A 72,089-nucleotide genomic window follows, 5' to 3' on the forward strand; every position below is an offset into this window, starting at 1 on the left:
CTTGAACTGAGTGTAGCAATGATCCAGTGTGTTTGGTCCTCTAGTTGGACAGGATACATGTTGATAAAAGTTCGGCATGACCTGCTTGAGGTTGGCTTTGTTAAAGTCCCCCGCGATGATGAAGGCAGCGTCAGGATGTTTGTTAATATGGCCGCTGAGCACATCGTGAAGCTTAGACAAAGCCAAGCCAGTGTCCGCCTGTGGTGGAATGTACACAGCAGTAACAATGATCGATGAAAACTCCCGGGGCAGATAAAATGGGCGGCAGATAATGGAAAGATGTTCCAGATGAGGCGAGCAGGAACGCGACAGAATGGAGATATTCCTGGGATCACACCATTTCTTGTTGATCATGAAACATACTCCTCCACCCCTGGATTTACCGGCCTCTGCTGTTCTGTCCGTCCGAAAGACAGAGAAGTTATCACTCGGCATTACAGCAGTGTCCGGAACCGAGGACGAAAGCCACGTTTCTGACAAACAAAGGATGTTACAGTCCCTAATGTCCCGTTGGAAACTAATCCTGGCTCTAAGATCGTCCATCTTATTCTCCAAGGATTGGACATTAGCGAGGAGAATGCTTGGGAGAGGAGGACTGTGAGCCCTTTTCCTGAGTCTGACTCGAATTCCAGCGCGCTTCCCGCGGTGTTTCTTGATCCGTCGCCTCGGGGGGGGTGTTGTTTATCTCCGCGTTCCGAAGAATCTCCAGAGGCCACGCAGGATTCGTGGATAAAGTGTCCTGAAACAGGTTGGTGTAGCGGTTTCCAATGTCCAAAAGTGTTTCTATGTTGTAGGTGATCAGTGCCGACGTGAGATGTGTAAAAAGAGAAAGTAAAACTAAGTAAAAAAGAAGGTAGAAGCAAATTCTCAGTGGAGCAAACCTAACGGCGTCCGAACACAGCGGCGCCATCTTGGTTTTTTTTTTTTTTTTTTTTTAAATAGTAATAGTAATAGTTATAGTTATATTGCAGTAATAGTAGTAATAGTTTATATATATATAATAGTAATAGTTATAATAGTAATAGTTTTAAAATATAATAGTAATAGTTTTTTTTAAAAATTAAAAAAAAAAAAAAATAGTCCTAAATAGTATTCGAAAATAGAATTAGTATGTCCCAAATCTAGTGTGTTTAAAAAAGTATGCCAAAGATTCCCAGATGGTCTACTACTTCCGGTTAGAAGTGCAGCTCCATGCACACTCTGGGTGCGTCCAAAATCGCATACTTCCCTACTATATAGTATGCGAAAAACAGTATGCGAGGCCAGTAGTATGTCCGAATTCTTAGTATTCGAAAAACAGTAGGCGAGAAGTACCCGGATGACCTACTACTTCATTAATTGTAACTTCATTAATTGAAACCTAATTGTAACATTTTACAATTAGGTTTCGCGCTTTGTGAATGTGGAATTTTCCCATCACACAAATAAAATCCAGGGCATCCTCTAGCTCCCTACTGTCAGAAACCACCGAATGAAGGAGAACCTTAACCACAGAAATGTTACATAGTCGAAAGAATACAAAAAGTATAGATGCTGAAATTTGAAGCCAGAATTGTTTAGTAACGGGACAGAAATAGAACAAATGTGAAAGAGATTCTTCCTCTTCTTGGCAAAAAGAGCAGAGTGGAGAAAGATTTTGTATAAATTTACTTAAATATTTGTTGCAGGGGTAATAATGATGGATAATTTTAAAATGAACTTTTATTTTATTGTTAAACAAAAATTAGTTTGGCACTGTCCATACTTTCTGAAAATTAACATTTGGATAAAGTGCCAACCACTTTCTATAAGCTTTAAAAGATGAAGCATTATTAGCAGTAACAGTTTCTCAAACATTTGTTTGTACACTTATTATCCATAATATTAAATAATCGAGGGATAATTAAACAAAGATTGCAATATATTTTATAAGACTTAATTAAAAAAAACAACTTAGGAGGAATGGAAATTATAAGAATAGTATAGTCCCGTTTTGAAGCATTTATCCCATATTTATTAAGAAAATCAACATAAGCATAAAAATCTCCACTGTTGCTTATTAAATCTGATATAAACACAATGCCATTGGAGAACCAATCAGGGAAGAAAACAGATTTCCGAGCTGATAAACCATACTGATTATTCCAAATAATATGAGGGGAAAATTATGCTTAAAGATTAGCTTCCATGAGTCTAAAGCTTGCTTATGGAAGTTTGAAAGCTTCATGGGGAGCCTTGTGGACTTAAAATCACAAGAAAGCAAAAATGGTAAATTTCCAAATCTCTTGAAAATCATATTAGGAATCCAAAACCAAACTGATCTCTCCTTGAAACATTTTTTTAGCCAGTTTATTTTAAAAATTTGGTTTAGGGTAAAAAAAATCTAAGACATTCAAGCCTCCCTTTGAATATGGCTGTGTTAGAGATTTTCTACTGATGTGTTCCACCTTAATTCAGAGTCAATAGATCTACAAGTGTTAGAATCAATATAAAGGGGTATGGAAGGGTAAATAAAGCGTGAAATACTTTCAGCCTTAGATAATAAAATTCTGCCATAAATTGTAAGATCTGTTTGTAACCACAAGCTGAATACGTTTGGCAGAATCTAATTTAGGATGAAAATTCAAAGAGATTCTTTCTTGGGCTGATTTACAGATATAAATACCAAGATATTTAACAACATCCTTTACTAAAATTCCATCAACAGAGGTCACATCAGAATCATGGATAAACATTATTTCACTTTTTTTAGTATTAACTACCAATCCGGAGGCTTTGGAAAAATTATTTAGACTTTGAATTATCAAATTTAATTGACATTGATTCTTTAAAAAAAATGCATGTATCATCGGCCAATTGACTTATGAGTAATTCTTCCTCTCCAATTTGAATTCCTTTGATACCGGTGCAGTTAACTACATATAGATTCAATAATTCTGCAGCGAGTAAAAACAAAAAGGGAGAAATGGGACATGCCTGTCTAATACCTCTGCTAATATAAAATCTTGGAGAAGTGCCATTGGAAAGAGAAGCACAGCTATTAATATCATTGTATAAAGTTTTAATAACACAAATAAAATTATTACCAAACCCAAAATTAACTAAAGCTTTAAAAATTAAATTATGTTCAACGGTGTCAAATGCTTTTTAAAAATCCAAAAAAAGAATAAGGGCATCATTACTAACCAAATCAGAATAATCTAGTAAATCTAAAATGAGGTGAATGTTTTTGGAGATATGTCGATTTTTCATAAAACCAGACTGTTTCTGAAATTACTTCTTCTAGACATTGTTTAAGACGATTTGCATACACGGCTGCCAGAATCTTATAATCTATATTAAGGAGAGATATAGGTCTCCAGTTATCTAAATTAAAAATGTCTTTATTTGGCTTTTGAATTAAAACAATTAAACCTTGTTTTCCTGGTTAGTTCTCTTTGATCTATGCATTCCTTTAAAGTCTCAAAAAGCAAATCCTTAATGTGATCCCAGAAAACATTATAAAATCAGGGCAAGGAGATTTATTTACAGCAGACTTTGATATTACATCATCCAATTCTTTCATTGTAAGTGGCTTATCACAAAGTGATTTATTATGTTCTGAAATTTGAGGAATAAAGGGAGTTACATTATCAAAAAAAGAATCAGCCGCAAGATTATTAAATGCAGAAGAATATAATTTTAAAAAACAAATAGAGTTTTACAAGAGGAAATAGAGCCGTCAATTTGAAGGGAGTGAATTGACCTTTTTCGTCCATGTTGTTTTTCCAGATTAAAGAAGCTGATTTTTTTTTTCAAAAGCTCCCTTTGCTTTTTCAAGATACAAGGAATTGAGTTCTTCTTGTAAAGAAGATAGCCTATATTGATCATCTTCTGAGAGCTGTTTATTTAAGAGATCAGAAATATTTTTAAGTAAAATTGCATATTTATTTTTCTTTTCAGAGGAAAGGTTTGCTGCACTCAAATTTAAGGAGCTCCCATTTGGCAATAGGAGATATATCTGCCCTTGTTTTGATATTTTTTATATTTTTTTTATATCTGAGCAGTAAGAATCATTAATAAGCAGGGAGCAGTTTAATTTCCAGTAGCCAGGGTAAAGGATCTAGATTTTTTTGGCTTCAATGTTAAATCAATACCACAATGATCAGTTAGTGGTGAAAGACTACAAGAGACAGATGTCAAAGAAACGGAGATTAGCCATAAATCAATGCAAGATTTTTGAATTTGATCTGATTTAAACCAAGTAAAGCAGGTGGAACGATACAGAAATCTGAATGCATCAATCAAATCTAGAGATTGACAGAAACCAGAAATGACCGGATTAAGAGGATTTTGATATTGTATTGGAGTATATCGGTCTTCAGAATAATTAGGGGCTTCATTGAAATCTCCTCCAATAATCAAGAAAGCAGAGGGGAACTTACGCCGTTTTTCAAGAACAAGCAAAGAGATCTCTGACATAAGAGTGGCATTCATATCAGATCTATTAAAACCATATACATTAACTAAAATAAAATAAGACTCATCCATTTGTATCACAACCATTAACCATCTTCCTTATGGTGAAGACAAAAATTCAATAACTGATCCATTGAAATTTCTCATCCTCCTGACATGAATGAGTTTCTTGCATGAAAAAAACATCCCAGTTGAAAGATTTACAAAACAAAAATACAGATTTTCTCTTAATTAAATCTCGTACCCCCCCGAACATTAAGTGAAAAACAGGAAATATTTAACATAGTGAACGATGTAAACTAAATAAACAATTGGCCTATAAAGTTAGAAATAGGCAAAGGATAAGAAAAAAAAGAGACTAAGAAGTTTGAGCTTGCTCAGAATAAGGCAATCATGGCTTATTTTTATAAGAAAAAGCTAAATTAACAAATTTCGCTCTATTAACACAAGTAAGTTATGTTAAAGCGAACAGAAGTGCAGTTAGGGCATTTACCTCAATATTTTTTTTACCTTCTACATATGCGAAAGCACCTCTAAAACCTGCCCTTTTCCCTTCATCTCTTGCTTGTTTCACTAGAGACCACAGTTGTGGATATTCAAAATTTACCCCAGGACTAAAGTAATACATTTGTAAAATTAAGCCCAAATAAATATAACCCCCAAGTGACATTTGTGATATTGCTAGAATTTCAAAGAACTGTGATATGAATTCCCGGTTTCTGCAGGTCTAAAAAGTTCTTAAAATGTCTTAAGTAGTGCCGTCTAATTGATTAATTGCATCCAAAAATAAACGTTTGTGTGTGTTGTAAATATTTATATGTATATTTAAATACACACGTGTACATTTAAATGTGTATTATATATATAAATAAATCTTTTTTACACTAACTATCTTACACTAGCTTAAACAATAGCAATATGAGTAATAAAATTACATACTTACTTAGAACATGAACTGATTTGCGGTCTTAACCTGTTAAATTGTCTTACAGGTAATCATGCACTTGAAGACCAGGCACACAGTTGTCTGGTGCGGACACACCTGTGGCCAGATTGTCCCACACATTCTCTCCTGCACTGGCTTTATGTTTTGGGATTCAGGTTGGTCATCATCATGATCCTCACAACTTCTGGATCAACAATGTCCCTGTTCTGAAGACAGATGTTGTGGAGCACCGCACAGCACGCAACAACACCTGGCACAAAGGCAGGGCACAGTTCATTTGCTGGTGGTTCACTTCGGATGTGACAGCCATATATTGTTCCAGCTACCACATGAAAAGTTGGAGACCCAGCCAGCTGGGCAAAACCTGCTCCCACTGTCTCCAGGTCATCTGCGGTGGGGAAAGCAATCAGCCTTCTCAAAATCCTGAAGACTGCCCTGCTCATTCTGGGCACAATGTCATGCACAGAGGAGTTGGGGATGTCGAAGGCCAGTGACAGCGCCCAGTATTATGATGCTGCTGTGTGTGCATATTTTCTATAATGTATATATTATGTATGGATGTACAGGTATATATATATATTTGAATTTCAGCAGGCAACTATTTTTACAGCTACATTATTATTCCAGCCACAATTACTCATAACAATGTATATACAATTACATATGATTAAGCATATAAATCGTCAGTTTGTTGTTTTACACACAAGTTCATACACAATATAGTGAGATGCATAAGAAATCTTTAGACGTGCACATAACAACAAAAGACAATACTTTATTGAACCTTTTCTGATAAGAAGAGTGCGCTGCAAACGCGAACATTTTTGACAATGGTTTCTGTCCAGTCCACTCATTTTATCTTGTTTAACCACAGCTGTCATCAGTTTTTTGGCAGCAGCGTTAAAAAGTCAATAGTTCAAAATTCTGACTTTATATCTCACAATTCTGATAAGAAAAATCAACTCGTCATTCTCTCTTTTGAGTTTATATTCCACACTTCTGGCGTTCCCCCCCCCTCAGAATGGACAAAGGGCCGCCCCCTTTCAACGGGATTCTTCCCACGATAGTACGTCCTGGGCAGGCTGTGGTGTTGTGTCACTCTGTTGTGTCAAATTGTGTCACTCCTAGAGAAAGGTGTTATAGAAAAATTACCCCCCACTCAGATGGAGTCGGGTTTTTACAGCCGGTATTTTGCTGTGCCCAAACAAGATGGTGGTTTATGTCCGATTCTGGACTTGCGTCATTTGAATCTTGCACTCAGAGTGAGCAAGTTCAAGAGACTAACAGTAAAGTCCATTTTGTCTCAGATCCTTCCCTGAGATTGGTTTGTGACCATCGATCTAAAGGATGCATACTTTCACATCCAGATCATCAAGAGACACGGGAAGTTCCTCAGGTTCGCTTTCAAGGGCAAAGCTTACCAGTATTGTGTTCTTCCGTTTGGACTGGCTCTGGCCCCTCGAACTTTTACAAAGTGTATGGACACAGCTCTGGCCCCATTACGGCTCCAGGGCGTCCGAATTTTGAACTACTTGGACGATTGGCTAATATTAGCTCAATCCCAGAATTAGGCAGTGATACATCGGGACATAATGCTCGATCATCTATGGAGCCTGAGACTACGGACGAACCCAAAATAGAGTATTCTGCTGCCATGCCAGCGAACAACGTTCCTGGGGGTAGACATGGATTCTAGCACGATGCGGCCACGTCTGTCTTCTGCACGTGTACAGTCATTGCAGACTTGTCTAAGTCAGTTCAAGACAGGGTGTCTAGTCTATGTAGGCTTATGTTGGGTCTGATGGCAGCAGCGTCCCCTGTAGTTCAGCTGGACCTGCTCCACATGTGACTGTTTCAGTGGTGGACCAAGAGCCAGAACATTTCACCTCTTTGTCATCCGCTTCGCAGAATAAGGGTGACACGCAGGGGATTTCGGGCTCTAAAGCCGTGGAAAAGACCCCAGTTCCTTCAGAAAGGAGTCCAGCTGGGGGCGTCTTTTCATTGCAAAACTGTCACGACGGACGGGGTGGGGGGCGGTCCATCAAGGACGCCCAGTCCGTGGAGTTTGGTCAGAGGAACATCAGAGATGGCACATAAATCGTTTGGAACTACTGGCAGTCTTCCTGGCTCTCAGACAGTTGATGGGCTGTCATGTGTTAGTCAGGACAAACAACATGATCGCAGGCTGGCGAGGAGTGTTCTTCTTTGATCTCAAACCAAATTCCTGTCAATCAGAGCAGTCCATGACCCAGGTAACCTGAACTCAGGAGCAGACTTGCTCTTGAGACAGAAGCTGGAGGATGGGGAATGGAATATTGACTTCACCCTCAAGTGGTGGATCTCGTATGGCAGAGGTTCGGACGAGTGGAAATGGATCTGTTTGCTTTGAGCGAGACTACATATTGCCCGCTCTGGTTTTCCCTGTCTTCCCCGTCTCCTCTAGGTCTGGATGCTCTGGCCCACGAATGGCCCAGCACCAGTCTGTATGCTTTTCCCCCAATCCAGCTGCTCCCAGTAGTTCTGCTCAGAGTACGATCAGACAGAGTGGAGCACCTACTGTTAGTGGCCCTGTGGTGGCCCACCCAGTCACCCAGTGGTGGTAAGAGCAAAGGCTCCGCTGTCACTAAGCAGCATATGTCGCATTGGATAGTTGAGGCTATCGCTTTGGCCTACGAGATGCGTGGCTTGACTTCACCTCTAGGATTACGCGCTCACTCTACGAGAGCAGTGGCTTCTTCAAGGGCCTTTCTGAAAGGGAACATCTCGGTTACGTATGTAACCCTGGTTCCCTGAATAGGGATCAAGATGCTGCGATGAGGGCCATTCCGTACCTTGATAACGCTTCCTTCGACATTTATGAAAATCTGATGAAATACCGCACGGCACGCTGATAGCATACGTTACGTACGCGTGGGGGGAGGGGGCGCTAAGTGCCATTTGGCTAATAAATTGGTGTGATGGTATAAGGGCTTCAGACATTCGTCACACTGAGGGTGTTCCCAAAGCGATGACGTCATCGCAGCATCTTGTTCCCTATTCAGGGAACCAGGGTTACATACGTAACAGAGATGTTTTGTGGACATTCATACAAAGATTAGTCATTAGTCAGGTGGAGATAGCATTTGACCACTGGATTTACAAAAAGCATTTCAAGTTTAAGAAAGGTTTCAACATTGCATCAGCTACTGATGAACACATTCACATTCAGTTGCAAATATGTCCACCAATTGAAGAGACTTTCCTCAAAAGGGACTTTGTTTTAAAATGATTTATTTTCATTTAAATTTTTTATGATTTAATTAATTGTCAGCTTTTCATTAAACTCACAACCCCCCTGCAGTTCCTTTACGAACCCTAGTTTGGGAAAGCTTGATGTAGGCTAATATAATGTTTAATGCACTTCATGTTGTAAATTACAATGAATGGAACAAGTTTTCTTTCTCTTTGCATTTTTTACATCATTATGGTACAAGATAATCCTATTTAAATCAATGTGATAAACGAGTTAAATCAAAAGTAATCTAAAAGTAATTGATTATATTACCTAAAATGTGTAATGTAACGGATTACGTTACTGACTAAAATTTTTGTCATGTAATCTGGAATCAGTAATGGTTTGTAATTTGTAAGTAATCTACCCAGCTCTGTGGTAACTCATGCTAACAACATGACCTTATGTTGAGTAGGCACAGTAATTTTACATCTTATTTTTTATTTTGTGTAAGCTAACATATACCTAATCATCATATGCTGGTTTTTTCAACAGGGATAGCATCTTGTTTTTATTTTGATGAGCGCACATTCCATTGTGCTTTAGGGTGCAAAATACAGTATGTATGCATTTTTGTATTTTGGCAAATGTAATGCAGTAGACCATCTGGGTATTATATGTAGGTCTAGACAGAAAAATAATATACTGTGCACAGTATCACATACTGTACTATATACTACAGAAATAGTAAGAGTGCTATGTTAGTATGCTATTCCAAACATAGCTGGAGCTAAGCGGTTGTTTACAGTAGTCTGGCAGTGCTTATACAAAAAAGTGCAGTAGCCTATATACTAAATGTAAATAGTAACGATAGCCTATACCTAGAAAACAGCAATCCAAGGTATTTAAAAAAAAACATGATTACAAAAATGATTACATTCCATGATATGATCTACCATTGAAGACCTTGCATTACATGCTACTTAGACTAATCATACACTTATATAAGGAGTCATAGTAACACATTGCTTCGCAAATGTATATTTCTCGTGTTTCAAATGTTTAGTTCAGCTGTGAATTGTGGAGACAGACCAAGAGTGGTGTAACACTCTTCTAGTCTGTCCAGGACACAGTATTACATGCAAATCAAAATGTAGTAGTCTAACTAGAGTAATATGAGCTCTTGTTTGATTCCATGCATGCACGGTCAGCACACCGTGATCATTTTGAAGCAGTTGAAGTAGGCAAACAAATATAGGCTGTCTTCATTCTAGCTAAACTTGTCTGAGACATCATTTAATCTGAGTATAACACATTATCTATTTTTATTTCTACTAAAAAAATTTGGATTATATCAAAGCTACTTGAATGAGCACTGATTTTTCCCACCACACACTCGTGGCAATTTGTAACTATTTCATGTCTTTTGTATTTTTCTTTTTTTTTTTTTAAGATCACGTTACCGTATGAATCACAACATGAATTCACAAAAATACGACCTCGTAATACAGTTACTTTATCTCATGAGACTGGGTTGATTTTTTCATGGGAAGAATAGAATAGACTAGATATAGACATGGAATATTCAGTCACTCCAGTATTTATTTATTTATTTAGCTTAATGATAAACCTTTTCTCAATGATATAAATGGTAAAGATGGTAAATATATCAGATAACTTAAGACATTTTGCCTATCACTATGTTTGTCTGATCTACTTACTGCTGACAGACACAAATGGCTTCTGTATGGCAACAACCTGCCCAAACCTAATGGGAGAAACTCTAGGGACCTTAGAAGTGGCTTATTTATTGACACCAAGCCCAATCACTGGTGTGACCATGGTCAAACTCAAATAAATGTCCTGACAGAGCCATTGCATGACTCTGCTTGCAAGGCAGATGTATTAATATTCCCCGGACACACACTGCTGCTGTACAGATGCACGCTATCCTAACCCTAATTCAAAAAGAGATGGGGTGTGGAGGTAAGAGCCACAGCCAACTGGATTGGTCCGAGTCCCACAAGGTCACGGGGCTGGTATTCAGCAAAGCAGGCATATAAATTTAGCTTCATGAAAAGCCATGGATTATGTCTTGGGACTCTCGGATTTCGTCTTCAGAGGAGTGGTTGTGATGGCCACCCCTCAGGTGTTAAGAGGTGGGAGATATTTCAGTGACACTGCACTCACTCACACCGTCCTTCTCTGTTGCTTCTCCTCTCCGTCTGCACTGCATTCAACGGAGAACTGGATTTTGGATTTATTATTAAGAACTGAGGCTTGAGGACTTAAGAGAGATGTGTGGGGTGTGAGAAAGACCGTTGAACTACGGACTAAACACAGGATTCAATGTGCATTAAGTTGGAATTAGTATTATGGATACATTAGCTTTAGAGGCAAAAGGACCTAAGAGTGAAGGTGTAGCAGCTCCTGCTGCAGCACCCCCCAAACCCAGACCAAAACCCCCCAAAAAAGCAAAACGAATTGTTTACTTTGAAGTAGAGATACTAGACATCAAAACCCGCGAAAAACTACTGCTTCTGGATAAGGTATGTGCTTTTGAATGTGTTTTGCAAACATAAATACCATGCAAATGACAAACCATTACTTGCGAATAGTGTTCTGGAAAAAAAACAGGTGAAACCAGCCTAAGCTGGCTGGTTTTAGCTGGTCTTCCAGCCTGTTCACAGCTGGTTTGCAGGCTGGTTTTACTGGGGTTTTAACTATTTCTTTAGCTGATCAAGTGGGTCTTAGCAGGTTAGGACCAACCAGCTGAACACCAGCTAAAACCAGCTATAGTACCATCTTAAACCAACTAAGACCAGCCAACAGCTTATGCTGGTTTTAGCTGTTTTCTCCCCTCTATGACTCTAGATGTTGTCTTTAATTAAAATAGTACATTTAATCACTGTGTTTACACTTTCAGGCTGAACATAATACAGAGAAGTAAAGAAATCATCTGTAATCATCAGCTGTTATAGATGACAGACAGCTAACAGTAATGCGAAAACAACTAATGCACAAGCTGTAACTTTGTAATAATAAAGCGGTCACTATCAGGCAGGTTCTGCATTAGTCACGTTGCTTTTGGAACATGAGAATCTATTTGGAGCTTCCAGGAATTCCTATGTGAGATCCATTGCTAGACATGCATGTCGAGAATAGAGTAAACCTGATTTATGACTGCATGAGGTGGAAAACTGCAAAGAGTAACACTGTATATAATGCATATGTATATTGTGTATTTACATGTTCATGTATTATAATTGCAAAACAGAATGTGAATATTTAGCAGCTCTCTATTCCTCTGTAGGTAGAACCAACGGCCACTGTTTTGGACATTAAGTCTTTGTTCCACAAATCAAGTAAGTTCTGCTCAGTGTTAAAGACGCTATGAAACCGCAAAGCCTTTCTTTAAATAGCTTTCTACAAGGAAGATGATAAGTTGATGACATAAATAATGGTTTTAGCAAAGGCTTACATGTCAGGCTTCAACTTTCACAGATCCACACTGGTATCCTGCCAGACAGTCTTTATGCCTGGATCCAAGTCAGTATATCTTTAAACTTAGTAACATACATGAGTAATATGTTAATGGTGTTTATTTATAGCATAGCATTGAAGCAAGTGACTTGCACTGCTGTTTATTTATTTTATTTCAGAACAGTTAAAAAAAATAGATGTACTAATATAACTAACCTCTGCATCCAATATCCAGATCTGGTTCACCAACACCAGCTCATCCAAACCTGCTAAGATAATACTGTTATTCACTAAAAAACCTCTGCATTGCTTTATTGACCATATACTCACCCGCTCTCCAATTGAAATTAGTTGGTGTCCATATCCTTTTTAAGCCACTATGTATGTGAATAGAACATTAATCGTTGTGTTTTATTGTTGATTTCAGAAGGGAAACCCTTAAGAGATGAGGAAATTCTTCAGGAGCTCCCTGTGGGAACAACCGCAACCTTCTACTTCAGAGACCTGGGAGCCCAGATTGCCTGGGGAACTGTGAGTGTTTTACCCAGCACACAAATAACAACTGAAACAATCATCACATATAGCAGCGGCTCCCAACCTTTACTCCAAGGCCCCCACTGTCAAAGACAATATTTAAGGGGCCACTGCTCTAAAGCTACCCATTTTCATACTTTTTTATTTACAAAACTAGAGGTGACAATATATTAACCCATCTTAATTTTAATTAGAGGTAAAAATATGCAATTTGGTACAGTTGCTGATATTTATATGGTCAAAAATTAAGTTGAAATTCTGTTCTTTTTTTAAGATTTATTTTTGGGATGTTGTTTTTATTACAATAGCACAGTGTAGAGTAGACAAGAAGCGAAGTGGGAGAGAGAGAGAGAGAGAGAGAGAGAGAGAGAGAGAGAGAGAGAGAGAGAGAGAGAGAGAGAGAGAGGTGGGATTGGGAAAGGTCCTCGAGTCGGGATTCGAACTTGAGACAAATTTTTGTTCATTTGTTAGATGTACAAATAAATGTTGTATCATTTTTGATACTCCCATTTAAACAATGATTTTACTAAAACATGCACAATCAAGTAAAGTCCAGTAAGTTTTCATTTGGAAATTACTGATAATATAAAAGTTAACACATTTTCCTAATAAAAATCAGAAAAATAAAATATACAGCAAAAAGACACGTGTGCAATGATTTGAAGGTGTACGTTTTTACAATTAAACTAAATTTAACTAAAATTGAATTTATCAATCAGAGAACACTGGGGATCTACTGTAGTAGACTGTGTACAACAGGTAGTGTTCAGGAAAATTTGGATGATATTGATTATTTTATAAGCCTTAGAAATTTGCATAGGGCTATCAAATATGCAGAAGGCCTCTGGTCACTAACCACTGAAAGAAACGCATGCAAGCTCAGGTGCACACAAATACACATGAACCATTCTCAGCAAACAGTGCTGGGTGAGTTCCCATAAATTACAGATAATAAACAGGATACTGAAGTATCACTATCACATTGACCCAAAAATCGAAAATGAGAATTCCATCTAAAACACAAAAGATCTTCTGAACAGTAAGATAACTGATTCCACTGGAAATATTTTTTAACATTGTATGGAAAAGAGTATGGAGCGATTTTTGTGCCAATATTTATCAAACAAATCCAGTGTTTTGCAAATAAACACAATCTGCTTTACAAAGAAAAACTCGACAAACGCAAAGTGATTTTCAAATACAAAACTCTATTTGAGAGAAAATGCAGAGGTATGGACAAATATATGTATTGTGTGTTACAACTGTGAGACTCATTTGCCTTTTTATGAGGAAACTTGGCTTGATTTTCTCACAAATGCGACAGGCTGATTTTCTCACAGGAGTGCGGGCAGATTTTCTCACATGTGCAATTGAGCAACTTTCTTTTCCAAAACAGCAGATGGCGCTGTTGGTCAATTTACGCTAGTCTCCCGAGACCTGAAACACCTCTTTACCTTTTCAGACCAATATGAGTGGGAACAGGTGAGTTTCTGTCTAACTAGATCTATAATGAACCATTTAGATGTGTTCACAAAGCGACCCTACTACAGTGTCAGTGAAAATCACAACAAGTGCTGTAAAGTTGTTAACATGATTGATTAGTTCAAAAATCAGGAGTGACCTGGATAAACATTTAACTAGGCTGTCTTTCCCTACAAATCTGATCCATTCTCCGTACCTCTTATCCTCTGTTGGATCACGGGATATAGAATATACATATATATTGATACAATTGTTCAACATTCAAAATAATGCAGGGGTAAAACAATATATTATGTCACAATATATTGTAATACTAAAATGCAAATGTATAGTGGATAGCGACAATATTGTGTACCAAAAATGAAAGCATTTTGAATTTTATTTTTACGTTAGGTCAAGTAAGATTTATTGTCTTTCTGCTATATATGTTGAAACATAGCCTACAGTGGAGAGAAATGTTGTAGGCTACCTCTGCAGTAAAAGTTTAAACAAGTATAAAACTACACAGACAACGTACTGAGAGGAGTAGACTAATCTAATTATACAAATAGGCTACTATAATCAAACTAGTTTAAGTTCAGGTGAGCTTTATTGTGATTCAGCTATATAAATGTACCAAAATATAATCTAAACATTAATATCCCTTATGAAAATTGGCCATGGTTTTGCTAAATAAATACCATGGTATTTGTAGTAAAGCTGCCTATATTGAAATGGTAACCTGCAAAAAAACATGGTTACCATACTTTTACAATAGTAAAAACTATTTTAATTTTCATAAGGGATATCATAGTTTATCATATTTATGTTTATATATAGTATAGTAATATGCATGCCTTGTACAACATTTCAAACTAAAAGTGGCCTGTAAGGAGATATTTCATATTTCAACCAATATACCAGCAGATTTTAGTCTGACAATAAAATAAAAGGCTACGGTCAGGAATTATATTAGTGGCTCTTTAAAATGCAAACGTTGGTCATCTGAGTCACTCCTAGAAGAGTCCTCGCTGTCCAGAGTGTGTCTTCACCCGTGTAGCACGCTGTTTATTAAACCACTGTTTATTAAAATGCTGAATTTAGTATTATATCAGCTTGATCCTATCACTTGATCCTTCTCCCCAATTGACAGGACAAGAGTGACACCAGAAAATAAATATTCATCATTTTGCTAAGCTAAAAAATACATAATTATTTTAGACAAATGATTGCACAGTTACGTCATTTAAAAAAAAAAAAGTTTTAGATATTGCACTAAATAATGTGATTTGTTTTCATTTTTTATTTATAATTAATGACCTCTTGGGTGATATCACTATATCTGATACTAAATTAAATTGTCTAAGCTTTCATTTTTGGTACACAATATTGTTGCTATCTATTATACATTTGCATCGTTTTGAATGTTGAACAATTGTATCAATATATATGTATATTCTATGTCCCGCGATCCAACAGAGGATAAGAGGTACGGAGAATGGATCAGATTTGTAGGGAAAGACAGCCTAGTTAAATGTTTAGCCAGGTCACCTCTGATTTTTGAACTAATCAATCATGTTAACAACTTTACAGCACTTGTTGTGAATTTCACTGACATTGTAGTAGGGTCGCTTTGTGAACACATCTAACTGGTTCATTATAGATCTAGTTAGACAGAAACTCACCTGTTCCCACTCATATTGGTCTGAAAAGGTAAAGAGGCGTTTCAGGTCTCGGGAGACTAGCGTAAATTGACCAACAGCGCCATCTGCTGTTTTGGAAAAGAAAGTTGCTCAATTGCACATGTGACAAAATCTGCCCGCACTCCTGTGAGAAAATCAGCCTGTCGCATTTGTGAGAAAATCAAGCCAAGTTTCCTCATAAAAAGGCAAATGAGTCTCACAGTTGTAACACACAATACATATATTTGTCAACACCTCTGCATTTTCTCTCAAATAGAGTTTTGTATTTGAAAATCACTTTGCGTTTGTCGAGTTTTTATTTGTAAAGCAGATTGTGTTTATTTGCAAAACACTGGATTTGTTTGATAAATATTGGCACAAAAATCGCTCCATAAAACAGCAGCCTGGGCATTCTACTATAAATAAATAACTTCTTTTGTCTTCCAGAGGACAAAGAAGTTAATAATAAGCGGTCACATCTGTGCAATTAGCTGCATTTTACAATGGCTTTGATCAATTTAGCTTCAGTATTATAATCTTTCATTGGCATGCTATAGGACTTTTGGTTCGGCTGCATCTATGCAGCTGATGTAAAAGTCAGATCAGATGCTGTACAGTGTGTACACAGGCCTCTGGTTCAGTTTTCTCTCACCTCCCCACTACTCAATCCTCTTTCTCAGCAAATGTAATCTCTCTGGCACCGTTTCCCCACAGGCGTTGATCCCGTTCACCTTCTGCATGCGTCGGCCCCTTTGCCCACTCCTGTCCTGACTCCCATGGGGCAGGGATGATGTCAGCACATGGGAGGTATGCACTGTACTTCACTTTACAGAATTAAAATGTGTTTGTGAATGTGTGTTTGCAGGTGTTCCTAATCGAGTGCATTGGACCACTTGTCATATATCTGCTGTTTTATTTTCGACTGCCTTTAATCTACGCTCCCAAGTATGACTTCACCGCCAGTAAGCATTTGGTTGTGCAGTAAGTATCATGAAGAAGAGTGCTGTCATATGTGATTTTTGTTTTAGTCTGTTGGATTCAGTCCACACAGTGAGAACAGGGTTTCCTAACAGCTGACCGACTGGTTAACCAAGATACTGGCCCAGGAGTGTATTTTGGGAATTATGTTGAAAAGCATTTGATTGATGTGTCTCAGGAATACACTTATATTTGATGATCTGGTGCTAAACTGAACTCGCTGATCTGAGCTTCTGTCTGTTCTCCACAGTATTGCCTGTGTGTGTCATTCCTTCCACTATGTGAAGCGAATCTTGGAGACGTTGTTTGTCCATCGCTTCTCCCATGGCACCATGCCATTTCGCAACATTTTTAAAGTGAGGATGCCTCGCAATTGTGTTTTATTTATACACATCCCAGAAGGCAGCAGTGTGTAATTGATAGGCTACATGTTAGAATTTATTTTGCTTTTGCTACTTTGTAGCAAGTTCAGTAATAAAAAAATAAACAAAGATTGTATGTGGCTTGGAGCTTTGAGGTCATCTATACTCCTAAATGTGAAACATAAACATCAAGCAGACATCATTTCAAATATAGACCTTCACATCCAGGAAAGCAATCAAAGAATATCAATGACTCGTAGACAATCAAATCCAAATAAATAATATGCATGGCTGTTGATGCATGTTTAATTAGAAAATGCATCAGTCATTCAACCGTTTTTAGGAGTCTTTAAATTGATGTGCATTTTACTTTATGAAGATTAGATCATGCCTTCAATACAGTTGATAAAAATGCAAAGTTAAACAGTTATGTTATGTTGCAAACAGGGAGTCTGTAAATCACATGTGATTATTTCTTTATCAGAACTGTTCCTATTACTGGTGCTCTGCTGCATGGATGGCTTATTACATCAATCACCCTCTCTACACACCACCATGTATGTAAAATCTCACTCAAATGCTCTGCACCATGTTTATTGTCGCTTAAATTAATATTGTACGTTAAATGCATTGAACTGTTGTTCTTAAAGCTAGTCTGTTTACATGCAGATTATGGGGAGAAGCAGGTGAAGGCAGCACTGGGAATCTTTCTGGTAAGCACACTGATGGCACTGACTTCTGTACTGTGTCATGTATTTGTCTCATCAGCGTTCTTTACTTACTGATTTGTGATTTTTGCAGTTCTGTCAACTTGGCAGCTTCTCAATTCACATGGCTCTGCGTAATCTCAAACTACCTGGTAAAATCTATAAGATAAATCACAAATCTCAAGTCAGATACTCTGGCTGTGTATATGTAACGCATTAAATTGTTCTTTATGAAGGCTCTAAGATGAAGAAGATTCCTTATCCAACCAAAAATCCTTTTACGTGGATATTTGCACTTGTTTCATGCCCAAACTACACATATGAGGTGAGACTCATGACTGATTGCAGTGTGAGTGATTCCATGTCTTTATAGAGATTTGCAGTGATTATGTCTTTTTGTAGGCCGACACTGTCTGGTTCTCTTGACAAACACCCATTGGGATTTTCCATTGGCTTTTGGATTACTGCAGAAAATATGCTCAGTGACCAACAAAAGTGTAAGATTCTTACACATTTTGTTCATCATGATAATCCTCACAAATTAAAACAGATTTGATTCATTTTAAAGCCTAAATCGGCAGAAGTAAAAAAGATGAGCATAGGCTATAAACGAACTGGAGCATGGTCATGACTTAAGTGTCAACACTATTAAATGAATAGGTCACCCAAAAATGAAAAATTGGTGATAATGTACTCACCCTCAAGCCATCCAAGATAGAGATTAGTTTGTTTCTTCTTTGGAACAGATTTGGATAAGATCATTACATCACTTGCTCACCAATGGATCCTGTGCAGTGAATGGGTGCCGTCAGAATGAGAGTCCAGCTGATAAAAACAAAACAAAACTCAACAACAATTCTTTGTCTTCATTTATATATATATATAAAAAAAAAATTCCTGAAAGTTTAATTTTTAATATCTTGAAAGAGTGTGATTATAAACACACTCAGGCTGTAAGTCTTTACCGGTTGGGTGTGATGACGTTTCAAGGTGCTCTATGTCATTTTTTGATGGCACTGAAGTATAAAAAACACACTGTTTGCAGATATTAAAGAAACATAATCTCCATGTTTCTCCGAAAAACAATGTTACAGCTAGTTGGTCTACTTTGAAATGTGTGTTCCGTGTTTTTGTTTTGGTCTGTGTGATTCCGCCCACTGCCAATTTACCCAATAGTATTTCGACACCCCTGGTTGCCATTTGGCTGAAAACACAGCGCTTTGTATTCAATGGAACTGAACCAACTGGGTCAGAGATTGCAGATTCTACCTAACCTAAAAAAAAACAAACAAAAAAAAATTATATTCAAACACGGATAAATCAACTCATTACCTTTAAAGTGTAAAGCTCGCCGCCTTCCATTGTCATTTGCGCTTGTGTTCACAATCTAGCACCCCTCACGAGTGTCGAGTCTGAGGAGGAGGGAGAGGGAGAATCAATATTTTGAATTTGGACTGCAGTACCATTTCAGCCGCTAGCTGTCAATTTTACATACTGCAAAGGCAGCCTCTGTAGTCCCATTTAGCCACTTACTTTAGCCGAACGCTTAAAAAAAAACCAAATCACAAGGGGTTTTACTTAAACGTGAAAATAAGATTGTGTGAACGACAGACCTTATTTCATACATTTCACCAAAAAAGCCATAGACTTTGGACAATGGGACCAGAAGAGCTAAAATTCTAACTCGTTTATTTTGGCCTACAGCACTCTAAAGACCTTCTTGACAAGAATGTGTCCCGGGTGAACTGGCCCTGTAATGAAATGCTGACCCCTGCTGGTCTCATTGAGTAAATAACAGACACTGAAGCTGCACTGTGTTGCTGTGTTTCTGTAGATGGGATCTTGGCTCGGTTTCACACTCATGACCCAGTGTGTCCCTGTGTTGTTCTTCACTGTGGTGGGATTCGTACAGATGACAGTTTGGGCCAAAGGAAAGCATCGCAGCTACCTGAAGGAGTTCAAAGGGTATCCCACACTGCGCTCCCCTATCCTACCTTTCATCCTATAGCAGGAATCAACAGAGGATTTTTTTTTTAAATCAAAAAAGTCAGAGTTTTGCTAGCTTATATATATATAAAGCAAGTCTTAATATATATCAATGTATGACATAACTAGTAAATTATGAGATACTGTAATGATGTATTTGTCAAGTAAAGCCATTCTATTTAATTATAAATTAAAAATATATTTGTGACCGTGGACCACAAAACCAGTCTTAAGTCGCTGTGGTATATTTGTAGCAATAGCCAAAAATACATTGTAAAAAAATATAAATTTTTCTTTTATGCCAAAAATCATTAGGATATTAAATAAAGATCATGTTCCATGACGATATTTTGTAAATTTCTTACTGCAAATATATAAAAAGTTCAGTTTTTATTAGTAATATGCTTTGCTAAGAACTTCATTTGGACAACTTTAAAGGCGATTTTCTCAATATTTAGATTTTTTGCACCTTCATATTCCAGATTTTCAAATAGTTGCATCTCGGCCAAATATTGTCCGATCCTAACAAACCATACAATGGAAAGCTCACAGGGGTTAAAGCAAAAAAAAAAAAAAAAAAAAAAAAAAATCCTTAGCCTGAACTTTTCTCTGGGGGTTGTGGGGGTGGACACACTGGGTTATTAGACAAACAAGCATGCAAAAAAAAAAAAAATAATAAAAAAAAAAAAAAACATTTGAAATTATTTTTCCTTGAAACTACCTGATAAATAAACCAATAAAACAAAATGGTACAAATAAAGTGCTACACACGCAAAGAACGGAATGACTGGCAACTTTAACATTTGAAAGGATACTATGGCAAAGTTAATTTTTCCTTATTCAAACTGATTTATTTTTCATGAATATATGATTGACCTGATGAAAGAAAGCTGTATCTTCCACTTGGAAAATTATGAGCTGAAAAATAGGCTTTAATACGACTATATTTATATATAAACTAATGTGAGGCAATAATAATTGGCTCAAATAAAGTATCAAAAACAAGCAATTACATGTTTGTTTGCTTGTTTTTTGTTAATTATATGATTTCACTGTTAAAATACATGCAATATGCCTAATTATAAAAAATATCTGCAGAGGGTGCCAACGGCCTGGTGATGTTTCATGTGATTCAGCGACTTTAAATCCTTTTAATTTTAATAGCTGGCCACATGAAAAGTCAAACGTTTATTTTGAAATCGCGATGTGCAATCAATCGCATTTTTAGAAATATGTTGATGTATTCTCCTGTGTTGGCACAGGTTTATAAATGATCTATGTTACACTGTGATAATGCACAGTTTTCCCAGATGAACGTGAAGCAACCCAAACTCACCGCATTTACAGAGAAGAGTTTAGCCCCTTTTCACACATGAAGTCTTTACTGCTAAATCCTACCGGTAAATTTGTTCTAGCAATCATATAGGTCTTATGGAGATGAGGTGATTTTTTTTTTTTTTTTTTTTGAGCCGTTTAGAAAGATAAATAGCTTTTCTATGTAAATATGGAGCCAGATAGACAGCTTTTTCAGTGTCGCACTCATAGACTGCAGGCGGCGCTCGAGACGCATCTAGTGTTTAAGAGCAAACACTTCTGATTGGCTAGTAATGGTAGTTTGTTTGAGAGTGAAAGAGTGTTCCTCTCATACCATTGGCGGGCGAACTCATCCGGCACGGTTCTGGAGAACTTTAACCCCTGAGCTTATTTATTCAGCTTTCAGATGATGTATCTCAATTTCGAAACATTGACACTTCAGACTGGTTTTTTGGTCCAGGGTCACATTGTATTGGTCATATACATGAATACAGAAAATTGTGCAAAATTATGGAAATAAAAAGATACTGAATTAGCAGACAAAGTACCACAACCTATAAATAAAAAGTGACTCTTTTTGTCTGAGAGCTTCAGTCTTTATGAGATGTGACTAAAGCAATGATGTGAATTAAACGCCAATTCTGTTCCTTTATTTTTAGGTGTATTATAATGCACTTAATTCCTTCTTCAAAAATGACTGAAGCTAATTAGACACACACACACACACACACATATATATGACACTGTAAATCATACTTGACAAAAACAGAAGGACAAAACACTGGTGAATGAAAAGCTCCACCTTAGAAAAAAAATAACACTTCTAAGACAAATGGACAGAATAGAAGAACAGACTGCAGGGCTGAATCATGCGGCATGTCCTCACACGGAAGAAGAGAAGATAAGCTGAGGAGGATTGTGCAAATCAAGTCTTAAAGAGTTAATGTTCCCCTCATTTTGTGGCCAGCGCTCTGAGCCAGGAGAATTTCAGTCTGTTTTCGCTGAAAACACAAGCACTATGAGAAGAGACGGCTGTCGTCCTGAAAGTGGCTTCTCTGGAGCACCTTCACATGATTCTCATAGATTTTAAGTGCAGGGCCGAGTCTGATCGACAGACCAGTCAACACGTCACTGCGCTGCATCAGCAGTAGGGACTTCCCATCTATTTCCTGTTGGAAGTGAAGATACAAAGGTGTAAATACTTTTACTCAGCAAGGACACAGGAAAATTGATCAAAAGTGACAGTAAAGACAATATTACAAAACATTTTGATTCAGATAAATGCTGTTCTTTTGTACTTTCTATTCATCAAAAAGTCCTGAAAAAAAGTACAAGCAGCATAATTGTTTCCATCATTGATAATTGCTTTAGTAGCAAATCAGCATATAAGAATGATTTCTGAAGAATCATGTGACACTGAAGACTGGAGTAATGATGCTGAAAATTCAGCTTTGACCACAGGAATAAATTACATTGTAAAATATATTACGACATAAAACAGTAAGCATAATATTGTAGACTTAGCCAACTTATTTACATAATTATGGCCATATTATTGTAAGGAATATCTTGATAAAATCAGTCACGTATCACAATACGCAAAGTCTTAAAATCACCCGATAATTCATACGGATCCTTTTTTTCCTTTTAATCAAACAAGCTCTATTTCTAAAAACTACTTTAGCTCAAAAAGTTGGATTTTCTTGTTTTTGGGAAAGAAAAAAAAAGTCCAGGAACTAATATTTTCATTATCATAATGTGTCCAAATGTTTTACTTTTTTTATTATTCCCATTATTATATTCCTATTGTTATTCTATGGTGACTCTTGATAGAGGAAAGCTTTCATTACAGTGTTCCTGCACCTTGAATTACCATTTTTCCATTCATTTGCGACTCCTGAAAAAAATCACTTGCAAAGCAGATCAATTTTAGAGCTGAGCATAACTAGAAAAATAAATATTCATTATTTCCATTAACTGTACCTGGCCTGGAAATAGCAATTTAAAATAGTTTTTCCAAAGCCACGGGAAGCCTAAAACCAGCATAAATTAAAGAAATGTCCTGCATGTTATCTTTGGCATGAAAATATGAAAATAACATCTTTTGCATAGTAAAATTTAAATTTCATTTTCGCTAGGCAAAATCATTTTTCATGTATTTCTTTAGGCTTTGGGTTAAAAAAAAAAAAGATGTGAAATCATTGCGCTCAACTAATACTTCAGGTGCATAGATCAATAAAAATCTGTATACTTCCTAAACATTTGTAGATTTTTTTATTATACAAAAAGCACAAAAATCGATCAGTAGATTTTGGGTTCTTGTGTACTTGACAGGTTTGGTTTACTACAGAACTAACCTGTGTTCTGAACGCCAGCGCCTGCTCAGGGAAGCCCACAGACGTGAAGTAACTGGCCACATCAGCCACGCTCCAAAGCAAAGGGTCCTGCCCGATTTCTCTCTTTACCACATCACTGAGAATGACCAAAAACAGATTAAAGCCTCAGTTTATGAGCAACTCATTCCAGACTTGTACATTATCACAACAACAATATATAATCCAATGGTGTGAGTTTAATGGCACATTGCAAAGTGTTTAATGCTACAGAAATGATACACTAAGTCTCAATTTTTTGGTCTTTATTACCAAAGATACAAAAAAATGTTGTCTTTTACTCACTTTCCATTATTTGTCCCTCCATTGTTAACAGTTTCTTCCTCTGTTGTGCTCTTGGTGCACATTTCACCTGAGAGAGCACAGGTTCGAATAAAAATGTAAGATTAAGTGAGTTGACAGATACGGTGTGAAATTTAAAGAGCACAGGAAGAATCCTCACCCTCCTCAACAGGATCAGGCACAGCGTGAGGCCCTCCGTCTGACATCAGCGCCTCGTCCTGATGACAGACAGACACAATATGACGCAGAGGAACACGACAGATGTGCTGTGATTGGAGGCGCAGGGCGGACATGCTTACCGGCGTGACTGCGCAGTGTGACAGCAGCGGATCAGGTGTGTGCGGCCCCTCCTCGACTTGAGGACTGGAGAGACAGATGGCCGCTGGCTGCTGCACGAGCGCTACAGATCCTGTGGGTTACAACAACAGATACTGCCAACTCAAATCTCTTACACATTTACAGGCTGTTTTTGACGAAATATTGGCTTCTTCTCATGGACGTCTGTCATTTTCAACAATGATTAAACTATCACTCTTTGACATGCATTGCAATGCCTGAATTTGGCAGGAAATGAATGAAACAAGAACAGGAATTGTAACAGACTGATGGGTGCAAAAACGTTACCGTCAAAATGTGTGCTTGTATGTTTGTCTCCCTAGACTCACTTTTCTAACAAATTCAGTGAAAAAAATATGTATATTCAAGAAAGACAGATTTTTCTGCCTCCACTTGATTAATTTATTAGTCACTCAAGTGTAGGAGAGCTCAAAAAATAAATAAATACACAATCATCTTGGAACATCTGCCACACGGATAAAATAAGTTATGCTTATTTATAAATAAATGGATAGATATGAATTGGCCATTGGTAACATTTTGCAATATTTTACATTTTTTCTATACTGCAAAGACATCCATACTTTTAAATGACCCCTGGACAGAAGCAATTTGACATTCTTAAGATCAAAAGAATTAATGCAAATTCAGCAATATGTGGCATTGTTTGTGGATGCTTGGATTTAATCTTATCCTTATGAAAGTTTATGGGCTAAAGATTTAATAATAGTAATAAATATTACTCAGTATTATGGCTGCAAATGTGCATATTGAAAATTTGCTAATCCTTGTAATGCTTGATTTCAACAATAGATTTATACAAGTACATTATTTTACTATATATGCACATTTTTAATATTTCAAATGAGTGCAATAATGCACACTGTAAAATTTTGCTAAAACAAGATTGCAAAATTAGCGCAGGACCACAACTGATAAATTGATCAATTCTGAACATCAAAAAATGACAGATCGTAGTGCTGCTTGCTGATTAAGGACCTTGTGAAGTAATCCCAGAAGGTGCTCTTTGGTTGGGTTTGAAACAATTATTATGAAAAAAAAAATCCAAGGCACTTTTTATGGTCCAAAAAGTTAAAAAGTCTTTATTTACATTCTGGCCATCTTAATAAACATTAAAAATGCCTAAAACTCTGCACACTGATGCATTTCAGCCCTCAGCCTTCCTCAGAGACTAAAAATTACATATGTAATACATAAAGGTTATCAGTGGGTTTTCACTGCAAAAAGAAAATCAGTCATTTTGAAAAATCAGAAAAAGGGACTGATAAACAGTGTAGTTACGATATCTACCACAGGGGAGAATGATATTAGACTAATGAGCCAAAACTTGACCCCTTGGGTCACCTGATCAGACTGATTCTGATTCTCAAACAATTATTTAAACTGACTATAGGCCTGCCTGAGTCTACGCTAAGTCCACCTGAGGATGCCAGTAAAACCATTCAAATTAACTTGTAGATCACTGGTTAAGTGCAGTTTCAAGAGACTTACTCTTTAACTCATTTATTTTAATTACAATCTCAATTCAAATGCTGGTTAGTTTGGCGTTTTATCTTGAGAACAGGACTTGGGTACCTGTGTCTTGCTGGGCTGCTGGCTGTATGTGCTCAGGCAGAGTGTAAGCGCTGTCGGTGTCCTGCCTCAGAGCATCATGGGTAGGAGAGTTCTTTGAGGACGCGGGTGAGGGAACAGGCTGACTGGTGTTACTGCCGGTGATGGGACTCATGCTGATGCCCGAGTCAGCGGTGCTCTGAGCACACATGGCGTCCAGACTGCTCTCATCCCCCTCCTCGTCCATACTGCTGTCCATTCCCGCTGTGGTGGACATCTCTTCCTAAAAAGATTGCGGCATTATTATTATCATCATTTTTCAGCAGGTGCTTTAATCACTGTCTGAACTGCATTGAAACGAACGCAAGATGAGGATTCAACAAAATGCATCACGTGTGCCATTTGAAACAGTGTTTTCTGCAGTTTCTATGGAACTTTATATAAATGATCAAATAAAAGTAGATATACTTTTATTCATCAGGGATGCATTAAATTGATCGAAAGTGACAGCAAAGATTTCTATTTAAAATAAACGCTTTTACATTCTATTCAAAGAATAAAAAATAAATAAAATCACAGATTCTTCTAAAATATACTGCTTTCAACATTGATAATAATCATAGATGTGTCTTGAGCAGCAAATCAATATAGTTGAGTGATTTCTGAAGGATCATGTGACTCTGAAGACAGGAGTAATGATGCTGAAGTCAGCTGTCATCACAGGAATAAACTACATTTCAATATATATTCAAATAAAAAAAAGTTATTTTAAATTGTAATAATATTTAGCAATATTACTGTTTTTACTTAATTTCACGACCAAATAAATACAGCCTTGGTGAGCATAAGAGACTTCTTTCAAAAACATGAAAACAAATCTTGCCACCTCCAAATGTTTGAACAGTGATGTATAAACAATCATATACTCTTTAAAAATAAAACTGAACTGAAGTTTACTGAAGTCTTTCGCTGTTAAATGACTGAACACAAGAAAGAAAGAGCTGTGTTCTCAGGACAAGGATGTTTTCCTACTTGACTTTTCTTGGGAGATGATGTGTTTTAAATCTTGCAGTTTTTGTTTTTTTTTCCATTTGCTGTTTTATTTGTGTTTCAAACACTGTTTTGTGTTTCCTAACTGTTTACTTTTTTTTCTGAAACAAATTATTTAATGGCAGACTCCCATGATGTCAACTTAACCCATTTAATGTGACAACGTGCCCTGCTGCTGGTTCACTGAACTGGTGCAATAACGCTGGAAAGGTTCAAAAACCCAGGAATATTTCCACTAAAAAGCATGATAACATCTACAGTAGTAGCACGCATACAGGGACTTTGAACAGGACTGCATGATTAGCAATACTAGAACCAGTATTTCACATTTAAACGAACAGATTTCGACCACTACACTTTGTGATTATACTCAATCCGTCGCTCTGCAAAACTGGATGATCATCGTCTCGAGCTTCAGCATCTAAAGAGGCCGCGCGCACTGTTTATTCAGTCGGGAGCGAGCCAGAAATTCTTCTTCGCCCGTTCTTTCGTACGATTTGAACCCCGGTTTTGTCGGCACAGTGGTGTTAGGAACGTTATCGAAATAACTTAACCATACAGTATGAGGAATATTACGGAGTGAGTTTGCTGAACGGAGGCGCGCTGAGAGCGAAGCGGGGCGGGCTCATGAATATTAAGCTACTTCAGGTTGGCCTAGTTAATATTCATGAACCCGCCCCGCTTCGCTCCGAGGCGCGCTGCTGCCTCCCTGAGAGAAGCGCGTCCCAAAGCAAGCCAATGTTGAACGTGGCTAAAGCCGACATTTTCTCCCTTAAAACACATCCTAAACTAACGTTCACCTGTGTTCACATGTTCACCCGCGATTAATAAATTCACGAGCCGCACTGACGACTTCGGTCGCACTTCGCGTTCACGGACATAAAGGATCATCCAGCAGCGCGCCTAATGACTTGCGCTTCAATGATCCCCATAAATTACCGTATCGACTCGGTCACGACACGCACAAGCGCAAAAAAATAATTCTCTCGCTAGTATGTTAAATAATCGCGAATGCAATTGTCTCCGGTGTCGCTCCTTGTGCGAAATGCGTCAGTCGGCTGATCCGTGATGTTTTTGGTGACTTTCCCCCGCTGTGCAAAAGCGAGTTTGGATTAAATGACGAGGACTGCATCGCGAAAGTTGATTTAACGTCACCGGACTCATCCAGCGCATCGCCTGCGCACACAAAAACTCGCTCCGGAAGATTTGGACCTCGCAGATCGAGCGCTTCCATTGTTGGAGATTTTCCGACGCTCGTGAAGGATCGCGCCGCTCCCCGTCTGCGCGAGTCCGCGCGCGCGCGTCTCTCTGTGTGCGCGTTTGCACTTGCTTTCACGTTTGCATGAGCCAGATCACTTCAATTAGTGATAAAAACACCAACACTTCACATTCCGCGTCTCGTTTTTTGCCGGAGCGCAGTTCACTTACTTCCATATCCTCCATGTGATCCTCATCCACGGGACCCAGAGCGCTGTCGCTGGTGCTCCAGTCCGCGAGAGAAGGCTGTTTCACCGCACACTTGCTCTGCTCCGGTTTTCTCCTGCCTCTTAGCACCTTTGCCGCGTTGCGATAGGAAACCGAGCCTTTATAGTTGACTTTGAGCACCGTTTGCTCCTCTATCAGTTTCTCTAGTTCTGACCGGGTTCGGTCCCAATCCGAGCCGTATCGTCTTTTGACCATCCTGCAAATTCTGTCCAGGTCCGGTCGCGCTTTCCTCGACCTCAGCGAGTCTATGGAGCCCAGGATCCATTCGCGGTACGACTCAGACATTATTCCTCATGGGCTTCAAGCTTGATAGAGTGGATGAAGTGCGTCAGTGTTGCCTCCGACGTGACGCTCGCAGTCTTTCGAGCTGCGGCGCGAGCGCGCTGGAGGGAAAAAAAACAAAAACGGAAACATACTGTACGCGTGCGTTGATCGCATTGAGCGCTTTTAAGGTGGAATGAGCTAACGTTAGATGCGGAGATTTAAGGAGGCGTTGCTCGCTTGCACGTTTCCGTGCCGCTTAAATGGCTGTTGTTGCCGTTTTGGAATGCAGTACTAGCAGGCTGCATTACTGAATACGTCCGCATTATACAATGATAAACTTTTAATTTGCATTCCTTGTTTAATCCAGGCACTCATTTTGGAATTAAAATGGTAAAAATAGTCACTTTTGAGATTTGACCATCAAATACTTGAGGAGGAGATGCGCTGAGTGGAATATTAGCTGTGTACTGCATACTACACAGTATCTACGCTACAAACCGTTAATGAAACAAGGCGGTATGCAACAATAAATATTTAAAACAGTAGTATGCTGAGCTCACTGTGCTCCATGTTTACTCATGCGAGAAACAAATATCAGAATCGTTTGTTATGCTTAAGTTAAACATCTTATTGTCAGTACATTAAAATTAGTAAAGAGAAGTTTTTTTTTTATTGTGGGTCAAAGTACTTCTGCATTAGTGATCACACTAGAAGTGGAAAGTCAAGTCAAACGCATTGCATTGTGGGATACATTGTTGTGCAGTGTGCTTCGCTTTTAGCAAATGTAGCAGGTCATCTCAAGGAGATTTATAATCATAATTTCCAAGCATCTCAAAAAGAACTTGCCCAACTTGTGCAGGTCCACCCAAAATTTATAAGTGATCGGTCATCATTGGTCACTGGTGCTCAGCTCTGCTGCCAGGTCATTGAGACAAAACATCATGTGACTAATGATAACACTTTGAATGCCTTTAAGAACCCTTCAACTACAAATCAGGCACCGTTTTATACAGTAGCCAACATTTGTGTAGATCAAAAGAAGTTAATCAAAGTTGTCCTAAGACAAGAACACATTTTGATATGAGGTATTAAGACAACCTTGATGAAAGGTTTTGATCCACTTCAAATCTTGACTATAGTGTGTGTGTGCTTGTTTATTTGTTTGCTGTTAAATGTCCTGTGACAAATCAAAATTCAGAACAATAACATTTAAGACATCACCACATTCTTGTAATTTTAACAATTAAAACTTTATTGGAATGATACATGTTGCAAAATATTATTCTGTGTAATTTTTTTTTTTAAACATACTCGATGTGTCCTACGGGTATCCGTCAACTTCTCCAGAAGGTAAAATAATTAAGACTGTTAAAGGCAGAGAATATACAGTATTGTTTCCCGAGAAGGTACAATAGACTACACCATCACCATACCCATGTCGGGAGGAAAGAGACTCCTGTTATTGAAAATACACTTAGAAAATATGCAAAAGTAAATCAAAGGTTTTCATGATTTTTTTTTAAAAAGCAAATAGAAGAGTGTAGGAAACTGGATGTGTACAAAGGCAAACTGTATAATGGACTGATGCGCGCACAATAAAAGATGACTGACGATGTGAATGAACAAAATGAAGGATGTATGTGTTACACCCATGTATCTGAAAGGAAGGGACGGGACCCAGGAGGGACGACATATGAATACCGCCAAAAATGTCACATTTTTCCATGCTCTGACAAAAAATGAAAGGTGCATTTGAGCCATCATTTCCCAAAGAATCACTGTTTTAAAATGGTGCTGCTTTATACAGAACCCTCCCACGTCACGATCGAGCTCAAAGATGAGGAAAAGAGCTCATCTGAAGCCAACCTGGACATTATAACTCAGTACACCAGTAGAGGATAGTCTTACGTTGCTTCTAGCGTCACAAGACCAGCGCTGAAGAGCCTGCTGGGTAATCTAAACATACAGACGCATTCTTTAAACACTGATTGTTTTGTTCTCCAGCTATTCAAACCAAGAGATGGAGCTGTTTCTTCTGTTTATACAACCATTTTATGACAAAGTCTCCAGAAATGGGGCAAGAAAACGTCCCAGCAAAAGCTAGGCATGCAGGGAGAAGAATGAGGGAGAGAAAATGTAAACCTACCATAATGTCTTGTGAAATATAAACTCCTACCCTTTGCTCATCTGATTCTAAAGCTACATCAGCATCCGAATGGTCAAAAACTGACCCAATCTGGTGTGTTTTGGCTGTGAATCTGGCAGAATACACTGACATAACATTTCCTGAGGGAAAAGAACAGTAATGTGATCTCATACTGCAATTTAAATGGCATCAAAGCTATTCAGTGTCCAATAGATTCTTCTGTTATTAAAGGAGTTGTTTGAAATACCAATTTTGACCTGGCACCAATCTGTAGTTCCCACACATTCAACAAAATTAAGTTACTATACTTATTATAACAAACCAAAACTCGACTTTGAAATCAGCACCTAACGAACAGCTGACTCCTGAAGGACTGAGCTGTAAGCGATGGTGGGCATCTGAGTTTTAAAGGTGAAGCGTGTCAACTCTGTGCTACCAGCAGCAAAAATCATAAAAATAACGCCTTTGATCAGTTATAATATATTATGTCCTTTCTGTTACTCAAACAGACTGCGGTTCAGTTTGGCGCCACTATTGATGCAGAAGTTATACTTCACCTTTACAATCGAATTAAATATTCATTGGACGCGAAGCTTTTCAAGCATAACGAAATAAAATCTCTGCAACACATTACTGCACACTTCTGGAAACTAAACAACAACAACAAAAAATCACGGGGACATTTGCGTTTGGATTGTCTTGCATCCAACAAAGTTACAGAGCAAGATAGAACGCGAACAAATTTTGATCAGTTCGTTGGACGATATTTCAACAGGCCGAATGGAGCTTCACTAACTGGTCGATATCTTAATAACACAAAGTCAACATGAACAACAAGCCTATTTGAAGCAGAAATGGAGATCGATTAGTGAAGCCTTAGAGAGAAACGTATTGGAAATCGGCCTAATTTTCAAACAACTTTGATGTCAGATGGAGGTTATTCTTATCGTCAGTAAGGATAAGGAGAAACAAAGGGTTTGGTCACTAGCAGGCGACACGGCAGAAAGAATAATAATAATAATAAAAAAACAAACAAAAAAAAACATCATCCACCAGGAACCCAGTGTAACCACAGAAACAGTGCTCTCCTTTAACGTTTTCCTTTAAAAGCATCTTTTTAAAAACAACCAGCTGTATTACAAGCCTTTGTGTTCGCTGTAAATTCATTGCATCCCTTCAATTCTGCGTTTTGAGAGTTTATCTCTGGAAATTTATCTTAGAATCAAAGCCATCTGAGAAAACGTGTAAAATATTAGATTTGGAGCTTCAAGTATGCTTACATGCTACAGATGTGTAATTTAAAATAGTGTTACAACCCAAAGCACATTCTATTGACTTAAATACACTAAATAATCTAGAGAATGACAATGAATGATCCATATCAACAATCTTTATACCAAGCGGCTGATTCTGCCTGATCTTAGTGCACTGTAGCCAATTAATATGCGATAACAAATTTGAAGGATGGTGGTGTGATACTTGAAATCCAAATGAGAAATAGGTGATGTGACAAACAATAAGCCAGAAATCTTTAACGGTGTAAGTTGGTTCGACTTGGTGTTGAGTTAAAATTAAAAATTAAAAAAAAAAAAAGGGGTGGGGGGAGAATTTTCTCTGGAGAAACCAAAATTCAGTACTACAAAGTAACCTCTATAGCTCTGGAAAAACAAAAAAGAAATAGTCACAAATAACTAGTCACAAAGAAGTGACCAAATCTCTGCCCAATGCACCCTGGCTACCAAACAAGAGGGAAAACATGAAAATGGACAAGTAACAAGTGGCGAAGGATCTGAAAAGGCAACACTGCTGGCATCTCTCTGAGGACTTTGTTCTTTTTCTCCCTCCATCTGCGTGTGAGGGCTCTACGTTGTTGTTACCGGATAAGGCTCAGTCCAGTCCATCATCACCACAACCACCTTGGAAAACGTTTTCTTCTCTCTGTTGCCCCACATCTAATTTCTCTCCAATCCCTCTCCTCTGCTGCTGCTTCTAGAATTCAGCAAACTCCTTTCCACATTTCTCTGTGAAAGAGACCCGGATTTCTTCTTCCTCGTAGTCGTCAAAGTTACTGGTGTCGCCGGGGCCTTTGCATTTAGGGATGAAGGGGGCTTCCACCTGAAAACACAGGTTATTACATTCTGATGAAGACCATAACATGTACTGCTGATGAGTTGTTCACAAATGGGGATGAGTTGAAGACTGGGGAAATGGTGAGAACGTTATAAGAACCCAGTATGATTGAGATACCTTCTTCTGGTAGATTGCAATCCAGTCGGTGGTTGCAAACCATTTGTGGCCCTTGATGTCGTTGACGCCGTTCTTGAGGTTACCGAAGCGCTTCGTCAGATCTACCTGCAGCAGGTTCCTCAGCAGGTCCTTCAGGTCAGAGCTAAAATGTGAGGGGAAGCGAACCTAGAGAAAGATTAAGACACACTTAAGTGTTTGGGATTCACAAGCACCTTTACAAATGTGTGTCACTTCCAATACATCAGAGAGAAAATCATAATTGGCACAATGTTATTTAATAAATCAACTTGTCAGTTCATCTGTCAAAAGCTAATTAATTGACAGCGACTGAATACCTAAATTTATAACCCTATAAAAGACGCGTTGCACCCAAACCACAAAACCAATGAGAGGAGCAGCAGAAGACGACAGCAAGCTAAAACCTTTAACAGGGTTTCTGCAGGATTTTTAAGCTCAAATTGAAGACTTTAAGACTTTTAAGAACTGCACAAATAAAAGTAATACCATATAAGCAGGGTAGGGCAATGTCTATAGTAGCATATTAAACTGTAAAATGACTGCCAAAAGCATTCAGATACAAGCTTTCACAAAAACAAAAAGTTTTATAAAATGATAAACTTTACATTTCAGCCTTTAAACCATTTTTAAGAAAATGGATAAGTCAAAAGTATTAATTATATTGACTAACAATTATTATCAATAAATTATATAAATTAAATAACATGAATTAGGGGTGTGCGAAATTGACAAAATTATATCTTGATATTTTCTGGGATTTTATAGATAGAAATTAGACAATATTTTGCCAAGTGTGTTATTGTGCTGGTATCTTAAAGATTACCATGGACAGCTGACTCCTGAATTTTATTGATATTCTTCATATTCCGTGTGGTCAGTTCACTGCAGAGATAGAAATGAATCTTTTCCAATAAGTTGTATGGGCATTTTTACCTTTAAGCCATTTTTTTCTAAAAGTGTGCATCATCTTTTGAGTCAAATTCTTGCATTTGGGCTATTATCAACAAAACTGATCTTTGCAATGCATCTGAAATCTGAAGTGGCATTTAGATTTATTTACACACAATTTAATGCAGCTCAGAGGGACACAGAATGCTAACATTCAGTTACAAATGCATAAATAATGTTTTGATATTTGAAACCTAAAACATTGAAAACTGATGTTTGAAATTATTTTAAAAAATGAAGATACTTTAAATGTGAAATTAAAACCACCAGCAGGTGGCAGCGAGCCATCGTTAATAAGTGAGTCATTGCGATTGAACCGAATCATTTAAAAGGTTGATTCATTCAGGAAGGAATCACCGTCATGTTGCTCAGAGACGCCAAACAGTGCTGTGGCTGTGTTTGGAATTATTTTAGTTGGAGAAATAGAGCAAAAGCAGGAAATATGGTGTCTAAAACGTAAGTCTCTTAATATTAACTTTTAAATTATGTGATCATTCTAAATGTATTTTAATAGCCTGAATCGTGCAGTGAAACTCGTACGCGCACTAGTTTAACCTCTGTTAACGGATTCATTCTCTGCCAGCAGGTGTCGCGTTTGGCTGAAATAAAACAGTTTTCCGGTAAAGACAGCAGGCTACACGAAGCAGCGCAGCACCAGACTTTGAACGTGCAGCAGTCATGTTTATTTCATGAAATCATAGCCTTTTGAAGTTTAATCGTCACATTCAGCCTTATCGCAATTCTGGACTTTCCGTCTCCAAATTTAAGACCTCTAGATCATAATTAAGACTTTCTTGTACAATTTAAGACTTTTTAAGGCCTTAAATTTGATACAACTAAATTTAAGACTTTGTAAGACCCCACGGAAACAGTTTAAATGACTCACAGCTCAAATTTAAACTTTAATTTTCTAAATTCATATCAGCAAAGGATATATTCATGGCAAAAAATAAATAAGTAAATAAATTAGTGTTGTCAATCGATTAAAAAAAAACGAACTAATCACACGTTTTTTTCTGAAATTAGTCGCGATTAATCCCACCTAACATTAAAGTTTTTAAATATACTTTTATATTGCAATAAATTCCCATTCAATCTTCAAATTAAATCTACAAACAATATAAAGACAGTATATTTTTAATATTTGTTTAATGGCATCTTTTTTATGACTGAAGGCCATGGATCACTGATACCAATTCATACTGATTTCCCTATAAAAAATATCCCCTAATATTTAACCACTGACTATAGCTACTCAACATTACATTATAATTGAGAGCTATCAATTTTAACATTTATTAGACTTAAAAAAAACTTCTAATTTAAGTGAACTTAAAACATTCTTCACATAAACCCATTATAATAAATGTCATATTTACCTGTGCCCCTCAGCAGAAATATACAGAAATTGGATAAAGTTATCAAACACTAAATTGTAAACTAAATACACATGAATCCTTAAAGCTATAAAAGTTATTGATTTCCTCTTTTGTTCGTGATGAACAGACATCACAGCAGCTGGTTATTAGGTTGTTTTTGGCTGCCATTTCTTTAAGAGCTGCTGCTTCTGAACATGACACGGATCTGACACGCAACGTATTCTCTCTCAACTCTCTTTACCTTTTCTGATCCATTTCAGGTCTTAAAGTCTCTACTAATGAGCTGATGAGTTGAATCGGGTGTGTTAGATGAGGGAGACAGTGCTTGGCTGCTCCAGGACAGTTTTGAAAACTATTTCAGAGTCATGTTCTTGGAATACTTTTTTCAGTTTAATTTTTAGTAACTTTGTTATGCGCTTTTGTGATTTTTTATTTGGTTTTGTTCTTTCTAAATATTTGTAGGTTTATTTTATTTTTTTGTTTTTATTTATTTACAGTTAAGATCTCTGCACACTGAGTCAGAAATTTTCGTATGCGTTTTTTCGTATTCCTAAAAATTTGTCATGCACAGAAACCTTGCACACTGAGTCCAATGTGTATTTATTAATCCGTTGCAAAAAAAATTGCAAAACAGTAGCCTACAGTAGTCTTCAAGCATGAGGATGATTTTGTTGTCCTCTCGCTTCTTAAAAAAAAAAAAAAAGAAAAAGAAAGGAAATACTGGGTCCATCCAATCCTGAGCTATAGAGAGGACGGAGAGTTCCCCTTCCTTATCAAGGAGCTGCGGGATTATCACGGGCGATTCAAAGTTTACTTCAGGATGTCAGTGGCTCAGTTTGATGCTTTGCTAGTGATTCTAGAGCCACATATTAAAAAGAAGACCACCTATTTCTGTGAACTCAGTGTGCAAGGATCAATATGCAGTTATTTCTGCTGCGAGATGAAGTGGATGAACTTGACAATCGTCATTCTGGATTTCGGCATTTGCTGAACTGTCAAAACACCTCTCAAAATTCTTGCTACGGATGCAAAAAACTGCATTTTTTATGACGGACGAAAATTTCGGAGGCAGTGTGTAAACGTGATTGACATAGCGTGAGGTCGTATTTATTTTTCAACGTGCGGAAATTTCGGACTCCGTGTGCAATGACCTTTAGTATTTTTAGTGCTTCAACGTAAACTCATTTAATTTAGTTGTCAAGACAACATTTCTCGTTTTTGTTTAAATTAATAATTTTATTTCACCTTTATTTCAATTAACAGAAATGTTTTAAGTTTCAATGAACTATAATAACCCTTCTCTGTGTTACCAAAACCACACATAAAAACCTTAAAGACACGAGACATGTTTCAGTATTTGTTTTCTATTTTGTAGAGGTTATTAATATTTTGAATCAGCTTTAATATAGATGCGTGTATGTATGTGTGTATTTTAAATTTAATTATTAATTACATTAGTTATTACGTTTTTTTATATTCTTATTTAGCTTTATTTTTATTTCAGTTTTAGTAAACTTATTTTATTTCAGACAGTTGCCCAAGCATGTTTTTCATCTACTATTTAAATGTTATTATTTCAGCTTTATTTCAAGTTGTGAAACAATACCAGTTTAGATTATAACAGCACCACTGACACGCGTGTGTAGTAAAGAGTGGCCACTGCACTATATGACATCCAGCACCAAATAATATGATATTCTGTCGCAGCACTCACCTTTCCAGAAACAATCTTCTCGTAGATCTGGATGGGCTGGTCGGCAAAGAACGGAGGGTAACCGGCAGCCATTTCATAGATCAGCACTCCCAGAGCCCACCAGTCCACTGCTTTATTATAACCCTGGGAGACAGAGAGAGCATGAGTTATGCAGAAATGGCTTAAACTGCAGTTAAAACAAGTAACGCAGCTTCGGTACTCACTTTACTGAGGATGATTTCTGGCGCCAGGTACTCAGGTGTGCCACACAGTGTCCAGGTCCTGCCCTTTACACGTTTAGCAAATCCAAAATCTGTTACCTGAGACAACCGCAAGAATGAATATTGCATGTATTCATTTGTGAATGCCTATGAATGAGCCTGGAAGTCTTAAAAAGACACTCAAACACAAGACATATACTCTTTGCAGTCATGTGACATTCTTGGAGCTGCTATCATTACATTTCATGAAGTCATCTGATTTTAAAACCTGCGTGTTTACCTGTATGTAGCCCTGCTGGTCTATGAGCAGGTTTTCAGGCTTTAGATCTCGGTAGATAAGATCAAGTGAGTGAAGGTATTCAAAGGTCAGAACTATCTGGGCGGCGTAGAATCGGGCATGAGGCTCACTGCACCGGACAGAGACAGACAGACACAACGTAAATGTACAGAGGTCACAGGACCTGCATGCATAGTCATTATACAAGAATGAGATGATTGAATAGTTCAGGACACTGCTGCCACTGTTTGACGTCATATCAACTAACCTAAAAAAATATCATTAACTGACCTGAAAATAAACAAAACTAATTCCCAGTCTGATGTAACATATCCAATATCACTTATTCAAAGCATCAGTCAGTGCTGCAGCCTCTGAGGAAGGTTGCACAGACAACAATGAATGTTTTGAATCTTTTAGAGTTGCTATAATGTGCCTTCAAAAAGAAACTATGAATACATTTTAAATGTTTGGCAAGTGACAATTTGGCCTCAAAGTTCCCCGTCTAAATTTGACACTGCAGCTCGAGGAAGTTAGTCAATGTGGCCAGTAGTTACGTAATATTTATTGAAAAAATGACTGAAATCACTGTCAGCAAGAATGCAGTGTTGCTCTAGATTTGACTAATAAGTCTCTAATCTGGTATTATTTTGAGTATGAGGCGGTTTCGAAATTGTGTGTCATCATATAGATGATGTAACACATTTTGTAGTATGACACTAAAAATAGTAGAAAACAACAATAAATAGCTATAAATGGAAATAAAATCTAAGTGATTTCATAACAATAAAGAAACACAAATTTTAACAAGTATAACAAGCCTGGATGGAGTAAGCATGTATGAATAGAGAGAGAGAGAAAAAAACCCCTCACCTAAACCGGCCGATTCTACGTAAGTGAGAGAACATCTCTCCTCCAGGAACATACTCCATTACCATATACAGGTTAGTATTATCCTAAGAACACAACACACAAAAGAACAGAGCACAAAACCATTGAGATTCATGAAGGCTTAATCAAACATTCAGTAATATTGTCAAACATTATTCCAATTAAAATAACTGTTTTCTATTTAAATATTTTTAAAAATGTAATTTATTCCTGTGATGTAAAGCTGAATTTTCAGCATCATGACTCCAGTCTTCAGTGTCACATGATCCTTCAGAAATAATTATAATATGCTGATTTGCTGCTCAAGAAACATTTCTCATTATTACAAATGTTGAAAACAGTTGTGCTGCTTAATATGTTTGTGAAAACCTCATTTATTTTCAGGATTCTCTGATGAATGGAAAGTTCAATAAAACGGCATTATGTCTTTACTGTCGCTTTTGATCATTTTAATGTGTGCTTGCTGAATAAAAATATTAATATCTTTAAAAAACATCTTACTGACCCGAAACTCATCTAAAGGCTGAAAGACTAAGTTCTATATCATTCTTGTCCAAAACATGCAAGTATACACACACAGAGCTGGTACCTTGAATGAGTGCTCCAATCGCACAAGGAACGGGAAGCTGACGGCCTGCAGGATGCGTTTCTCATTCAGTGTGTGTTCTATCTGTTTCAGTTTCACCACCTGAAAAACACGAGAAAATAAGCTCCAACACACAGACACACAACTTTCAGCGCTGATTCCTCTGAGAGTGGCTTACCTTCTGTTTGTCGAGGATCTTCATGGCAAAATGCTGGCCTGATTCTTTGTGCTTAACTAGCATGACTCGTCCAAACGAGCCAGTGCCTAGAGTCTTCAACCTCTCAAAATGGTCCAGAGATGCAGTATTCTGAGGAACACAAAGTATAAAGAGGAACAGAAGATGAAAATTTTTTCAAAGACAAATTTGACCGTTCTTGTATGGTTTATCTGGAGCACTGCTTATTTCATTTATTATCTGATTATATTCACTGTTTAAAGGACAATTTTCAGAAATGAGATGAAATACAGCAAATTAAATCAAAATTCATTATACATTAAATTGTACTTTTATAACTTCCTCAGGGTCTCTAGTACAAAAGCTGCCTACTACTGAAAAATCACAGAGACTCCGGTGTTAAAGAGAAAAACAAACAGCAGGTCAGCTCACCTTGTGTCCAGAAGGGGGCATTAGCTCATTGGTTGACAAAGTGATTCTATGCAGTGCTGAATATGGGATTAACTGACCTGTGCTGGGTTCTCCCATTTCTTTAGGAAATCTTCTTTGGCTTTAGCAAGAAACTCCTTAACTGAAAATGACAAAAGGCAGAAATAATATGCGTGTTATTTAATTATGTGCACAACAGAACAGCACTGCACTTAGAGACATACTAATGTGCTAAAAAAAGAAAAGAAAAAAGAAGTCTGAGGAGATATTGCCATTAGAATCTGTTCAAATGTCAACAAGTTGGACATGTAAAAACAGGCATGGCTGTATGGCAGTCAACATCAACCTTTTACAGCCCCTACAACACATTAAAGTCCAGAGTTGCTGGTCTACCCTTATTTATGACAGCAATTTACAACGTTTCATCAATTTCAGCAATATTCCAGCATTTTTTATTTTTTTTTAATTGTTGATTCAAGTATAAATCAGCAGAATTCTACAGACAGACTCTGTGTGGGCATACAGGTAATTTAAAGGGACAGTTCACCCAAAAATGGTAATTCTGTCAATTACTCACCCCTCGATACCTGCAGGAGTTTCTTTCTTTTATTGAAAGAAACTCCTGCAGGTATCGATATTTTATCAAAAATAAAAAGATGATTTTTATAGAATACTGGTAACCAAACAGTAGCCGTTGATTTCCACAGTATATATGCTCTGTCATGAAACTCTAGATGGTGCAGGCTGATGGGTCGTTAATGCAAACTGATGATATTCACAGTGTTAAATTACTCGGCACCAGCTGATTGGTTCATGTTGCATTTGCAGCCAATCAGCTTGCTGCTTTACATTTAAATGGCTGGTTAGCATTTCACAGAGCGGTTTCAGAGTTCCTCTGAAACGCTCCACCCTCCCAAGCTCCACCTTTCTAAATGTGCTAGGGGTTATTATATATGCTACATGTGCAGCAGCAGTAGCTAGCCCTAGTTCCTGTACTTGCTTTGTAGCAACAAAAACAATCAACAGCAATTCAGCAGCATAGCAAATCTATTCTGCCAAGATGATAGTTTTTTTTTTTCCTCCATACTATGGATATTGATGGCTAGGTTGGGGAATCAAAAATCAGTTCCAATTCCAGAATCGGATACTTAAGGTGAGGAATCGGATACTTGTTGTAAAATTAAAATTTCGATTCATTTCTGAGGACCTGACCTAGTGATCTGCCAGGACCTTGCTCGCTAATCTAAGTCCTCCAAAGTTTGGCTACACTTGTGATCTACACTTGTGATCAGAAGCCAAAAAAAGCTAAGTATAATATCTGTGATAAGCTAAACATGTCTCAAGAGAGGTGTCGCCACCAATGTCAAAGCACTTTAATGTAACAGATCATTAAAGATCGCGAAAACGATTCAAACGCCAACGTGTTTTGAGAATTTAAATCTGCATTCACACTGCCGCTGACCTAAAGAGAGCAGCTGCTGTCATGTATATGAATGAAACCGCTTCACAGTCTTTTCAACCACACAGTATCATTATTTCTGTTACAAACATTCAAATCACAGACGTACTGGGATAAAAGTTTATAGTTCAGATATACACTCTGATATGTACGATAGCGATTAAAATAGAGTAAATCACCTTTTGAAAGTAATTTGACACTTTAAATGAAGATTTATCGAATACATTGCTACACCAGTAGGTGGTGAAAAGGGGCTGTTAAAATGTATTTGTCTTTGAATCATACAAGAGATTTTTTTCAAAAACGCTGATTCATTCAGTAAGGAAACAAGTACATCTTGAGAGTCATTGAATCCTTCATTCATAAATTACATGTGATTGTTTATTTGTCTGAATGTTTTTTTCTTCAGAATCGTGAGAGAACCACAACTTCCACTGAAAAGAAAAAAAAAATCTAAAAAAAAAAAAAAAAATTATCCAGAATCATGCAGCTCTATTTTGCGTACAAACAGCTCTTAAAGAGTCCAGTTTTCATGTAGACGATTGATTTTTCTTCATGGTATTCAGCAGCAAATAAATTGTTTGTAAAAAGAGACAGGATAAATGTCTGACTAGGGTTGGGTATCGAGTTTGATACTTTTTAGGCACCGACCGAATTGCCTCGATACCACCGAGTATCAAAAAACGTCTTGTCGTTCGGTACCAAATTTCGATACCTAAGGGGTTAATCTCATTAACGTCAGTGAGCCAATAATCCTGCAGCACTAGGTGTGTTTGACTAGAAGCGGCAACGCGCTGATTGATCAGTGTTTGACCTCCGCGAGAGCGTTTCGAAAGAGCACGGAGCAGTCTGCTCTTTAAATCGTGCGGTTTGTTTATTATACACAGACTGAAGCTCGCGGTCATTTCAGCGTCTGCCATCTCACTAAATGAGGACATAAACAACATCTCCAGACCTGCTCTGAGAGTCACTTCATCAGCATTTTACCGTTTGATTCGAGTAAAACTAGCATCATATCATATACACACAGAACTGTAATGGTATTCCAGGCAACCCGTCAAAATAAAAGTTTGGTTTAACTTGGAAGACACTGCGGCAGAAATAAATTAATATTGTTCAGCAGACAGTACATACTGCTACTACTAGGCTACTATTAAAATTATTAAAACTCTTTTTTAATTAATGATCACACAACATTTCTTCCATGTTTTAATTTTACTAGTAACATTTTGTTTGCCAAAATAAATAAATAGTTTTATTTTCAATAATTTAAAAGAAAAATGAAATTGTTTTATGCCTTCATTTGAAAACCAGATACAGAACACAGAATTTCTGAGGAAAAAGAAAACATTTCATAAGGCTGTTTTAAGAATAAATTTGAATAAACTAAGTAGTTTTTATGCATTCAAATAATTAGACATACTACACCAGAATTTAATAACAATAAAACATTGTGAAAGAAAATAAAACATCCACTTATGAAAGTGGATAAAGATTTTAAATTTCTTGAAGTCTTTTACAACCTCGAATAAATGAATAGAAATGATGATTCTGTCTGAGCTATGCGTTTTAAAACGAGCACGCACTAGTGTAAACTGAAAACTATTTGAGCTTTATTAAAATTATTTGTACTGATTTATTGTGTTGGCTATATTTTGTTCCTTTGTGCAGTGGCTCAGGAGATGAGTCTGAGTCTGTATAAATGTCAACAAGCTGAAAAAAATAAAACCAAAGTTTTTTGAGATAATGTAATCTTGTTAAAACTGTTTTCATAAAACTGGTATCGAAAAAAGTATCGTTCAGGAACCGGTATCGAACTCAAGGTATCGGTATCGAACATTTTTGAACGATACCCAGCCCTATGTCTGATATAATTTTTTGAGGATCATCATTTTTCATTGGAACCGAAACTGGGAATCGAAAAGAATTGGAATTGATAAAATTCAAACAATACCCAACCCTATCGATGGCTACGGTCAACTGTTCATTTACCAACATTTTCCAAAATATCATCTTTAATGCTCAACAGAAAAAAGAAACTCAGAGGTTTGGAACAACTTAAAAGTGAGTAAATAACACAATTGCCATATTTGGGCAAACTATCCCTTTAACATCCAAAGCATTCACATTTTAGATTGACTATGCCAACAGATAGTATTCTCCCCATCATATCCCTCTCTATAAAATCCTGTCAAATTCAGGTATTAACCGTTTATATCAGCATGTAGTGAAAATAGGTTGTTTTCTTGAAGAGACATGCTGGCCGGTTTTGTCCAGATTGGTTTAAATTCCAGGGCAAAGCTAAATTAGCATCCCATTATATATAAATTTAAGTTCCCTACCACAAAACAACACAAACAAACTCAAAACTGTGGTCCCCACAGTATTGGCCACTTCCGTTTTTCATTATGTTTGTTGTGTGTTCAGACAACACTGTGGCAATCACTCTCATTGGCTGTACGAGGTAAGGCCTGTTCTAATTTCCACTGTTGTTAAAACCACATCGACTGAGCTCATGTTATCTAATACTTCCTGAGCCCACCATGACAGAACAAGAGCTCAGACCCAAATCAATATCCACTGACTCTCTCTCACTTCATATTTCTCTCGCTCTGTGTGTGTGTGTGTGTGAGTGAGTGAGTGAGTGAGTGAGTGAGTGAGTGAGTGAGTGAGTGAGTGAGTGAGTGAGTGAGTGAGTGAGTGAGTGAGAGAGAGAGAGAGAGAAAAGTCACAGCATCATAATTTCTGCTTTGGAAACAGTGAGAAAGAAATCAGGTGGACACACCAATGAAGTACTATGTTCCCCCCATTTTCTTTATAAAGTTGTGTGGGAACGTTCAGATTACAGACTCTTCCTCATTCCACACTACCAGCGCTCCCTCTGGGGAAATGCAAGCTGTCACAGCTGCTGAGAAGATCCAACTGTTGCAACTGCTGCGCCCAGAGGAGACATACAAAGAAACGCAGTGCGATTGCTGCCATTGAGGAGACTGTAGGACACACCCACATGAAGCATTTCCAAAGTGCAATGCTTTTAAATCCAAAGTATGGGCATTAAACAATCTCTTTCTGTGGTGAAAGAGGCAGATGCAGTGGAGCAAGGTTAGTCACACTCAAATCTACTGCCATTATCTCCAATCCACAAGCTCCAGGCAGAGCCAGAGAGAGAGCAAAAGCAAAAGCCTCACCCCACAACTTCCCGTCAATTCCCCTGCCTTATTATCTCTGAGAGATTCAAGAGTGTCTCTCTCACAAACGCAGTGGCTGATGGGACTGCACACACTCCAGGGTCATATTTCTACTTCGTTTAGATAATCTGTAGAGGAACTACAGTAGAAGATATAGGCAGGGGAGAGGACAGTGTCCAAAGGTCACCTAAACTTGATACTGATCCAAAGGCTCCACAAAACCATGCAACAAAAGGTGCTTGAAACAGATTCAAAACAAAGATCAGTAGGGCTGTCGCAATTCGTCGATTTTAGTCGACTAGTCGATTTTTAAAAAATCGCGTTAGTCGCGTCGACTAACCGGCATTCTACTAGCATTCTACTAGCATTTGAGCTACTAGCTTTCCTGTAGTTAGTAGCTCAAATGTAAATGTAAATTTAAACCGGCAAAATACCGGAAGTGGCGCATTTCACAGACTAGAATCCATAAAACACATTTTTATGACTATTTTCCAAGGCTGCATGATATATTAAACCCATTTAAAAATCATAATTAAGCATAATTGTGAATTCAAAAACGCTATGATTTAATTAAACAGGTAGACAATTTCTCAGAATCAAACTCATTGATGGAAACTGCATAGACAGACTGTTCACTAGGGATATCTTTGGCAATGACAGAGTTAACGGGGCATACAGAAAGTTAATTTAAAGTTTCCATGGGCGTGACAGGCAAGATAGACAGCTCAAACTCAGACACATTAGATGAGACTAAACGGATGGACAGTTCAAAATCAGCCACCATGGCTGATTCCGCACAGGAAGAGAGTTCAGAGATGGCCTCCTCAGCCGGTTCAGAACAGGGCAAAAGTTCATAAGTGGCCTCTGTAGCCACGACGGGACGAAGATTCACAGATGGCCTCCTTAGCCATGACAGGACAGGACGAGAGTTCAGGGACAGTCCTTTTGGCTGCGACAGGACAGGCAAAGAGTTCACAGACGGCCTCCATAATTATATGTGATGCAGTTCACACAGTATATGCGCTTTAATTATTTCCATGCGTGTAGTTAAGCACGTGCGTCTCACAGCGGCTCCGTTCACAGTAGTTCCACAGAAACTGTTATAATTTACATGTGGAGCGACTCAAACTCATCTCTGCATGCTGTTGTGAGTTTGTGTTTATTATAACGTTCATCTGGGAACGCAACGTGCGGCGTTTCATCAGATTTGTAAGGTAAATCATTTATAAACCTACACAAACACAGGAGAATACATCGCGATTTCAAAATAAAAGCTCAAACCCCTCACTCTGAGTTACACGTTTTGATGTCCACATATTCATGTAATTACAGTGGCTGTAGCATTTCTGTCCTAAAGAAATGGCCAAATATTAAAGATTAAGTGTACGTTTGAATTAAATGGTGTTTGGTCAATATTAAACAGTAATGTGTAAAAATAATCGTCAGGCCGTTGGCGCCCCTGCAGCCCTTTGTTGTAATGCGTAATCTATATTAGCTCTATTGTTTATAATACATTATGCATTTTAACAGTTTTGTTCAATAAAACCATATGATTCCTTGCTTTTGATACTTTATTTGAACTAATTATTGCATAATTGCTATTATATATGTACTTTAAGTCACTTTAAAAGCTATTGTTAACTTCAATCCATTTATTACCACAAAAAAAAAAAAAAAAAAAAAAAAGATATATATATATATATATATATATATATTTCAAAATTCATTTTAAATTGTATTAAATCAAAAAGCCTGTCTAATTTATTGAGTTTTACAGTTTTATCTGTACCAAATTCTGTTTTCCATTATTTTCTGGATTCCATTTTAATTGTTCCATTAAATTTTAAAAATAAAAAGCATCTCCAAATAATTGATTTTATATTAAAAAAAAAAAAAAAAGCATTTTTTCAGAAATACTGCACATTTACATTTTTCACCTAAATAAATTCTGGTAAATACTATTTCTGGTAAATACTCCTTTAAAAGGTGTTTTTTGATTATAATTGTATTGTTATTAGACTAGAACACGTGGATATGTTGTCACTCTCACACTATAATACTGAACTGTGATTTCAGTGATTTGGACTATGAGATGGACACTTGCTTCTTGCACTATGTTGCACTTCACTTTTGGTTTAAAAAAGGATTTCATAGAAATTTGGATTTCATTTGATTTAATAAAATATTTTGTAAGTAAAATTGTTGATTTTTTTGCGGGAAATTAATCGTTTAGATTAATCAATTAATCGAAAAATTAGTCGATAGATTAATAAAAATAAAAATAGTCGTTAGTGGCAGCCCTAAAGATCAGGCCGCTACGACGTGCAAACAACCCGAAAGAAAAATCTAAAAAATTACAACAGCCATATGTAAAAATAGCCCTTCTGCAATTTCATAAATGGCTCAGGATATGAATGATCCTTGCCTTTGTGCTGGCTTCCCCAACAAATGGGTGCCATGACTACTACAGGGAAATGATCAATTCCCACACAAAGTTAGCCGTGCCCTTACCGTCCACTAGGAGCGTGGGACCCTCCACTCCTCCTCCACCACCACCACCACTACTACTACCTCCCCCTCCTCCTCCTCCCTCCACTGATCCTCCTGAAGAACGAGATTCCCGCTTCCCACCATGCCTCCTGGAGCTTTTTCGGTCACACATGGGCCCTGCCGAGATGGTTCCTCCTTTCTCCTCTCTCCTCTTCCTCACAGCATCAGGCTCATAGCCCTACGCCTCTTCCTAAGAGGTCCTTGCACGCTTGACCCTCACATCCACTTTAGCTAAGAGCTACAGGTGTGCTTCCAACGCTGCTTTTGTCTCCAAGTGTGACCAATGATTCAGTCTGCTATTCCTGCTCTTCCTCGAGTGCCGAATGCTGAACTAAAGCCCTCGCTTTCAGTGGCTCCACTGTGCGGACATCACCCTGGTAAATCAATCCCCCTCATGCTCAGTTTGTATCAATATATATTCTGTACACAGTGCCATTCCACTCACCCTCAAGTGGAACACACACGCCTAAAACCCAAGCACATACACAAACACACGCACTACATTGATCCAAACAGGGACCTGGTCGCTTAGGGGAGGGGCAAACCTATAACAGCAGTGTCACATCTAATAAGAATCATGGACAATAAACGGATAGTGTGGCAACTTAAAAGCAGCAAATAAAAGGTAACTTCTTATTAAAAGTGGAGAAATTAGGGTCAAAAAGAATCCAGTAACTGGAAAAATGAAGTGGGAATAAAGGGTACCACATAAAAGTGCACCCTGTTGGTCCCTCAAACCCTGGCAATGTCCTCTAGTGGACAGAGTCCACAATTGATTAGTCAGATCAATCAGTGTGGCCCTCGGCTGCTGTTGCTTGCTCTGATACACACCAAAAGAGGTCGGCTAGTGGTGCATTGACAGCAAAAGCCCCGCTGGTTCACAAAAACACACACACACACACACACATCTGAGAGCAGCACCCATTTGCAGACAATGCAGCCCCAGGCCTGGCATTTCAGCCTCTTTCAGGGAATAAATGCAGTGGCAGAGCAAGAGTAAAGCAGAGACACAGGAAGAGTCAGGGACAGATGGATTTAAAGACTGAGCCAGATCCAGCCACCCTGGCCAGGTGGAGACTCAAGGGACAGCGACACCTTTGGTAAGTCTCTCCCTCCTCCATAATCTCTTTCTGCTCTCAGATACTTGGCACACTTCCACAGGCTAACTTTATGGATACAGAGTTGGTAAAGGTGGGGTGTTTTAAGTAAATGTCCACATGCCCTGGTGGGAACTTTAAAGATGAGACTTTAAAAGCACAGAACAGTCAACCAAAGAAAATGCAGGAGAGTTGACAAAAAAGGACTGATTTAACAGATGCCATGAAGACACCGCGTGTAAAACATCAAATTGCAAATCAAATGCTTGTAGGGCAATCAGCAAATTTTCAAAGGGTCTGTAGTCTGACCCTACAGTCATCTAAAAGAGTGGATAAGCGCTACATGAACGGGTAGTACCGTTAGCATTAGTTCGTAATTCAGACTGGCAGGAACGGCAGAACACTGGGACCCCAACAAAGCGGGACACACTGACAGGTTTCCCAGGAGACAGACAGCCAGCTTCCCTGGAACTCCTGTATGACGCAGCCAACGCCAGGCAACAGCACAAACATTAGAAGTTGAATAAAAAGGGTTTTGTACCCAGGATCTGTGCCTCGGCAGTCCCACATCAATCCATGAAGCACAGCGAGAGGTGCTAATCTAAACTAGATCTCCATATCACCCATGACCTTGCCTATATTTACTGCATAGTTTCAGTTAAATCCAAATCTCTTTTTGATCCCATTATGAAAAACATCTATAAATTGTGGTCAGCCAATATGGGTAATGTTAACATCCAGAGAGCAAGATAATCAAAATAATGACATTTAAAGGAATTGAAAGCACATTTCTAAAATAAGAACTTATTTTAAACAACATTTACTTAAATGTAAAAAAAACATTTATCCTCTATTGACTAGACTTTAAATGGTCAAGTATCAGCCTGGTGGATATACTATCCATAATCAAAGGTATTCAAAAGGATAATTGGTTGATCTCACATGCTCATTTTGGAGTCAGGCCAGCACTTCCCTATAGATCAGATGGGGAGGTAAATCCTTTAGACATGCAGGTTTCTCCGCTCCCTTTCCCAAGCTCCGCCTACAATAGTTACATCCAAACACTCACTGTGCCAGCAGCCTTAACCCACATAATGTCTCAGGTCAGTCACTCACTCCAGCAAGAGGCCTCTGACTCATCCTGGGACTGGTAGTAGCCGCCCTCCCCACGGCTAGAGTCTCCAAGACCGGCCCGCTGGAACAGCCTCTCTGCCAACCTCTGCAGCGCTAACATGGTAGACAGCCGTGAAAATAAGCGTGGCGTAGAGGCATCCGACTTTGTACGGCTGCGCTTCCAAACTCTTTTTACAAAACAGGAGTTAGGGTCACTTCTTTCACGAGACTCTTCTATTTTGACCTCTCTGAGGATTCGGGACTCAGGGCAGGCAGGGCTGAACCTTCTCCGTTTCCTTGCCTTCCTGTGCCGGGCTCACACACCCAGTTTCCTCCCGTGGGCTTCCGTGAACAGTCAGGGACTTCTGTTTCCACCACAGCCCACCTTGGCGTTAACCCTTACTGTTGTACTGTCTGATCCACAGCATTGTCTGCCATGTCGTCCTGTCTTGTCCATGCACACGATAAAATATGCCCCCCCCCCCGCCCCGGATGCCATCTAGCACCTGTCTCTGGGGATCTGGGCGGTCCATCAGCGATGGAGCAGATATGGACATGAAGCATGGCATGAATAAAGCCCCCCATTCTGACCAAGGGAGGGTGCGCTAAAATTCAGCGTGAAAAAAAAAAAAAAAAAAAAAAGCACTCCATTTTTGCAACTGAATGTATCAAGCATATTCAAATGACATGCAGTCACATGCAAATAGAAATCCACTCTTCACACATAGATTCTAGCAGCAACATGCCACTGAGATCCATTTCACACATATCTGTTTCACCGACACCAACTATGCCTTATGCAAGCTGGGCTCGAAAGGGGCCTTGAAAGGTGTTTGACTTTGGAACAAACTGTGCATCAAATATATGGCAGAGAACTGGTACTGGGTAGATGACAAATAACACATACTTGAGCTTTATTCCAACATCATTTAGGTTTAAACTGTGTAAGAATATGAATAGTTTAATGAAAAGAAAAAGATAAAAGACAAAAAAATTATTGTAATTTTTAATTACAATTAATCTGCAATGAACGACCCCATGAATGTTGTTTCTTTTGCTCAAATAGGGTTTAAAAAGCTTACTTTTCAGGCTAGACCAGCCAATGCCATGCGTAGCTCCAACATGCTTATGACTGCGCATGCGCATCAGCTGCTCCAGCCTCAGGTTTCTATGGAAACTGGGGCCGCTGCAGTGATGCAATGACTTTACCATTCAATGATTGGCTCTTACATTTAGAAGGCGGGACTATCCTTCCATATTGCGCATTGCTGTTTCTCCCATTCATAAGTATAGGAGTGAACCATCTTTGCATTTCTAGTCTTTGATAATATCCCACTAAATGGCACTACCCCAATTAAGTTCCTTTAAGATTCCTCATCATATGGTTTCACATTTTGCTACTTTCTAACACTTCAATCTGATTTGAGAGGGGGGGGGGGGGTCTGATTTCGGAAAATTCCTAAGAGATTCTTTTATTCAGATTTTTATTTAATGGGGGGAAAATTCTATAATAAATAGTCATGTCGTAATTTTATAGGGATCATGGGACGATAAATCGATTTGTGAATTGATTCTGCAACTTTCTGAATGCATCGCGATTCTCTCTGGAATCAATTCTGAGCTTAGTTTTTAAGTAATACTTCAAATTTATCATCCCATCCCTATAAATTTAATTTGAATATTATTGGATAATCCAGTAAATTCAATGAAATGAGCCTAATCTATTTCCTACTTTTCTCTTTTCAGTAGGAACTTGCTGCACATCAAAAGATACAATTATTCATTAAGAATTACATTGGACATAACAGCAAACAGAAGCAAACTAGTATCATAAAACAGAAAATTCCAAATAAATTCTGACTGAACGAATCACGTTAGATGCTTTTGAATACCTAGCCTATTACATAAGTTGAATTTTACATTGAGGCAGCAAAACAACTAAACTCTTATGTCTAACAAACACCCCTCAGTGAGTTCTACCTTGCTTAACATGCTGTATTTTCTGTTTACTTCATGCTACCCAATCGTTCTCACATGTGGTAATAAGGTAAAGCAGACTTGCTGCTTTCTATGTAGTCAGTACCGTGGTAAACAGCAAAGCATTACCAGGTAAAACTTTTGTTGTTGCATATATATATATATATATATATATATATATATATAAAAAACATGCCACCCATCCCTTGCGGGCAAAAAGTGCTTATAAAATGAAGGACTATCCTAGAGACATCTGATGCTGTGATTCAAAACTCACAAGAAAGCAGAAGCAAAGCTAACTTTTGCAACAGGAAAAGAGAGAAAGCAAAAAGATTCCATCGCCTGAAGATGCAGACAGAAGGCCACACACAAAGTGGTCTTTTTCATAACAGTGGTCATCATATGATGTTCAAGAGACTGTTCAGCGTCAACACTCCAGGCTGGCTGGATCACACAGGCTGCATCATATGACCCCATCTCCATGACTTTACCAGCCCAGACCTCCTCCTCCTCACATCGGTTCCCAAGTGCTCTCTGAAGACTCATGGCAGCCCTGTGTTTATGTTTCGGGTCCTCTTCACTCACATCCTCCTCATATATAGTTATTGCTGGTTTGACCTTTGCGGTCAGAAATGCCTTTCTCATGAAACCCACTGCGGCTGCTGAATTAGGGCTTCTTTTCTCAGTTGTTCCTGGAACATGCTTCCATTTACGATATGTAATCATCGTTGCGCTATGAAGTTCAAATGGGCGAGGACATCAGGCTATTTAGCTTAGACATAAATTCGATTTATTGAGGGATGGAATCAATTGATATCTAAGAAGATAACTGCACCTATGAAGACTGCCTGTGACTTTATTATAGTTTAACGGCAGTTCATTGTTTCAACTGCCAAATTAGCAAACACTAAGTTCGAGAGCTATAGTTCTAACTCTTACAGCTGTTCTCTAATAATGATAATAGTAATAGGACATGGCAAGCATGCAATTCACAGGTAAACAATAAGCAAAACCATTTTACAAAGAGTATGAGAACTTCTTACAAAGACTAAGGGATACAGTCTTAAAATGAAAAGTTCTTTGTAGGCATATGGCTCCGTGAAGAATGTTGGTTCCATGGAACCTTGGGGAAGTAGAAAAAGGTTCTAAGTTGTTCTTTACACTGAGAAGAAAAACAAAATTAAGAACTGCTGAATGAAAGGTTCTTTGAATGGTTCTTCTATGGCATTGCCGTGAACCCACCACCCTTGGAACCTTCATTTTTAGTGTAGTTTTTGTGTGTGTGTTTTGTGGAATACCAAAGAGGTTTCAAGCTGACAATCAAAGCAACTTGTGCACAATATTCTAAGTCTTTTGAAGCCATATGATAGCTTGGTCTGACAAACAAACACAAATTTAAGTGAATATTATAAGAAATTCTTGCCTTCTACCACAATGCTCATTCACACTTCCAAATATTCTAGCTTGGCACTATAATGCAACATGAAAAACCAACTGTGCTTGGCATAACTGATGTTAAACCTAGCACAGTGTCTTCACGTGGCATACCTGCATATAGGCCCCTGTGCAACAACAAATGAGATCTGAGAATTATCAGTGAATAAGGAATCCTTCAAGGCTTATGGACTAGATCCATGGTGCTTTTTGACAACTATGGAGATTAACAGCCCTAGGTGTCCATTCTCTGTATGGAGCAGCTTGGACACACTTCAAAGTATCTTTTACGTAGGGTTGGGTATCGAGTTCGATACTTTTTAGGCATCGACCGAATTGCCTCGATACCACCGAGTATCGAAAAACGTCTTGTCGTTCGGTACCAAATTTCGATACCTAAGGGGTTAATCTCATTAACGTCAGTGAGCCAATAATCCTGCAGCACTAGGTGTGTTTGACTAGAAGCGGCAACGCGCTGATTGATCAGTGTTTGACCTCCGCGAGAGCGTTTCGAAAGAGCACGGAGCAGTCTGCTCTTTAAATCGTGCGGTTTGTTTATTATACACAGACTGAAGCTCGCGGTCATTTCAGCGTCTGCCGCCTCACTAAATGAGGACATGAACACATGAAAAACATCTGCTCTGAAAGTCACTTCATGAGCATTTTACCGTTTGATTCGAGTAAAACTAGCATCATATCATATACACACAGAACTGTAAAGGTATTCCAGGCAACCCGTCAAAATAAAAGTTCGGTTTAACTTGGAAGACACTGCGGCAGAAATAAATTAATATTGTTCAGCAGACAGTACATACTAGTGTTGTCACGATACTGGAATTTCTAACTTCGATACGATACCTTGAAAAATATCGATACTCGATACCATTTTCGATACCACGGTGAAAAAAACTGCCACAATATTAAGGGGGTATTTTTGTTTTTAATTTAAAGATAAATGTAACAAGTCGAGAACATGCGGTATATTTTACATGAACAAAAAAATGTCTTGAGGTACTGCCTTTGTGGATTTATTTATTAATATTTTATTAATCTTAGTTAAATGTTAATTGAAACTAACGTTTACTAATACATGTACTAATTAAAATCCAAAGTTATATTTGTTGATATTCTCATTTGCTTCATAACCAAAATATTTCCAGATATAGGGCCCTATGAAATCCGTTTTATTTTTCCCCAAATTCCGTTTTATTTTTTTCTACATTCAATTTTTTCCATTTTAATTTTTCTGGATTCCGTTTTTTTCCGTTTTAATTTTTCTGGACTCTTTTTCTTTAATGGTCAAATTAAATGCTATTAATCTAAAAACATGTCTAATTCATTAAAATCATGAAAATTATACAATTTAACATTTAATTTATTAAAAGTGTAACAAAAATGACACGTTTAGGGCCGTATGAAATGTTTTATTATTTTCTCACCTTATGTTTTATTGTTACCAAATTCTGTGTTTTAGCATGTCTGGCTATTTGAATGCATACAAACTATTTTTATTTATTCTTACAGTAGCCTTATGAAATGTGTTTCCCCCCTCAGAAATTCTGTGTTGTGTATTTAAATGTTACTGGATATCAGATGAAGGCATAAAACAATTTTAATTAATTTATATTTGAATTAATGAAAATTAAACATTTACATTTTTGGCAAATGAAGGGGATTTACTATTAAAATTAAAATATTTTGTGATTATTTCTTTTAAAAATACTAACAGTAGTAGTATTATGTACATTCTACTAAATAATAGTAATATAGCCTATTTCTGGCACACGGTCTTTAATAGGCTGTTAAACTGAACTTTTATTTTGACGGGTTGCCGTGAATACCTTTAAAGTTCTGTGTGTGTATGATATGACGCTAGTTTTACTCAAATTAAATGGTAAAATGCTCGTAAAGTGCCTTTCAGATCAGTTCTGGAGATATTGTTGATGTATTTATGTCCTCATTGATACGGCAGACGCTGAAATCACCGCGAGCGCCACATTAGTAAACACAACCGCACGTGCAGCACATTTACACAGAGACACGCAGAACATGCAGGATTCATATTTAAATCCACTTTTGCAGCTTAATATTTACAGATACTAGTCCATATCGCGATTTGATTTAAGTGTAATGACCTACTTTTGATTAATTCATCCAAACTTTGACAAATTCCGTGACATTCCGCGTTAAACTGTAAATTCTGTTTTTATGACTGGATTCCGTGGCGTTCTCTGCATCGCGGAGATCATAGATCCCTACAGATAGCGCTCCTGCTGTGTTCTTTAACAACCAGAGCAGTCATCTTTCTATTCACTTCACTTTTGCTATTTAACCAGAGCGAAGGAGACGAGTGCGGTCACGTGTGGTGCTTGTCCACGCGCCTTTGGAGAGAAGTGAAAGTGACAGCTCGGCTAGTATCGGTGTATCGATACTTCGGGAAATTAATATTGGTACCGTTCAGATATTTCAGTATCGATATTTATCGAAATATCGATATTTTTGACAACACTAGTACATACTGCTACTACTAGGCTACTATTAAAATTAAAACTTTTATTTTTTTTAGTAATGATCACACAACAGTTATTCCATGTTTTAATTTTAATAGTAACCCCCCCTTTGTTTGCCAAAATAAATAAACTTTGATTTTCAATAATTTAACTTTATTTATTTATTTGTGTTGGCTATATTTTGTTCCTTTGTACAGTGGCTCAGGAGATGAGGCTTTGAGTCTGTATAGATATCAACAAGCTAAAAAAAAATATTTTTTTGAGATAATGTAATCTTATTAAAACTGATTTCATAAAACTGGTATCGAAAAAAGTATCGTTCAGGAACCAGTATCGAACTCAAGGTATCGGTATCAAAAATATTTGAATGATACCCAGCCCTACTTTTACGTTCATGAAAGAAAGAAATGCATACAGGTTCTGAATGCCATGAGGCTCAGTAAATGATACATAACTATTTCTTGGAAAAAGGTAATACGTCTACATTTGTTTTCATGCTTTAACATAGACACAGAATGAATGCATTTGGCAAGTATTACAACCAACAAATGTATCCTAAAAGGTTCACGGCTTGTGCAACATTATTGCAAGAGGCTGGAGAGATTCACCAAAACTTCCTTACAATCTCAAGTGTTTACACAAAAGAATCCTTGAAAACACTTCCCTAGATTCACTCAAGCCATTTCTCATACAGAAAACAAAAACCCATTCTCATATTTTTGCACCATTGTATGAAGCATGCTTAACTGAGTGACGTTTTAGAGCAGCTATAATATCCGCTACATCTAGAAGGTATTGATGTTTGTCAAGATGTCATTAAACGGTTAAGATTAGTTGCAGAGGAAGTCTACAATCTGAATGTGAAAAAACAGATTTGTGACCCTGGACCACAAAACCAGCCATCAGTCGCACGGGTATATTTGTAGCAATAGTCAAAAATATGGGTATGGGTCAAAATTATCGATTTTTCTTATGCGCTAAAAATTATTAGAACATGAAGTAAATATCATGTTCCGTTAAGATATTTTGTAAATTTCATACCGTAAATATATTGAAACAATTTTTGCTTAGTAATATGCATTGCTAAGAACCTCATTTGGACAACTTTAAAGGCGATTTTCTCAACATTTAGATTTTATTTTTTGCACCCTCAGATTTTCAAATAGTTTTATCTCAGCCAAATATTGTCCTATCATAACAAACCATACATCAATGGAAAGCTTATATGTTCAGCTGATGTATAAATCTCAATTAAAAAAAAAAAACTGGTCTTTATGACAGGTTTTGTGGTCCAGGGTCACATTGTTTTATGATTTGTTTGATTTCCAGACTCACTCTCAGTGTCACAATCAAGGACACCCGGGGTTTGACAATCACATTCAACTGTAACATCTCATAGAAGTCAATGAAAGTGATTTAAGAGGGCAGGCCTTTATTAGAAGATCATATAGGATCCACAGATACTTAAAGGTCAATAAAAAAAAAAAAAAACAATTTAGTAACCATCATATTGCTATCAACACCTTATGATTTTTCTACTGTGGAGCGCAACAAGAGAGCTTATGATCAGACAGCCTCAGTCACTATATCGGTACACACTTTGAAAGTTAATATGACACTGTTACCTTCCTTTGAGCTCCACAGAAGAAAGTCATGCAGGTTTACAAGGACATGAGTGGGGGAAATAGCAGTTTTGCCATTTTGGGGTGAACTATACCTTTAACTATGATGTCAGATCACGTTAGTCATTCATTCAATGGAAACGAATGGCCAAGATCAGTTGAGGCAGGCGGTTCACTATGCTTTGAATCCCGGCCTGAGTGCGACTAATTCAAGTAAACACACAAGCACTTACCGCTCTCCATCTCATTGCCCTTGTTCTTGGCGGTGGGCGCGTTGCCCATGATTGCAGGCCAAGTATAACAGATCTAAATCGACTTTTCTTGACGCCAACTGTCTTCAGACTCCGTCCCCTTACTGCTCATACGATTTCTGCGTCCGTTGCACTAGCTATGTCTGATCATAACTCGCTGGATCACAGTACTCTGTCAGATCACATAAAGTCTGGAGGTTGATAGCAGCTGGTTAGTTGGTTAGCTAGCTAGCGAGCGAGCGCTAGCTAGCTAACAGTAGCTGTCTGGTTGCAGTGCTTCGGATTTGGTAACGCCTCTCGACTCTCCTGTGTCGGGTCCGCTGAAATAGCACTAAGAGCCCGTCTTCTTCTCCCTCTCCTGTTCCTCTTCCTCGCTCTGCTAACCCTCAGCGAGGCCCTCGACGTTCCTTTTGAGCACCACAAGCCCCTGTTTTCACCGTCCGCGCGCGATTACGGTCACAGCACGCCGACTTCGCCGCACCTTTTCGGTAGCGTGACCGTTTGCTTGTTTATGTTGATGGAGCAATTCGGTCGTGTGCACTATGTAGCTCGCATAACTCGACAGTCAGACCCCTTCCATTAATCCTCAATCCACAGCTACAGGGAACTCCTGCTTCAGCGAGACCTACGCGATGCCTATTGGCCGTTACGCTTCTGACGCGCTAGCAGAGCGCGCAGCTGATTGGACGAGAGCTCAGCAATCCAACGCAGGGAGAGCGATGATTGGCCAAACGCTATTAGTCTGCAGGACTTTATCCCACCCCCGCAAACTGACAAATAACGTCTTCAGTTTTCATTTCATTAACACAGGTTTCTCTGTTCGCGTTCCGTCTTTGTAAACGGGCGCGGTGTTTTGCTTTCTCAATACAGAATCGGTTTCATTCATAATCCTTTGATGATCCTCCGTGTGTTTGTTAGCGAAATGGCCGCGCGCAAACCCCTCCCGCTGGACTAATCCGTGATAGGCTGTATGACGTCAAGACGGTCTATTTTTAGAAAGTTGGTCAGAATTTGAAAACGCGAACCCCCTACGTCTATGGAATTTTAAAACGAGGTCTGTCTTATGCTAAACAACCACGCTGAGGTCATATACGCAGGTGTATGCATTGCATTTTGGTAGCTCGTGCGCTTGCTCGGTTGCAACGAACAGATTTCACGCGCAGGACACGGAAAACGAGCCCTAGCCAAGTTTTGTGATGCACATGTATGAGCAGGTCGCATGCTTTACTGTGCATCGCAACCGCAAATGCATTAATAATGCCATGCGATAACGTAAAGAGGAGCAAAACCCAACCCGCAATGTGACACTGATGCTAATTAAACACCCATGTAAAGAAAAAAAGACGCTACTTTGAGGTATTGTCACAGATGCTGCAATAGTCCATGTTGCCAAGCAACAAGCAAGCGGCTTGTGCCACTCCAAACATGGTGAACTCCTGCATAATGCAACACAGCTTTTTTATGAATGAAAAGGCTGCACAGCTGCATCCACTCTGTACACAGGGCAAATCAAAGTAAACCAACTTCAATGACCATTATCACATAAAACATTTATTTAATTGAGAACTGGCATACAAAAAAAAAAAAAACAGATGTATAATATATATATATATATATATATATATATATATATATATATATATATATATATACACACACAATATAATACAGCCCCACCTACAAAAATATTGTCCGCTGTAACCTTTTACTCAAGTATTTCTGATGGCGCCTGTTAAATGAATAATGCATTTGACATCTTATCTGCCAAGCTGATCTTCCATCCCCTTGCGGTTTGAGAAAGGATCGGTTTTGGATCAAAAGGTTGATGGCATTAGATGCAGCACATCCTAATACCCAAATCATGTCTTCGATTCATGACTCGCCAGCACTCCGTTCATGTTTCAAACTGAAAAGCAAACATGTTTATTGCATACCGGAGGATTTGGCATTTTCTGCACACCACTGATTTGTTTCACATAGGTGTGACGACTAAGAAAATTAGATTCATTTTTATTTCTGATGTGTTTGAATAATCCCGCCTCTCCTCCACAGTGTCCAGATTGACCTGAGCTCACGGATGAGCCTTGAGATGTGAGGATTATTCGCAGGAGCCTGCGTCACTACAAACAGTCCATGGAGTTGTCTGGCACTAGTCCGAGTGGAGGTGCTTTTCCCGGAGTGCAGGATGGGGGCAGCATGGCGTTGGGTGCAGGGTCCACGTTCTCTGAATCCTCCATTTTCTCAGCACATCCCTCCCAGTTGATGTGAAATCTGGTTACTCGTGGGTTGGAAGCCAGAATGTTCCTCTGGAGCTGAAAGCAAGCAGATAAAAAGGGCTTTGAGCACACTTTAATTTTACAGGGATGCAAATTCATCAGGGATGAAAAAGGTGACACTAGCTATGTTTCCATCCACCTATTTTTATGCACATTTTGGAATATCGCATAAAAAAACAAAACAAAAAAAAACGCTGAATGGAAACGCCAAGATGTACATAAAAGCAATGACTGCATTTACTGTGTTTCGTCTGCTCGCTCTGAGGCGCAAGTAATTTATCATATATGAAAGTGATTATATTCAGTGGCTTCTCCTATATTCTTAGTGATATTTAGTGCCAGTTTACCAGGAAGTGAAGATTTTGTTCTCTCTTGACTCGTTGGATGGAAACGGTGCTTTATTCGCAAATGTTTTATGCAATATTCCAGTTTTGTGCATAAGCTTAATTTGAATCTTTGGATGGAAACATAGCTATTAATACGACAACCCCTAGGGAATAGTTATACATTTTTTCATGCAATTACCTTTATTAATTTTTTTATTTCTTAATTTTGTTCTGTGGCAGAAACCAGCTTCTATAAATTTAACTATAAAATAATAATAATTAATAAATAATTGTGTTATTTTATTTTATTACATTTTATAAATTAAACCAATAAAGAATACAAATAAATCAATGTTTTCAATGGAACTCTTTCAACATGACAATACAATAATGATAATTATTATTATTTGTAGTATATTAGTATTACATTTTCATAAATTAAACCAATAAAGAAATATTCCTATAGTAATAGCAATACCTTTATTATACAAATATATTTACGATTTATTTATTTTACAAAATGTTATTTTATTTATTGAAATCCCAAAGCACTGACTTACAGTAACCCTCATAATAGTCAACTTTTTTTTGCACCATTTTTATCAGAATTGCTACTATTGAGTGATATTATGCACTGCTCAAATTAACTATAGTTGTATTTTTGACACGTTTTATTCAGATAAAACTGAAGATACCTCTTAATAAAACTATTAAAACCCAATGAAATGGCTTTATGAGTACAGTGTTCTTTCTTGTATTGCCGTACACCATATGAAACAACAAGTTGGGGCCAGATATATTGAAGAACTCATCTGTCTTTAAAATAACCAATGGCTTTTAGTTTATGTAGCAGCCATTAATTTTCTACTTGATATTGATAGTCCAAAACAGGTGTTATTAAAGTCAACAGTCTTTTCTTCGCTATTATGGCATATATCCAAGCTAAATGGCTTATTGAATGAGATTTTTTTCCATTTATCAGGGATTGATTGGATCATAGAAAAGTGGCCATTGCACGCTAAACAGAAGCAGATCAGAGTGCAAGTCAGTTGTGGAGTGACAGGTTGCTGGAGAAAAGGGACTGAAACATGTCTGGCCATTGGACAACCTTACAATAATGTTTTTGATTAAAGATTACAAGGGATCACATGAATTATAAAAACAACAACAACAAAAAAAAAACAAGGACGTTCATGGATAAATCATTTACCATAAATACTGCAACATTCCATTCCATTTACAAATTTTGATTTCATAGTGACTTTGAGGTGAGGAACTATCCTTTTCTAAATTGTATTTTTGGACAACAATTTTTTGTGAACTTGAGTGAAAAATTAGATGATATTTTTTGGTTTCATTTTTGTTACGCATATTTCCTATAGCTAGAACACAGATGGATGAAAAGCTACAAAACTCTAAAGTGTAAGAAACATTGTGACATACCTGTCCATAGTCAGGTTTGAGGGGCGGATTCTCACGAAACTCAGTGTCTGTGTACTCATTGTTAACATAGTAGCCAATGCGTATGAACTCCTGTCCTCTGTATGTGCATGTGATCAGAACAACAGTAACACCCACAGCATCACTCTCAGGTATTAGGGCAGGGTTTGGAGCATCTGCCTGTTGCATGAAAAACAAAAATACCATAAAGTAATGAGGGAAAGAAAAGTATTTCTTCGAATACGTGCATGACTCTAACTGGGTGTAACTGCAGGATAAGTGCAATAATTGGCTTTCTGTGTGTACATTTAATACAGAACAACATTACAGGAATAGTTAATAAAAAGGAACCACACTCATGTAGTTTCAAATGCAAAACACAAAAAATGTTCACTCATGTTCTGCTAATAGCTAAATATACTTTTGTGTTGCACAGAAGAAAGTTACACAGGTTCATATAAATGAGTTAATTTACAATTTTGAGTGAACTACCCCTTTCATTGTATTTTAATAAGAGAACGTGAGTTTTGAGTCCTGAAAATGTACAGGTGTGGTTGTCACTCTCATAAGTGTGTGAATGCAGCCGTATGAATAACTCAAATACAGGACTGACAACTTTATTCTGGTGCTGTGGAAATGTGGAAATCTTAGAGTGACAACATGTAATCTTTATAAAAAATCTCAATTATAGTTGTGGTGCGATTGTGGCTATAGGAGTACTGATGAAATGCAAAAAAAAAATAAAAAGTTACATTAAGCAGATGCAACACTTTGAAAATAGCTAATTTACTCATATTAGTGTTATTTCCAAAGTAGAAATTTACTAGAATATATTTAAATCAAATGCAAAGCATTGCATTTTTACTGTTGATAATGATATTCTGTGTTATTATGATCTCACCTGAAACACAAACATATGTCGGCCTGCAGGAACTGGACCAACCAGAACAGAGTCAAGAGTCTGATCGTACTCTTCACTTTCTGCTGAGCCCACGTAAATGATCTTCCATTCAAGATCTATAACAGAGAAAACAGTTACACATTTATGCAAAAGATTAGATTGTCCCACATAATGTGTAATTACAACAATGTTTCCTTCAACTATTCAGACAAAAGAAAAAAAAAAAACTAACACACTTCTGGCCAAAAGTTTGGAATAATTCAGATTTTTACATTTATTCATTTAGCTGACGCTTTTACCCAAAGCGACTTACAATTGCTATATATGTCAGAGGTCGCACGCCTCTGGAGCAACTAGGGGGTTAAGTGTCTTGCTCAGGGACACATTGGTGTCTCACAGTGGATTCGAACCCGGGTCTCTCACACCAAAGGCATGTGTCTTATCCACTGCGCCATCACCACCCCGGTTTTTAATGTTTTTGAAAGAAGGCTTTTTTTTATTTTTATGTTGAAAACAGTTTTTTTTTTGTTGCAGCGTAATTTGATTGTGGAAAACAAAATACACTACCATTAACAAGGTTGAGGTAGGTCCAGATTTTTAAAAAAAAAGGATACTTCGATTCAGCAAGGATGCATTCAATTAAATTGCGTATAACTGACATTTAAGAAATGCTGTTCTTTTGAACATCCTATTCAAAGAATCCTTTAGAAAATATCCTGATTTCAAAAAAATATATATTAAGCAGCAAAACTGTTGAGAAGCACCCGGCTGCAGCCTGCAGATTGAGGCGGGGCTGCACCTGGGGCGGGGCTGCACGTGTCGCCCCACCCACAATGCTTCTCATTGGTTAGTGGCAAAGTAATGACGTAGATCGAGGCGGAGCTGCAACTGGGGCGGGGCTGCACATCTCGTCCCACCTACAACACTGTTCTCATTGGTTAGTGGCGTCAAGTCATTACGTCGATTCTAGCGGTTTTTCATTTACGTTCTTCTTGGCTGCATGGTGAGTACAAGCGAGCTACGTCTCTTGTCTAATTTGTTTAATTACAATTTTTAATTCTGAAGTGCCGTTTAGTGTGTTGTTAAAAGGAAATGTAAAGTAGTTTCAAAATAAAATCGCATAACTTTACTCACTCAGCCATGTCACGCAAGGTGTAAAGGTCTGCTTTTAAATAACCAGGTCTGCGTTTCCCAAAAGCATGGCATAATGCTGCCTTCACGTTCTATCGGAAATTTAATAATTCTCACTATTGAAGTTGTAATTACGAGCTCATCCCATTAAGGTTTTGGAATGGGAGGGCGTTCATGTGCAATATTTACGAGAGCACTTGAAGGCAGCATTAGAAAGTTAGTGTGTGGTTTTAGTGGGATTATGAATTTGATATAGTGTTCCCAAAATAAGCCCCTTAAAAATAAATACAGTGGCAAAACTGAACCAGCAGAAGTAATATAGGACAAGTTCATATTAACAATGGCTATACAAATGTATTGTTTTTCTGTGAATAAAATTATTAAATGTTAATTATTTAGATATTATTATAATAATATCTAAATAATATCTAATACTGATTCTCTGTATTTCCTTCTGTTTGCAGATCCTTGTCATTGTCATCCCCACCCCTCCATCTCTCCTCTTTTTTTGTTGTTCCTCAATTTATAACCCAAAGGCTCTTTTAAGAGCCATTACCCCTTGCAAAAATGCACAAAACGGTGTTAAGCAAGGGGGAATGTGAGCAGTATTTAAAAAGCTGCACTAGTGAGTGCCCATTCTGCAGCTACTCCAGTATGCCAGAACTGATGTATTATCACATCAAAAATCACTTTCAGTGGGCAGTTCAACATCATGGTGAGTTTAACTGTCTTTTGCTTATCTCACTTTATTTAAAGTATAATATGGTGCTGAACCAGCCAGCAATGCACTGTGCATGCTTCGGATTTAATTGCTTGTGAATTTGTAGAAGAATATTTAATTTTAAGGTTCAGGTAAACTTAATTTTCTGCATTGCGCGCATTGACCATGGGTCTTTGTTGCTGAAATCACAAAAAAATGTGCTTGCACATGGATGGTGCTGATGAAAATTCTGTCTTGCGACTGTCCACTGTCCAGAGCAAAATGCAAACAAGTGAAGGTTAAATTTAGGCAATTTTCAACAAACTTATTTTCTTTTGTTTGCCCTTTCAGATTTCACCATTTTAAAATGTCGGGCAAAGTCCCACTTTCACTGCTGCTATTGTTCAGCGACTGTAATAACTCGGGCAAATTTGCTGAAGCACATTGCCACCCATGCAGACGCAGCCCCAGTCTTCATCGGTCCAGCAGATGCAGCCTCAGTCCTCCTCAGTCCAGCAGACGCAGCCCCAGTCTTCCTCGGTACAGCAGACACAGCCTCAGTCCTCCTCGGTCCAGCAGATGCCGCAGACGCAGCCTCAGTCCTCCTCGGTCCAGCAGAGGCCGCCTCAGTCCTCCTCGGTCCAGCAGAGGCTGCCTCAGTCCTCCTCGGTCCAGCAGACGCAGCCCCAGTCTTCCTCGGTCCAGCAGACGCAGCCCCAGTCTTCCTCGGTCCATAAGGCCTCATGAGTATAAGGTTGACTTTAAGTAATCTTGCTTCTTGCTTTTTCTAAAGCACTGGCATGGCTAACATAATCTTAGATGTGCATATGAAAGAGTTCTGTTTTTGTGTATGTTTTTGGATACAGGTGTTGTGAACTGGGGAAAATGGAGTGAAACATCAAAGGCTGAATTGCGGGTGCCTTTTGAAAATAAAGAGTGTAACACATGTAAAACCTTGTTCAAATCCTGCTCAGGTTTTAAAGGTAATGGGAAGCGTGGTTACCTGAGAGGATGCTACGACAGCATAGAGGACCCAGACTGCTGTTTCATGTGCCAGTAAAGTGTATAAAGAAGGAAGGTTTAATGATTAAAGGAGATTAAGTAATAAAGGAAGAAAGTGTGTAAAGGATGTTCATGTTTAACCAGACATTTATATGTACAAAAAGATGTGTTATATACAAATGTACAAATTTCACCTTTCTTTATCAGAATTAAACCGTTTCATACCTAAATAAATAATTGTCTTGGCATGTTATTCATATACAAACAATGCTGATATTTTTACCATAAGATTTTCATTATCAAGTAGATCCATAAATTATTAATTTGGTAACAATATGGTTCATTAGTTAACATGAACTAATAATGAACTGCACTTATACAGTTAACTAACATAAACAAACAATAAACTACTGTATTTTCAATAACTAATGTAAACGAAGATTAGTAAATACAATAACAATTGTATTGCTCATGGTTATAGTTCATGTTAGTTAATACATTACTGTTTAATGAATCTTATTGTAAAGTGTTACCATTAATTTTAATAACATCTTAAGGCATGACACTTGCTGAGAATATTTAACTTTTATTTAAATGTTAATAATACATGTAAACAGTAAAGCATATACTGAAATTAAAATAAAAAACGACCATAAATAACTTGTAAGTGGTAAATGACCAATGCACATGAATAGAAATAACTTAAACTTAAGTTGTAAATAAACTATATTTGTTGACATTGCGACTGCAATGAAGTCAAAAGCAGTAATTGGATTCTTGCTTGGAAATGTACATAAAATGAAATGTTTTCCAAAGATTAACAAATTTACAATGTATTGTTTAATACTATATAAATTTACCAGGTATAAGTAATTAACGGGTTCACAGGTTTGTTTTATATAATTATGTATTGCTACCAATTATGTTTCAACCGCATTTCCTGTTTACCGCGGCGTCGACGTCATTACTTTGCCACTAACCAATGAGAAGCATTGTGGGCGGGGCGACACGTGCAGCCCCACCCCAGGTGCAGCCCCGCCTCGATCTGCAGGCTGCAGCCGGGTGTACTTGAAACTGTTTAACAATGTGAAATGTTTCTTATGATTTGGGAAGGATCATGTGACACTGAAGACTGGAGTAATGAGGCTGAAAATTCAGCTTTGACCACAGGAATAGATTAAAACTGAAAATATATTCAAATAGAAGACACTTATTTTAAATTACTATTTTACAACATTACTGTATTTTTTTGATTAAATAAAAATGCATCCTTGGTTGCACGACTGGTAGGAGTGTATTTTGTTGGAATTAAAAGTGCAGACTTAATATTTAACATTTAATTTTCTAGTACTGGGGTCACACAGGCAAAGGATGTTTCTTGTATTTGATAATTCTATACTATTGTTCAGAAATCAACTAGCAAAGTTTTACAGAAATACTAACGTTTCTATATGGCAACCCTGTAGCACAGTGGGATTAGAGTAAAGCATTTACTAGCTTTTAATCAATAATACCATCAATATGTATTATTGCAAAGTTTTTTCCTTAGAAATACACACAACAACTGAAAACGAGAAGCACAAAGGATACATTACAGCTTCAATCACCCGCCATTCTGACGTCATCGGGAGGCGTTAGCGCGTTAGCTAGCAAGCTAAAGGAGGAGGAGAAAACATACCAAAACTACATTAAACTTTAATACTCACCCTCGGGAAGATCCTCCATGCACTCAAACGTAACTTCGAATTGAAACGGGTTTCCAAATGAACTCGGGTTGTCCAGGACAGCTACATTTAGCACTTGCACTTTTGCCATAGCTTTAACTTTACTGTAGTAACAAGGAAATGGACACAATTTACCCTCCAAAACAACGCAAGACCGATAAACCGAGAGCGAATTCAAATACTCAACAGATGTTTCAAGTAAAACTCTTAAGTTAGAAGGTTTGGCTTCACTTCTTAGCCTGTGAGCTATTAGTCTGATACCGTAGATTACACTGTTAAAGCAGGAGGACAGAGAAGTCTCTCCTCCCAGATTAAAAGGAAAAAGAACTCAAAATATGACCTAAAGTAACGTATAGACGTGAGACTAATATTATTTCGCGAAACCCGTTTCTTAAACTGACAGACAACACAAGCGGCGTCTTCTCTCCCGCCAGAGCTTTCAGACAGATCCAGGTCACGCGTCACGGAAAGCGGATTGGTTTGCGCGCTGATTGGCCAGTAAACCAAAGGTCCCGGATTCTGCGGACGCTGATTGGCCAGTAAACCAAAGGTCAGTAAACCAAATGTCCCGGTTTCTGCGGACGCTGATTGGCCAGTAAACCAAAGGTCCCGGATTCTGCGGACGCTGATTGGCCAGTAAACCAAAGGTCCCCGATTCTGCGGACGCTGATTGGACGGCAGTGACAGCTGTTAAATGGACGAGCCCTCCTCTTGGTTTGATTGGCTGTATCATCTTTCATGGCTAAAGTTTAGTTCAGCGGTTGAATTAATTGTATTTTACTGTTAACCGGGTAGATAATAGTAACAAAGCCTATTGGGTAGAAAAAGAAAATCAGCTTTCTTTTTATTTATTAAATCTGAATTGTGAAAGACGCCAGAAAAATCACTGACAATCTACACAGTCCCTTTTCACCAGACGTCAGCTAACTTCCGCTTTTCCGCCACGCTAGTGATGGGATTTATGGCTCTTTGAGGGGATCCGGATCTTGGCGATCCGTTCCTTTCAAAGAGCCGTTCAAAAGAACGGCTCTTTTGGCTCTTTTTAAATATTTAAGTCAGTTTTAAGAAGCCAGCTTGGGGGCATCTCAGTTTATCCTGGAAATAATCACTGGGAGGAATGATGAGGTGAGATTTGTAGTCAAATAATTAAAACTCAGATATCACACACCAACAATATCTGAGTTTGAATTATTCTGAAATATTGATTATTACCTCATGTGACGGCAGCACAAGTCATGGCTCCGCACCTACCCAATGACAGAGGCACGCAGGGTTTTTTTCCACTGGAGTACTCAGGTGAAGGATGCGTGCACAACTATCATCATGCTGTTAGGCAGTAGCACCCCTGCGCTGGGTGCGCCCCTCCCCCTGTAACTGTTCTGTCTCGCGGAGGAGCTAATTTGTGTGCATCTGTGTGAAACACGCGTAAGAAAAAAAGAACGACAGAAAGAACGGCCCCTCCCCCAGCCGCGACTCGGCTCCCATCGTTCATGTTTATGAGCCGTTCAAAAGAATCGGTTCGTTCGCGAACGTAACTCTACGCCACGCTGTGGATCTGTACTTCCGTTACACCGAGAGGGGTCTATTGTGGTTACACCGGAGACTTCGCGGGAAATTGCGGGAACAACTTAAAATCTAATGACGTACGCAAGAGTTAAGACTAATAATGTTAATGTACTTACAGTCGGGTTATTTTGCGAACGTTATTCTACATCTTTGCTTTAGATGGTTAGGAGGCTACCCTGCAGCAATGTTATAGATTTGCTTTAAGATGTGTATGATAACGTTTACTTCTCCACACAAAATATACAGCCTACTTAAAACCTTTTCACTTGTTATTTCGGTTTATTCCCTGGATAATTTATTTGATTTATTTCAGTTGCTGTTAATATTGTAATAGTGAGTACACTGTAAATGTTCATATAAGTGTTGTTATTCTGCAATAAAAAATATAAATAAAAAATAAATATATATATATATATATATATATATATATATATATATACAGTATGTATATCATACTGATAGTATTTAAAAACTTGTAAATTATGTCCATAGTACTACTGCCTTATCTGTATATTCTGTACATATGTAACATATTGTAGGCACTGTATATCCTGTACCTCTGCTTATTGCACTTCTGGTTAGATGCTAACTGCATTTTGTTGCCCTGTACCTTACATGTGCAATGACAATAAAGTTGAATCTAATCTAATCTAATCTTAATATATATATTACTATGGGAAAAATTACATGGACATAAGTCATATTTTTATAATAAATATTCTCATATTACAAGTCTCACATCCATAAATGCAAGTGGTCTGAAAAGAAACCCAGTATTATCCAGTTCAAGAATAAGAAACAGTGGACATAACATGGGCCTTTTTTCGTAGATGTTTAGAAAATAGGAAGGAGGAAATCAAGTGATGTCATCAGTGTGATTTTTTTTTAAAAAATAAATTATTTTTGTATAATAATAAGTAAATGAACTCCATAGGACCACCATTTTCATTATATCATATTTATTCAGCATTTTGTTTTATTATGCCATTTATATAATATATTTGATAGTTATGAATACTTTATTGTATTTTAAATGGTAGAAAAACCTGTTTTTGACCTCAAAATAAAGCACTTTCATGGCTGTGGGGACAAACAGTTTTGTGGTGCTTGGAATTCTTTATAATTAATTAAAAAAGAAATATTGCCACATTGATGGCTAAAGAAGGTGTAATTGTTCAAATAACTTATTGTTTCATTTTAAAATATAAAGAAATTGTAACCCTAATGTGTTTTTCAAGTGTAATATTTCTGTAAAGTCTAGGGACAGAAAAATGGACATTTCCATAAAATAACTCATTTATTTATTTATGAATTAAATTGTATCATGTTTATCACAATAAAGTGGAAAAATATAGACCGCATTTTATTTATATTTAAATAGTACAGGCTTATGTTGAATATTATTCTTGTACATACAGACGCTGTATTAAGCAGTACATAAATTATTGAATGAAAAGTCTTTCTGTTACCACATACAAACATCGAAAACTTATTTGACAAATATATCTAACAGCAATAAAGACAGCAAACACTGCACGAGAGTCGCAGAAATCAGAAAGTACGACTTCACAACTCCAGGTCACACGACACAGTAATAAATGTAAGAAAGTTTTATTCATCAAGCAACAATTCAAAAATACAAATGTAAATTGGATTTTGTATCCCCTGAATAGAAAGGACTAAAGTACAGTACACGTAAATCAGAGGTTAAAAACACTATGGATGATCATAAATTACAGTTCAACACTGTAAAAAAAAAACAGACAAAGGGAAATATTCCAGCATTCATTTTTGTTAAATATCAAATATAATAAAACTATAATCCACACTGATGAATCCTAACTATAGGCCATATAGTTATGACATCCTGTGTATGTGCCTGTGTGTTTGAGGGAGAAAGGGAAGAGACATGATAAATTGTTGATCAGATGATCACTGTTTCCCATAGAATAGCATTAAATAAACTGTAAACTTACTTAGTCGAATTTGTTAACTCCTTGGTTAAAAGCATAAGACGGCATCCTGTGTGTGTGTGTGTGTGTGTGTGTGTGCATCATGTGTGTGTGCGTGTGTGTGTGTGTGTGCGTGTGCGTGTGTGTGTGTGTGTGTGCGTGTGTGTGCGCGTGTGTGCGTGTGGTGATCAACAAATCAACAGTAACGAAGTGGTTAATAATTTTCCTAAAAGGAGGAAAGGGATTAACAGAACTGTGGTATGTCAAGAATTTTTATTTATAAGATTAAAACTTGATTCTCCACCACTGGAGGTCGCAACACTAACAGAGCATTTCAACCTGATGGTATTGATAATGTGTGTATGTATGTGTGTGTGTGTGTGTGTGTGTGTGTGTGTGTGTGTGTGTGTGTGTGTGTGCATGTGTATGTGGTTTATGAGGACACAAATTTGTATAATGACATGGGTATGACAGAGGTATTACAATATGAAGGTGGTTTATGAGGACACTGCCTATGTCCCCGTAATTCAAAAGGCTTAAAAAACATACTAAATGGTGTTTTTTTGAAAATCTAAAAATGCACAAAGTCTCCTGTGAGGGCTAAGTTTAGGTGTAGGGTTGGGACAATAGCACACACAGTTTGTTCAGTATAAAAACCATTACGCCTATGGAGAGTCCCCATAAACCACAAAAACCAACATGTGTGTGTGTGTGTGTGTTTAATGACAGCTAAAAATAGCTTCGATTTAAAACCTCAAATCAGTCAGATAGCCTACACATGCAAACCATTTGGCATCCGTATTATTCTAATTAGCACGGACACAAAATTAAAATAGTGCTGCTGATGTGCGTCAGAGAAGTCGTCGCAGGTGCATGTTGCGCACAATAGCGCGACTGTCTCGCGCCACAGGTAGTAGCTGGACTCAGGTGTTGTAACACGACACTGAACCATGTGATCAGCGATGAGAGTTTAGGAAGAAGAAAAACCCTGCTCGAGCATTCACTCAACACGCAAGTAAATACCAACAGCACAAGACCACCATTGATAGCAGGGCAGGATCTCGAAGGACAATGTATTATTATTATGAGCAGGACGCCGGAGTGTCGCGATAGTTTCGGTTTAAATACTTCATTTCACCGGTAAGGTGAGGCGGAAGCGAGCTACGGTCAGATATATTGATATACAATCTACATATATTCGTCTGCAAACATTGTGGATTATGAAGGTGGACACACAGGTATGAGTTTGTTTCTGTTTATGTGCCTCATATGGATAATTGTTTGCTTAACAACACAAATAAGTGGAAGGAATGTGCGTGTCGTGGACTGGATAAAGGTTACAGGTTGAGAAATGAAAAATAAATACCCTTTTCTGTTATATATGGCCAGGGTCAGCTGTTATGTATTAAACACACCCAATACATCTTGAAGAAATATTTACTAGAAAAGAATTTACAGGGTTTTTTGAAATTGCAGAGGAATAAACATCAAGGCCTACCATGGAACGAATCAGTGCATTTGGATATATGTCTATCTGCTTTAAATCCAACATTTAATTTTGGAGAGCATAATGATTAGGAAGCTAAATTATCTGCTTCTCTATAGTTAGTCACTTGCAGAGGTGGACAGTAGTGACGTATTTTTACTTTACTCAAGTAAATAAAAAAAATATCTGTACTTTTCTTCAGAAAACTTTTACTACATTACACTACATTTCATAAATAAAAGTTGTGTTTTACCTTTAATACTTAAGAACATTAAAAACGTAGTACTTTCTTATACTCTTTCAAAACTCTGAATTACTTTTACTTGAGTAAAAGTAAGAAAGTATTAGATTTCTAATGCAATCACGTATTAAATGATTTTAATATGAAACGTAGTGCAGTAAAAAGTACAATATTGTGCTTTGGGAATGTTGTGAAGTAAAAGTCTTCTAAAGAAAAACACTCTGATAAAGTACAGACACTTGAAAAATGTACTTTTAAAGCAGAGTAAAAATACTCGACTGCTGTCCGCCTCTGGTCACTTGTAATTTAGTTACTATAACTGATTTTGTTTGTTTTATACGATATGAACGATCAAATTTGCAAAGCAACTTCAGATCCTAACAGACGTTCCTACTCTTCTTTTGCAGCTCAGTATAGACAGATAGGATTGCTTTTATTCTTTGATCTCGGATATGATTTATTGATCACCTCTACTCCACCCTACCCGGAGCATCAGCCCCTTCTGGTTGAGGGTAGGGGTGCAGATTGACTCCATCCTGGATATGATACGGCAGGTTGGGCTATTGGCAGGGAGTTTTCTGCTGCTGCTGCTTCTCAGGAATGTTTCGGCCCAGGGTGAGTCACTCGCTCCACCTCTACTGTCATGTCTG

The 72,089-nt window shown here is 37.8% G+C and overlaps 5 protein-coding genes across 7 annotated transcripts in view; 2 read left to right on the forward strand and 3 right to left on the reverse strand.

Annotated features, from left to right (window-relative positions):
• Positions 1 to 10,969: 10,969 nt before the first annotated feature.
• LOC306845413 (very-long-chain enoyl-CoA reductase-like) lies at positions 10,970 to 19,809 on the forward strand (the record flags this gene model as incomplete). The annotated part of the gene is made up of 11 exons (XM_079378191.1): positions 10,970 to 11,143; positions 11,908 to 11,959; positions 12,099 to 12,143; positions 12,505 to 12,608; positions 16,620 to 16,735; positions 16,983 to 17,088; positions 17,579 to 17,651; positions 17,764 to 17,807; positions 17,896 to 17,953; positions 18,038 to 18,126; positions 19,636 to 19,809. 11 exons carry the CDS (start codon positions 10,970 to 10,972, stop codon positions 19,807 to 19,809), a joined length of 1,035 nt encoding a protein of 344 aa, XP_079234317.1.
• A 1,744-nt stretch (positions 19,810 to 21,553) lies between these two features.
• LOC306850812 (sterile alpha motif domain-containing protein 1-like) lies at positions 21,554 to 29,432 on the reverse strand. Its single transcript, XM_079386709.1, has 7 exons — positions 28,163 to 29,432; positions 25,709 to 25,967; positions 24,076 to 24,185; positions 23,937 to 23,994; positions 23,780 to 23,846; positions 23,459 to 23,573; positions 21,554 to 22,270 (listed from the first exon to the last, which is right to left on the reverse strand). The coding sequence occupies exons 1-7, from the start codon at positions 28,502 to 28,504 to the stop codon at positions 22,118 to 22,120; spliced, it is 1,104 nt and encodes a 367-aa protein (XP_079242835.1). The 5' UTR covers positions 28,505 to 29,432; the 3' UTR covers positions 21,554 to 22,117.
• A 281-nt stretch (positions 29,433 to 29,713) lies between these two features.
• On the reverse strand, positions 29,714 to 57,311 carry LOC306853968 (cAMP-dependent protein kinase catalytic subunit alpha; the record flags this gene model as incomplete). 3 transcript variants are annotated; one of them, XM_079391698.1, is made up of 10 exons in its annotated part: positions 29,714 to 32,744; positions 32,877 to 33,041; positions 36,936 to 37,058; positions 37,139 to 37,234; positions 37,416 to 37,542; positions 38,286 to 38,368; positions 38,893 to 38,991; positions 39,068 to 39,196; positions 39,574 to 39,635; positions 56,677 to 57,311. In XM_079391698.1, 10 exons carry the CDS (start codon positions 56,723 to 56,725, stop codon positions 32,619 to 32,621), a joined length of 1,059 nt encoding a protein of 352 aa, XP_079247824.1. In that variant the 3' UTR covers positions 29,714 to 32,618. The 3 variants fall into 3 exon arrangements, with proteins under 3 accessions (XP_079247824.1, XP_079247823.1, XP_079247825.1); XM_079391697.1 differs by lacking the exon at positions 56,677 to 57,311 and adding an exon at positions 48,904 to 49,376; XM_079391699.1 differs by lacking the exon at positions 56,677 to 57,311 and adding an exon at positions 46,652 to 46,802.
• Positions 57,312 to 58,589: 1,278 nt separating this feature from the next.
• On the reverse strand, positions 58,590 to 66,637 carry LOC306857376 (histone chaperone asf1b-A). The gene is made up of 4 exons (XM_079397294.1): positions 66,177 to 66,637; positions 61,638 to 61,753; positions 60,740 to 60,916; positions 58,590 to 59,006 (listed from the first exon to the last, which is right to left on the reverse strand). Exons 1-4 carry the CDS (start codon positions 66,283 to 66,285, stop codon positions 58,815 to 58,817), a joined length of 594 nt encoding a protein of 197 aa, XP_079253420.1. The 5' UTR covers positions 66,286 to 66,637; the 3' UTR covers positions 58,590 to 58,814.
• A 3,851-nt stretch (positions 66,638 to 70,488) lies between these two features.
• LOC306857384 (protein crumbs homolog 3-like) overlaps positions 70,489 to 72,089 on the forward strand; it is a 7,820-nt gene continuing 6,219 nt past the window's right edge. The window contains exons 1-2 of the mRNA XM_079397307.1: positions 70,489 to 70,950; positions 71,847 to 72,054. Coding sequence (XP_079253433.1) covers positions 71,982 to 72,054 — 73 coding nt within the window. The 5' untranslated portion in view covers positions 70,489 to 70,950; positions 71,847 to 71,981. The remainder of the gene's footprint in view (positions 70,951 to 71,846; positions 72,055 to 72,089) is intronic.

The sequence above is a fragment of the Barbus barbus genome (genome assembly GCF_936440315.1).
Source record: "Barbus barbus genome assembly, chromosome: 3".
NCBI lineage: Eukaryota > Metazoa > Chordata > Actinopteri > Cypriniformes > Cyprinidae > Barbus > Barbus barbus.

Coding starts and splice junctions, on each gene's coding strand:
- LOC306850812 (XM_079386709.1), bottom strand. CDS start 28,504: ATGTCTGAGTCGTACCGCGAATGGATCCTGGGCTCCATAGACTCGCTG. Junction 24,186..25,708: donor AGCAGCCCAGCAAGACACAG/GTACCCAAGTCC, acceptor TGTAACCCACAG/GATCTGTAGCGCTCGTGCAG. Junction 23,574..23,779: donor GGAGGGACAAATAATGGAAA/GTGAGTAAAAGA, acceptor GGTCATTCTCAG/TGATGTGGTAAAGAGAGAAA.
- LOC306857376 (XM_079397294.1), bottom strand. CDS start 66,285: ATGGCAAAAGTGCAAGTGCTAAATGTAGCTGTCCTGGACAACCCGAGT. Junction 61,754..66,176: donor CATGGAGGATCTTCCCGAGG/GTGAGTATTAAA, acceptor TCTCTGTTATAG/ATCTTGAATGGAAGATCATT. Junction 59,007..60,739: donor TCAAACCTGACTATGGACAG/GTATGTCACAAT, acceptor GCTTGCTTTCAG/CTCCAGAGGAACATTCTGGC.